Source organism: Bidens hawaiensis, unplaced genomic scaffold, assembly GCF_021521415.1.
Source record: "Bidens hawaiensis isolate Kalapana, Puna unplaced genomic scaffold, B.hawaiensis_p1.1 tig00025808_1, whole genome shotgun sequence".
Classification (NCBI taxonomy): domain Eukaryota; kingdom Viridiplantae; phylum Streptophyta; class Magnoliopsida; order Asterales; family Asteraceae; genus Bidens; species Bidens hawaiensis.
In genome coordinates, this window is record NW_027494145.1 from 35,344 (window position 1) to 107,432 (window position 72,089).

A 72,089-nucleotide genomic window follows, 5' to 3' on the forward strand; every position below is an offset into this window, starting at 1 on the left:
TATAAGGTCTATTCAAAATTTCATAGGGTATAGAATATACCATGTGATATATGGTAGTCGAGATTGCTGAATAAACTTATTAAACTTAAAATTTTATTTATTTTGAATTGGAAAACTAATTATGGTTACATCCTGAATTCCTGAACATTTTTTTTATTATTTTTTTCTTTTGTTAAATAAAAATCATATCTTCACCTATGATCATGTAAGAGCTATGGTTCAAAACCTTCCTGTTTGATCATTGAGGTTGGATTTTTTTAGTCATGTTAAAGTTTTCTAGACCATTCTGCGTGTAACATCCGCTTTTCTGAGAATTATAAATAACAGAAAGTTCTATAATTAACTGTGTGTCGTTAACTTAATTGGATGTGTTAATGTTTGGATAATAAATGGAATTAGAAGTGTGAGTGGGTTGTGAGGCTCATAGTCCCCTATATAAACCCAACCCCTCCTTCCTTTCACCAATTTCTTCCCTTTCACCACACACACACACTTAAGAACACACACATTTTCTCTCAAAACCCGAATCCAAGTCCGGGCTAAAACTAAGGAAAACCTTGGTGTACAAGTACCTCAAACATCAAGAAAACGTCCAGATCTTCGGGGTTGTCCAGATCTGAATCGAACCCGGAGCAAAAAGGTAAGCTTCGGCCAAAGGGTTAAGTTTTATGGTTAGAATCGACATGCAAACCAATATAATGATAGATCGGGTTGTGAAATGTAAGAAAAACATGAACTTGGTGAGTTTTAGCCTCACGGGTGTGTTATAGAACAAAAAGGTGATTTTCGGACCTCATAAAACACGGGTATACAAAGTTGGTACAACCCAAAACCCATAAAAAGGGTAAAATCGGGTCCTAAGGAAGAGTTACGAAGTAATTTGGCTTAAAATGGCAAAAATGAAGAAAAGGAGATATTTTCGCATAAGTCGATTTCGCATCGCATAGCCATGCGAAGCAAAATCGATAATTCGCATCGCACAGCCATGCGAAGCGAAAAAGTCATGCGAAGCGAAATTCTTCCATGCAAAATTTCATGAAATTCATTTTCTGATGCATTTTTGTTAAAGGACTGTTAATGAAAATAAAATTTTTCCGAGCTCAACCCCAGCCAGGGGTTCTGCCCCTTGGACCCTGCTAGGGGCTGCCGCTTCTAGCCCTCGCTACCAGGGGCGATGTCCCCGGACCCCCGTTAGTTGAAGGTTTCATTAACTTAGATGTAGGAAGTAGTAGTAATGGATAATTGACACATATAATGTATTGTACAGTTAGCCATGCAAAACTAAGGAAGGGCATTACCGTTAACGGCGAGAGAAACCGACTCCAGGTGAGTTCTAGCCCCCATATCTGTTATGTTTTCGGGGCTGTGTGCATACTCCCATGTGATAGTTAATACATTTACTTGAATGATAAGTGTATGATACGTGTATGACTATGTATTGAATGCTATTATTATATGATGATTATATGTATGATCATGTATATATATTATATACATAAGACAGGTATGGTGGTAAGGTTATTCGAGACAGTAGGGACCAGACCCATATTTGTGATGTTAGGGACCTGACCCTTATAATATCTGTGATGTTTAAGATAGAATAACTTATGGTATACCATATGATTTTATGAAAGAAAGTATGTAAGAATGTATGCATGTATGTAAAGTATGTATGAAAGAAGTGATAGTAAATAAGGTATGAATACGTATCTCCGGACATGTATGAGTATGGTATGAATGTAATGTATGTTAATTGATTAACTAGAACTCACTCAGCGTAGCTGACTTTTAGTATGCACGCAGGCAAATAGATTGAGGCAGCTGGCTTGAGGAGGGACACATGACACGAGCTAAAGAGACTGGCATCTATGAAAAAGTGTCATGACTATTATATGTTAATGTTTATGAAAAGACAACTTGTATGTTAAGACATGATTTGATGTTTTGTAATGTAATGTATGAAGTTTTAATTATTCCGCGAAAGTTTTTATTAACTCTGATTTTATAACTGTGTTTATGAGTAAAACCAACACCAAAGTAGGATTATCGGGAACGGGGCCTTCCAGTGCGTGATGTATGGCATGCACTCATTCAAAGACGTGTCATCTAACGTTTAAAAAGCATCTTCATTCGCAGATTTTTCTAACAATCCATTTATTGTTCTTTAATTCTTACCCTTTCCAAATCATCACCATATTTAATTTAATTTTTCTAATATATGAAGTCTGATATTTATGTTCGCTTGATTTGCGCACAGTAGACTATAAAATGAGACCCGTACATGAAAAAACTATTTTTCTAGTTTAGAAGTTAATTCAACGGGCGGAAAGAACAAATCTAAAAAGGAAAAAAAAAGGAAGAAACCTTATTTAGTTTTCAAATCCAAAATAAATATAATTTCACTTTTTTAAGTTTTATCAATTAGCTCAACAAATTTCAACTAAACACATATCACATAGTATATTCTGTATGAGCAGGTACCGGTACCAATTTCCTTAAATTCTTGATATTGATACCGAATCGATACAAGTACCGAATCCGTACCCTATGAATAAACCTACAAAAACAAATAATATGGCGTGACACATAAAGAATGCCATCTTATAATACAACAAATATATATAAAAAAAAGCATTACAAAATAGTCTCCACAACAACAGCTGATAATCTGTTTTTTTATCAAACAAATATTCATCAATTTTTTTATCAAACAAAATCTTTTCTATAGAGCATTCATGGATAACAAATAACAAAGCATAAAAATGTGAAATTTAAATTTAACATTTAAATCAAATGGTGAGGTTTTCTTGAATAGCCACAAAAGTGCCCACAATGTTACCACCCATATCTGGGAAATTTGGGCAGCCTGGAAGAGGCTTCACCTGACCGGTTCGGTCAACTTCAACCGGATACTTGAGAAGGTGAGCCTTCATGTCGGTCACCTCAATGGCTGCATACTTGTAACATCCCGAAATTTCTAAAGTAATATTTAATATATTATTTTGTCGGGTGAAATAAATGAGTTAGTGGAACGATAATAATAATAGCAAAATATGAAGACTTAGTAGGATAATTAGATGGGATTAGATATGCACCAAAAGGAAATATGGGCCTTCGGTCCATGGGCTTAAGGGAGTATAAATACCCCCTTAAACCCCAATCCTTTCCATTCCATCCATTTATCCATCCTAATCTCTACACACTCCAAAACACACAACCCGAACCAAGATCCAAAGGCAAGGACCCGAGCTCGTTGGTGCTAGATCGTCGTGACGAACCAAAGCAACAAGACCAGCTCGTGTTCGTAGTTCGACTCATTTACGGTACGTTTATATCTAGAACATGTTCGTTTAGGTTTGGATTAGTATAGAAATGATAGATCGGTGTTTGTATGGTAAAAACGAATCCTACAAAGCTAAACTTACTGAAAATGGTTAAGATTTGATGGGTTAATCGATTGATAAAAGAACCCGTAACCTATATGCCTAAATCGCACCCCTTAAACATCGATGTTAGGCCGATTTGATGGTTGGGGTTTGTAGGCGCTGGTCAGACGATTCCGTGGATACCTAAATCGAGTTATTTGGTTAAGAAACGAAGATGATTAAGGACGAACAGTAGCTGCAGCCGACAACTTCGCCTGCAAGCTAAGTTCGCCTGATGAACTTCGCCTGCAAAGCTAAGTTCGCCTGATGACAACTTCGCCTAAAAGCTAAGTTCGCCTGATGACAACTTCGCCTAAAAGCTAAGTTCGCCTGATGACAACTTCGCCTAAAAGCTAAGTTCGCCTGATGACAACTTCGCCTAAAGCTAAGTTCGCCTAAGGTTTAACTTCGCCTAGAGTCAAGTTTTATTAGAAAATAAATTAAAACGATAAGTAAAAGTAATCTAATACTAGGCCACCAGATTAAAATCAGGCGAGTATTGATACGTGTAACTTATACAGTCAGCCGAGCTCAGTTAAAGAAGGGATTTACAACTATCGGAGGAAGAAGCAGAGTTCAGGTGAGTTTCTAGCCCCATTTCCTTGTTATGTTCTCGGGGCTGTGTGCATACTCGATGTGAAGTGTGAATACACTTACCTTAAGTGGTAAGTGTATGCTATAGATGTTATACGAGGTATATATTTTATAATGCTTGTCGGTACGTGAACGATCTTCGGATATTGCACGTATCGCCAAGGATAGTAAATTCCAAGTGGTTGATAGTGTGTATGAATGTTATGATGTGACTTGTTTATTACGTAAATACTGAACTGATATGAAGTGTGATATAGGCAGGTAGAGGTAGAGTGTGTTAGAAGTGGCAAGAGTCTAGTAAGGGTGTTAGTGGCATAACGTGAGCGCGTGATAGGGAAAGCCTGTACGTGCCATCGTTATTATGTGTGAATGATTGTTGATGTGACTTGCTTATTATGTAAATGATATGAAGCGTGTTGTAGACAAGTAGAGGTAGAGCGTGTTAGAAGTGGCAAGAGTCTAGTAAGAGTGTTAGTGGCATAACGATAATACGTGGTAGGGTAAGCCTATACGTGCCTTCGTTATTAAAGTGGCAAAGTGGCATAACGTTTTACGTTATTAAAGTGGCAAAGTGGCATAACGTTATACGTTATTAAAGTGGCAAAGTGGCATAACGTTATACGTTATTAAAGTGGCAAAGTGGCAAGGTGGTAGGTGTAAATAAGAGGCTAAGTGGTAAGGTAAACAGGTTAGATAGTGGACTACGTGTCTGCGGATACGTATATGATGCATGTAGTGGTTGTATGATAAGTTGCTTGATTAACTAGAACTCACTCAGCGTAGCTGACTTTTAGTATGCACGCAGGTGATCAGACCAAAGAACTAGCATGAGGATGGCACATGGCATGGATTGAACGGCTGGCATCTTAAGATGGAAGAAAAGATTTTTTAAATATAATGATTTGTTTTATAGTATCAGAGAAGAGATTGAATGTTTTGTAACGAATGCTTCAAGTAAACGTTTCCGCGAAAGTTTTAATTAACTCTGATTGCAAGAACTGTGTTTATGAGTAAATCCGACGCTAAAGTAAGGCTACCGGGTTCGAGGCCTTACAAGTTGGTATCAAAGCAAAGTTCGAGAGATTTAAGCATCCTACATGCTTAGACTTGAACAGAGAATGGGATTTAAGTAAGAAAGGAAAGAAAATGCCAGTTCAAGAATGCCATGTGTCGCTCAAGCAAGATCAGTAAAGGTAAAGTGTATGATTAAATGATATATGTTAATGAGAAAGAAAAGATATGTGATCGGCAGGGATAAGAATAATTGATTGTTTGATTTGACTAACTGCTTATGTAGAACCAGCACAAAGAGACTCATAAAGGGAAGTGTATAGGACACGGAAAGCAACGTGATCAGCTAGTCACAGCTGGCCACTGTTATTACCTGTTAGCCTTGCTATCCTTGTACTAAATAGTTCCTTGAGTGATGATGTTTGTGTTTTCCCTTTTAGAATACGATGGCTGGAGCTGGAGACATTGCTGGAGCTGGAGGTCGCACTGGACGACGCGGCAGGCCTCGTCGTGTCCAGCAACTTTCGGTTGAGAGACAGCTTCTAACACCGAAGATGAAGGAAGCGCAGCTGGAGGAGACCAGAACAACAACGAAGAGGTTCAACTTAGCCCTGCAGTTCAAGCAGCCATTGTTCAAGCTGTAGTTGTTGCTGTGAAGAACCTGAATCCCGAAAGATCTGCTGGAAGCCGTGAACGAACTGCTGAAGGGGCGGGTGGTGATGGTAGGAAGGATGGGGAAGGAGAAAGAGAGGCCTCGAGTGAGGATAAGTCTGTGAAGGTCGATGACAGGAAAAGAGGCCAAGATGGGTGCAACTATAAGTCCTTCAAAGGACGCGACCCGCCAAAGCTGACTGGGTTGGGAGACGCAATCGCTACTCTCCAGTGGATAACCACAATGGACAAGAAAATCCGAATTAGCGAATGCCGTCCCGACCAAGCAGTGGGTTATGCCACTCAGTCATTTGAAGATGAGGCCATGTACTGGTGGGAAACTGTGGATCAAAGGAAGACCCGAGAGGAGATTAAGGCCATGAGGTGGGATGACCTTAAGGAGTTAGTGATGAAAAGGTTCTGTGCTGATGCGTAGGTTGAGAGGGCCGAGATGAAATTTCTGAATCTGAAGGCGGACAAGATGACACATCGTGAGTACACCACTGAATTCAACCGCATGTCTAGGCTGGTTCCTGACATGGTGAACACCGAGGCGAAACGGATCAAGTGCTACGTTAGAGGACTTCCCCAGAAGGTCCGCATGTTAGTCAGGGCTAACAAACCTGTTACCTTTGAGTCTGCGGTCGAGTTGGCGGAGATGGTCTATGTTGATCTGGCGGCGGATGATGTGGAAGTGGAAGATGAGGAAGAAGGGAAAGGAACTAAAAGAGCTAGGGATGTCGTGGAGCGTGCAGGGAGAAAGACACAGAAGATGGCAGGAAAGGAAGCATGTAAGGTGTGCGGGAAGATGCACTTAGGGGAATGCAAGGCTGGTCCAAATCAATGCTACCGATGTGGGAGGAAGGGGCACATCTCCCGTGAATGCACCGAGGACCAGAAGTGTTACAAGTGTGGTAAGTCAGGTCACATAGCTAGGGAGTGTGGAGAAGCCGTGGCAGTGGGGGAAGGAAGAGGAGACGCGTGAAAGGATGGTCTATTAGCTGCTGAGGAGGTTGCAGGAGAATAAGTGGCATGTCACAGTTGTTTTATGTTTAGTAGTTAAAGAGTGTTTTATGTTACAGTTGAACCTATGTTTGTTTAGCAAGCTTGAATGATTTCCTTTTATGCTATGAAGTACTTGTGATTTCTTGTGATTTTGTATGAACGACCTATGAATTTATCTTGAATGCGTGTTGGTTATGATAAATAGTTGTGTGAGGGTAAAGCGTCGCCTTAGGAGTTAGCGTTATTATATAAAACAAGGTTCCTCGGGAAGGTGAGATGAGACTTGGCACATTGAGGGTCTCATGGACAAGCTACCTTAATAGCTAAAACACATGATCACCGCTCGATGACTACAAGTCAGGAGTAAGAAGGATAACTCAGAAAGCAAAGGTGATTCAATAAAGTGTGCGATTATAAAGAAAAAGGTATTCCTTTTGCAAGAAATAAGCTAGGTTTCGGGGACGAAACCTCTTTAAGGAGGGAAGACTTGTAACATCCCGAAATTTCTAAAGTAAGATTTAATATATTATTTTTTCGGGTGAAATAAACGAGTTAGTAGAACGATAATAATAATAGCAAAATATGAAGACTTAGTAGGATAATTAGATGGGATTAGATATGGACCAAAAGGAAATATGGGCATTCGGTCAATGGGCTTAAGGGAGTATAAATACCCCCTTAAACCCCAATCGTTTCCATTCCATCCATTTATCCATCCTAATCTCTACACACTCCAAAACACACAACCCGAACCAAGATCCAAAGGCAAGGACCCGAGCTCGTTGGTGCTAGATCGTCGTGACGAACCAAAGCAACAAGACCAGCTCGTGTTCGTAGTTCGACTCATTTACGGTACGTTTATATCGAGAACATGTTCGTTTAGGTTTGGATTAGTATAGAAATGATAGATCGGTGTTTGTATGGTAAAAACGAATCCTACGAAGCTAAACTTACTGAAAATGGTTAAGATTTGATGGGTTAATCGATTGATAAAAGAACCCGTAACCTATATGCCTAAATCGCACCCCTTAAACATCGATGTTAGGCCGATTTGATGGTTGGGGTCTGTAGGCGCTGGTCAGACGATTCCGTGGATACCTAAATCGAGTTATTTGGTTAAGAAACGAAGATGATTAAGGACGAACAGTAGCTGCAGCCGACAACTTCGCCTGCAAGCTAAGTTCGCCTGATGAACTTCGCCTGCAAAGCTAAGTTCGCCTGATGACAACTTCGCCTAAAAGCTAAGTTCGCCTGATGACAACTTCGCCTAAAAGCTAAGTTCGCCTGATGACAACTTCGCCTAAAGCTAAGTTCGCCTAAGGTTTAACTTCGCCTAGAGTCAAGTTCTATTAGAAAATAAATTAAAACGATAAGTAAAAGTAATCTAATACTAGGCCACCAGATTAAAATCAGGCGAGTATTGATACGTGTAACTTATACAGTCAGCCGAGCTCAGTTAAAGAAGGGATTTACAACTATCGGAGGAAGAAGCAGAGTTCAGGTGAGTTTCTAGCCCCATTTCCTTGTAATGTTCTCGGGGCTGTGTGCATACTCGATGTGAAGTGTGAATACACTTACCTTAAGTGGTAAGTGTATGCTATAGATGTTATACGAGGTATATATTTTATAATGCTTGTCGGTACGTGAACGATCTTCGGATATTGCACGTATCGCCAAGGATAGTAAATTCCAAGTGGTTGATAGTGTGTATGAATGTTATGATGTGACTTGTTTATTACGTAAATACTGAACTGATATGAAGTGTGATATAGGCAGGTAGAGGTAGAGTGTGTTAGAAGTGGCAAGAGTCTAGTAAGGGTGTTAGTGGCATAACGTGAGCGCGTGATAGGGAAAGCCTGTACGTGCCATCGTTATTATGTGTGAATGATTGTTGATGTGACTTCCTTATTATGTAAATGATATGAAGCGTGTTGTAGACAAGTAGAGGTAGAGCGTGTTAGAAGTGGCAAGAGTCTAGTAAGAGTGTTAGTGGCATAACGATAGTACGTGGTAGGGTAAGCCTATACGTGCCTTCGTTATTAAAGTGGCAAAGTGGCATAACGTTTTACGTTATTAAAGTGGCAAAGTGGCATAACGTTATACGTTATTAAAGTGGCAAAGTGGCATAACGTTATACGTTATTAAAGTGGCAAAGTGGCAAGGTGGTAGGTGTAAATAAGAGGCTAAGTGGTAAGGTAAACAGGTTAGATAGTGGACTACGTGTCTGCGGATACGTATATGATGCATGTAGTGGTTGTATGATAAGTTGCTTGATTAACTAGAACTCACTCAGCGTAGCTGACTTTTAGTATGCACGCAGGTGATCAGACCAAAGAACTAGCATGAGGATGGCACATAGCATGGATTGAACGGCTGGCATCTTAAGATGGAAGAAAAGATGTTTTAAATATAATGATTTGTTTTATAGTATCAGAGAAGAGATTGAATGTTTTGTAACGAATGCTTCAAGTAAACGTTTCCGCGAAAGTTTTAATTAACTCTGATTGCAAGAACTGTGTTTTTGAGTAAATCCGACGCTAAAGTAAGGCTACCGGGTTTGGGGCCTTACAATACTGGTTCCAGTTTTGTTCACTCAGTGATCTGACCAGTCTCACACACTTGAGGCTCTCGGGTGTCTCAAAACTGCTTTCAAGTCCACCAATATGCTCCGCCCATAGGGACATCCTGTACCCGAATATCTGCACAAACTGATAATTTCCACCCGTTTACTACAGTTTTAATTAAGTTATGTTTTTTTATCTCCAATGGGTAAAATAAAAAAGAAACTAGCTAAAATGCAAACTAGAGTTTCTAAATGGGTTGTGTTTGCGGGTTGGCAGGTCAAACCCAAACACGAGAAGTGTATACGCGTGTTGACAAGAACACAACTCGTTTAACTAAATTAAAAAAGAAATTATTTAAGTTTTTACACATTAATACTATAAAATTCTAAATTTACATATGCTTTTCATCTTTTTGAAGTAATTATGTTAAGCTATGGCCCTTCGTTTTTTAAAAATGTAAACTTTGGCATAAAAATTTCGAAAGTATTATATATAACACATTTTTAAGAAACTAAGAAAACGGGTTAAACAGGTCAACTCGCAATCCGGTCGAGCTGACACGAACACGATTCATTTAGATAAACGTGCTTGTAGGTTTGACCCGGACCCGCTTACACTAAACCCGAACCAACAAATTTCGTGTTAGGTTCATTTCGTGTCAAGATTCACACTCGTAACACAAACGGGTTGAAAGTCACCCAAAGTGTGCGTTTTCTTTTGTATGCAACCTCATTTTACTTATTCAGTTGTTTTATTATGTGGGATATTGTAAGTGGAAGCCACCAAGTAGTCAACTTTTTTTAAGAAGGCCACTCACTTGAAGTAACTATTTTCACCAAGTATGTCTTTAACTATCTATACCGGTTTTGGACAAAAACACGTCTTTGGGTGGCCTGTTATAAGAAAATTTTTGAATACTTGGATCACCTCCACATTCTCCCTAAATAACATAATTTTTCTAATCATATTTGTCACTCTAATGGGGTGTTTGGGATTGCTTATTTTATCTCCTTATGACTTATAACTTATGACTTATATAAGTTATAAGGAGGTTAAATAAGGAACCCAAACATCCCCTAAATAATTTAGACACATCTAATTAAGATGAGAGAAACCAACAATACCTGACCACGTGGACTATGACGCCTGTGAGCCCATGTATGATACGGCTGATATGCACCCATTGCAATTTCAGTGTCTCGAGAACCTTCTAAGGAATGCTGGTTGATGTTTGCAGATCCCATTATCACAAACTAATCATTCACTATCATTCCTTTCGAGTGTACATATATCATAAACCGTCGATTCTTCTTACTAAGCATCTTTGTAAAAGAATAAACAAACGCATTATGATGCAGTTTTGATTAGCAATCAAATGGCTCAAGAACACAATGATTTCATTCAAACGATTCGAACCGAATGATTCGGCTAACAAGCTTAAAGCTTGCAATTTCTTTTTTCAAAAACAATCAACTAACTAAACAAAAGACTTAACAATCTTATTTATAAGTGAAAAAGATAATATAACTTACTTGAGGGGCATTTGTGGCGTTAGACCCTTTTTCATCTGAAACCGGTTCCACACCATTAGACGACTCACGAGTTCCAAGACAAAAGAAAACCAAATAATCTTGAGGCTTGTGAACATTCTCAAGCCCAACCTCTTGTAGTGCCTTGTAAATCACTTCATACATCATTTGCATTGTCTTATTCTGTCCAAAATTACCATTTTTGCATATTATTGAAGTTGCATTTTGGTAAATATGAGTCTCAAAATGACAGTTAATTACCTGCCAAAACAGAATCCTTTGAGTTGCAATACTTGTAGGACTACCCTCAGGCCACATTGGAATCACAATATACGCAGCAAACCTCTCTTTGTCTCTGATTTTATTCGCAATCTTTAAAGCAATTTCCATTGGTATTAAATTGTTTGCACCTGCAAAATCACATTCATTTTTGCTTTGTATACGCATATACAGTTCAAGTATGGTCAATAATAGAATAATAATATTTCTTACCCAAAGTTTTGTGGTTACTCCAATTAAACGAAGAACCAAGGAAGTATTGATTTTCAATATATATAAAATGCTGAGTGGCACGGATTGCCTTCACATATGCAGTATGTATGCTCATGTCTGTTAGCACATTCTTCCCGCATACCAAATTCTGTTTCATTATAGAAAAATATTAATATAGGTACCACGGAAAAACCTAAAGGTAGTAAATTTGACTTGTGCAGTTAAGATTTGGTAGAGTTGGGTTATGTTTTATATCTAAATGGTCACCCAAAAGTTCAAAACTGCCATACCTTGCTTGTGGCCTCCTTCGGGTCTTTGGGAAAGCCTCCTTTAACAGAGTTGGAGTCAATCGAACGGAACACCTACACATTGTTGAAAGAAAGAACAAAATTAAACATTGAATTGCAAATTTACATGTTATAACTTTTTAAAATTGTTTAATAACAATTAACAAACACACCTGAACATGCCAGCCCTCAGGATCGTGTTCATTTGTACAATGAGCATCATCTATTCCTAAAATTTCGGACGAGCAACGAATCATCAATCGTTTTCTTCATTTTACGAATCCCTTGCGGCTTTGAAGCCCTCCGCCATCTTTCCTCAAAGTTTTGAAGCACATCGTATGCAGCGGGACCCTCAATTCGACTATGCAAATCATACCATGGTTCTCTAGGACAGCCCGTGGTGGGCCCCTATAACCAAGTAAGATGTAAGTGAAATTTAATGAATGTAAACAAACACAAACAGAGCATTTTCGTTCATTTAACTTTAGCCGAACAATAGCTTGGGCATGAACAACGAAATGAACATGGTTTTCTTGTTCATTCGCTAAGAAAATGAACATGTTCGTGTTCCTTTATGTTCGTTCGTTAACAGTATAAACGAACGTAAACAAACGAACATAACTGAGCTAATACTAGTTGAAAGTAATGTGAAAAACAATGCGTTGGGCCACATACAAGAACGTAAACAAACGGACATAAATGAATTTGCATGAACGAACGTAAGCAAACAAAAATGAACAGACGAAAACGTGTTCATGTTCGTTCAATAAAATGAACAAAACTTCTGGTTCATGTTCATTCGGTTATTAAATAAATGAACTTCCCACCGAATGGATAACGGCCTGTTCACTGATGGTTTAGTTCGTTTAAATTATATACATATGGTAACAGAGTGAAGTGCTTACTGTGTAATTAGGTTGGTGATAATCATCTTTATGCAAAGTTTGCAATGTGCTAAAAATAGGATGTGATGGAGTATCATAACGGCCCACGCATAAATCAAGACCTCCAACAAACGCCATTATCCGCCTTCTCTAAGTACCCGCATCAGCGTCCACTATAACCGTTTTCTGATGATGTGTATAAATCTTTTCAACCCAAATTCATTCACTTGATTAAAATACAAAATATTAAAGGTAACGGGTATGTATTAAACCTGTTAAAAAATAAATCTTTTCTGATGATGTGTATAATACACGTTAATTGCATCAAACCTGTTTCTTGGCCCAACAATGCCCCGAGCGAGGGCATAGTAGTACTGTTAAAAAAGATCAAGTGTGAATTCAAATATCAAACACATATTTGTTATTTCTCATCACAATTGTTATTTCTATTAGACTTGAAGCTAAATTAAGGAGAGATTGCACATTTGGATAGATGGAAAGGTCAAGGCCCATGCATTTGTTACGCAATTGGGTTATTAACAGGACTTGAATTTAGATCTCGATTCTTCTTGGTTTAAGATCTAGCGTTTGATCGTTTCTTTTGATTCTTGAGCGATTGTATTCAATCATCACAACGGTTATTGCTAATTCTCTTTAACGATTGTTGATTGTATCTTTAGTTGTGTTCAAGTTTGATAATAATAGTCGAAGCATGATTTCTGACATGGTATCAAAGCCTAGGCTCATGATTGTTTGATTTCTGAAGTTCGTTCATTAAATCTTGCTCAAGTCAGAATCGATTTGGTGTCTTGTTCGTGTTTGGGGCTTTGTGCACCATTGTTCCATTGTTGTTTATTCTGTCTCAAGGTTTCATTGGGTCTAGAATTAGTGTTAGTTTGAGAATTGGTTGTACACGGATAATTGACTTATGTTTGTATCGTTGCTGATAATTCACCATTGAAGATTTGCTTTGGATATGATCTGTTAAACGGGTCGTGGGTTGTGGTGGCGAACAATTCGCAGGTGCGCTTGTACGTTTGTGGTGGCTTTGTTGGAGTTGGTTTTGGGGGAGGACGAGATGGAAGCGATTCATGGCGAAGCGCCATAGCAATTATGGTATAACTGTTGGTAGAATCGGGTTGAGGGTGGATTTTATTTGGGCACCTTATGCGACGAATTTGACCAAGGTTGTTACCGGGTTTAAACGAAATGGGACTTACCCGGATGTGTTAGTGATGGGTTCCAGGTTGTGGCATATGTTGCATTTCACGAATTATTCGAATTATGGTGCTTCGTTTCGGTTGCTTAGGGATTCTTTGTTTCAGTCACTTCCGGTGACTAGGAAGTTTGATGCGGGGTGTGATTCTAGTCGGGTGCTGCATATGTTTTGGCTTGGGATGCTAACGTTGATTAACAAGTTGTTGAATACTGAGGAGAAACGGGTCAAGATGACGCGTGAGATGTGTGATGCTACTGGTTTCTATCAGTTTCAACTAAAGGGTGCCTATGGTTGGATTAAAGGGTTCTAGCTATCAATGAATATAACTTGTTTGATCTGAGTTTTTTTCTTGTCTGCATTACTGTAAGGGGGTGTTTGGTACAGAGAATGGAATTGCAGAGAAATGGAATTGCAGAGAAAGGGAATTGGTCTGGAGAATGAGAATTGACTGTTCTGTTTGGTAGTACAGAGATTTCAGTAGAGAAATATAGCTGAGAATCATTTCTCTTGTTTGGTACATAGGAAATAAACAGAGAATTATATCAACTTTATCATTAGCACAAGTATTTTTTCATAACAAATATTTATTAAAAAATAAAAAACATATAAAAAGATGCATAAATTCCAACCAAAATATGCATTGATCAAACCAATTCACATACAAAACATAGTTTTTAAGCAAAAAACATCAACCATAGTTAAAACCAATTCACATACAAAACATACTTCAACCATACACAACTATCCCATTGAACCATCGGTATACAACTCGACCATCTCAATTTTCTCTTCTATTGTCAACGCAAGAAAAGAACGTCCTAGATCCACATCTTTACCAATCAAATGAGCTGCTTTGAACCGTTTTTTCGTAGTGATACCTGGTAAAGCTTTCAACTCATCACTAACCTTTTCATAGATTTCACGAGCCTCCATACCTTCTTTGCTAAGTTGTTCACCCACCATCTCCCCAAATCGAAGCAAAACTTCCTTGATATCTTTGCAAGACTCTCGATATATCTCATCTGCATCCGTGCTTCTACCTCTTTTGCGCTTGCTTGTTACACTTCCTGTTTGTCCTTCAGATCTATCAACATTTGGAACGGCTTCATCAACAAAATCAAAGTCTTCAATATCAACAGGTGAGCTTTTTTGCGTCTCTTGAACAACATCTTCTTCTCCAAGGTCAACTGCTTTACTACCAGTAGCTCTATCCTTACCGAATATGGTACACAATTTGTCATAGAAAGGAAATGACTTGTCACGAAAATTCACAACACCTTTGTGAGACTACAAGACAATTACAAATAAATTAGACTAAAATTTTAAAATCTAAAAAATATATTTTTTAGAATACACCTTCACGTATTCATTCCAAACACTATCATCGGCAATAATACAACATTTTTGTTCATCCCAACCAAACCCACTTGTATGCACCATATCATATACAATGCTAAAGTGTGCCTTCCATGTCTTCATCCTAGACTTTATATGTGGTTCTGCTTTGAGGCCAGAGATAGGAAGACTTACATCTAGCAATTGTTGAACACCATTTAAATAACCGGGTTTGAATCCATTGTCAGCACCAGCATACTTTCCGGATGCATGTATCTCCATTAATGCATCAATTAGCTTTGCATCTTCATCATTTGTCCAGGTATGCTTGCTCCGAGTAACTCCTCTCACTATATTTGAATCTGCCATTTCTACGTACAAATGCATAATTATACAATTAAAAATCATAATTCATGTAACTACAAATACAAATATAACAAGAAACATTAATAAGAAACAAATAAAGTGCATAAATAAACATTAATAAGAAACATCCTTGGTTCTACAAAAAAAGATATCATGTTGTTACTTTTGTTGCACGGCTTATTTCTTATCGAACGTGTCACCACAATGCCGGTTCGGTTGCTTTTTAGTACTCTGTTTATTATTAATTTCTCGGGCTGGTTTTTACCAAGTTTAAGACCTTAAATATGTACACTTAACTTCTGGAAATTTTGTTAAATTTTCAAAAGTTAATAGAGTCGCATGTCGGGTTGGTTTTTGAGTTAGTTTTCACTTAAACGGGTTACCAAACGCCAACAAGTTTGGCTTCGGTTTTAAGGGCTGCACGTTGTAAGTTTTAAGAGGTTCATAGTCTAATTTTTCTGTTATAAACTTATACTTTTTTTTTCAAACTTGTAAGTTTATACCCAACTCACTTTATTACCGAAAATGCCCTTTGCCTTTTTATATATGTTTAGAAATTGGTTTTAGTTGCGAAACATGTCGGGACCTGTTAAAATACGTGGTAATAATTTACAAAAAAAGTTTAATACCGATATTAGGCTGCCCGGAACCGAAATATGGCTTTGTTTCGGTTTAGGCCCGTTAGCACATTTATGGTGCATTTCTAACAAAACTCATCTTTGGTTAACAAGTGTGTTACGACCTGTATTAGTACATAAAAATAAGTTGTTTTACATTACGTAGGTTTTAAAAATATTTTAAAGCTGCACTAACGAGTACGAGTCCGGTTTTTGGCCCGTTCGGGTTCTAGTTTGGCTTTAATACGATGTTTCACTTAGAGTAGTTTTAGATCAGATTATATATAATCAAAATAGTATATTTAAGGCTGCAAAAATATGTCATAATATCATGTAGGCTGCAGGTGTCGTTTCTTATTAAAATGGGTTACCAAAGTGCCGGTTCGGATGCTTTTTAACACACGGTTTATAGGTATCTTTCAGGGCTGATTTATACCAAGTTCAGGGTTCAAAATAAACACGTTTAACTTACAGCTTTCTGTTTTAAAATCAATATTTTCTGTTTTGTAGTTTTAGTTATATACCTGTCATATTTTTATTCCAAGAATGCCCTTTGCCACATTTATTGACTAAAACTGGTTCCTCACCACAACACGGTCCTGGGCCAGTTATAATATATTGCAAATGACTTAATAAAAGTTTCATACTGATAATAGGGTTCTCGGAACCTTAATAGTGGCTTTGGTTCGTTTGGGCCCGTTAGGCCTTTTGTTCGGTTTTAAAATGTATGTTTTCACATCAAACAAGTTCGGGTCAGATTATATGTTTAAAATAATATATGTGGGCTGTTAAAATGATATCATAACGGTACTTAGACTATAGGGTTCAGTTCTTGATCAAACGAGCCACTTAACTGTCGTTTCAGGGTATTTTAAGGCGCGGTTTTTATAATACTTTTATAGCTTCGTCAAAATACTTTTATACAAACAAAAAAGGATACCTAGTTGCTGGAAAATATGTGATAAAGTTCCAGGGTTCAATGGTTGCAAGACGAGTTGTTTTTCAAACTATTTCACATGGAAAATATTAACCGATTGGCCATGAGAGTGGCCACTGTTTTGAGGGCTGTTATAATACGAACTTAGCACATTAATATTCTTGATTATATCAGCATTTAGACTGTATATTTCTTGGTTAGTTCATGATTTTGTTTAGGTTACAATGATGTAACCGGTTTTTAAGCTTTATTTCATTAGGTAGTTGTTAGGATACCGGTTTGGGCTGTTAACACACGGGTTCGGGCCTTGGATTTGTTAACATGTAATGAGCATAAAAAAACGAATTGATACCTTCAATATGCAGACTCACACAAGATCAGAGGAGTAGAGAAAGAGAGCGTACCAGAGAAGGGGTGCCTTGGATTGGATTGGGATTCCAGTGGAGGTCAGAAGAGGCTGGAGAAAGAAGATGATTCCAGTGGAGGTATGCGATCGTTGAAGAGGCTGGAGAAATGGGAGAAATGAAAAGGAGGAAAATGGAGAAATGAAACCCTAGAGAAATCAATTCTCCGCTTTTTTTAGAGAAAAGGAAATGGAGAAATGGAAATGGTTTATTTCCATTTCTCACATCTTTCTTTCGTAAACAAACAAGAGAATTGTTTCCATTTCCATTTCTCACCCTCCAATTCTCTGTACCAAACACCCCCTAAGTTTTTTCTTCTTTCTCTATTTCTTTTATTTGAGATTCTTATTTGAGATTATGTCTTCTGATTGCAAGATCATGTGATTTCGTTTTATTCAATCAGAAGTTTGTGTGGCTGTGTATTGTTGGCTAATGTAGAATCATGTGATTGTGGTGTTGTGAAACCTGGTTGGTTTATTTTCTATAATCTTGTTGTCTAGTTAGTTGAACCGTGTGGTTCACGTATTTTTAACTAGTAGTTGTTATTCTTGAAATTGTCTGACAGCCGTGTATGTTTTTCGCATGTGCGAGTTTTTCTGGTTGCAAGTCGTGTGCTTTGCGTCTTTAATCAGATATTGTTTGGCTGTAAAAATGTTGTCTGAATAAGGGTCGTGTGATTCTTGTATTTTTTCAGACTTGTTGCTGAGTCTTGTGATTAGGTATTTGTTGTAAAGTTGTAAAAGTTTTTTGCTTGAGTCAAAATTAGTCTTTATGCTCTTTACAGATTGTAGCTGATGTCTTTCTTGTAAAGTTGTAAAAGTTTTTTTGCTTGAGTCAAAATTAGTCTTTATGTTCTTTACAAATTCTTGTTGATATAATTCTTGTGAAGTTTTAAAAGTTTTTGGTTGATTCAAATTAGTCTTTATGTTCTTTTCAAGTTCTCTTCTTATATGTTTCTTGTAAAGTTGTAAAAGTTTTTGATCAAGTCAAATTAGTCTTTAAGTTCTTCACATGTCTTGTCTTCAGACGTGGTTATGAGGTTTTTTTCAAAAAAAGCCGTGTAGCTTTCGTTTTCTTATCAGATATGGTTATGATAATCTTGTGGAATCTTATGATTCTTTGTTTCTATCTTGATGGAAATTTGTTCTTTTGTTATCTCTTTCTGTAGTGTTACAGAAAAAGTTTGACTGTCTTGTGGCACGTCTTTGTCTTAAAAGCCTTGTGATTTTTGGTTGTTCAGATTTTTGTGTATGATGTCTGTTATATAGTCATGCAATTCTGTGATAATTTGAAGTATGTGTATGACTGTTCTATTGTTTAGTATTTGCTACATGTTATGGTATATCATGTGACTTTCTTGTGCATACTCTTTTGTCAATGATGAATCTAAAATTCATTGTTGATTAAAGTTCATTTGTTTGTCAATAACGATTTCAATGTTCATTGATTGGTAAAGAATTTATTTGTGATAAATGTGTTGAGAAGTAGTTATTACATTAGCGATTATTTGATAGATTCTATTATATCTCGGTTACAATTTGGTTCTTGCTACATGCTGTTTTTTCTAATAATTGCAAATTATGTAAGATTCGTTTACTAACACCAAGTTGTAAGTAATAGTCTTGTCTTCATATGTTGTTTAAAACTTTCTTTCAAAGTTTTTGTTACTCTGTTTTTTTTATACTTAAGAGTTATGATATAAAAAAAAGGAAAAAAAAAAATTCCTTTCCTTGATTATGAAATTAGAAAGGAATCTCTGGCTCAATAAAAGTTGAAAGTGTGCTAATTTGTTTTGTTAGCATTGATTTGCTGTGTTCTAAAGTGTTCATAAAGTTGTTTTTATATGATTGTTTTCAAAGTTTATCGTGGTTTAATGTTGATTTATGACCCGTATGTTGACAGGGAGAACTATTTTTTTAAGTCCGTGTTCTTGGTGAATTTGGCCCACATGTGCTTTCAAACTTATATGAACTTTTATATTCTGGTTAAAGTTTTTTCAAATATAAAGCTCTTTAAATAATAATTTTTCTTTTCTTTAGAAAAATATGAGTTGGTGATGGTTAAACTTGGTTCATGTGTTTGGTTATTGAATTGAGAGGGGGTGTTGTGTCAATTCAAATATCAAACACATATTTGTTATTTCTCATCATTGTTATTTCTATTTTCTGTCACATGTTATTGGACTTGGAGCTAATGGATGAGATTGCACATTTAATTGGATTTGGACTTGCTTATGGATAGATGGGCTGGATGGAAGCTTACGAAGGTCAAGGCCCAAGGCCCATGCATTTGTTATGAATAACATAAAAGTTGTGTTACGCAATTGGGTTATTAACAGGAGATATTCTCTTGAATTTAGATCTCGATTCTTCTTGGTTTAAGATCTAGGGTTTGATCGTTTCTTTTGATTCTTGAGCGATTGTATTCAATCATCACAACGGTTATTGCTAATTCTGTTTATTCGTCTTTCCCTAGAACGATTGTTGATTGTATCTTTAGTTGTGTTCAAGTTTGATAATAATAGTCGAAGCATGATTTATGACAAGTACTTTCACAGAAGAATGCTTGAAAAAATGTCGAGTTTCTTCATCGTTGGTTTGCATGACTCCTTGCTGCATAGTTACAAAAAATTATGCAATTTAATATATGGAATGTAAATGTGCCCAAATAAGTATGCCAAAAGAGGAATAATTTCAAACATATTCATCTTAAAGTTCAAAACTTTGTACAAATCCTGTTGAATTTACAACACTAAAACATATTTATCCATTTTATAATAAATAGAATAGATTGGTTACTTAGTAGATGGAATGCAAATGTGACTAAACATGCAAGTATGACAAAAAAAAGAATTATTTCATGTATATTCTTCTAAAGGTTTAAAACTTTATACATATCCCGTTACATTTCATAATATCATTTTTTGTCTTTACAATACTAAAGGTAGCATATCTATCCATTTTATAATAACTTTAATAAACTAGTTACTTAATATATGGAATGCAAAAGTGACCAGATATGCAAGCATGGAAAAAAAAAAGAATAATTTCATATGCATTCTTCTAAAAGTTCAAAACATTGTATATTTGTATACATATAAAAGTAGCATATCTATCCATTTTATAATAAAAGTAGCATAATTATCTGTTTTAATAATAAATAATAAATCACTTGTGAAAGTATGTACCCTAGATAAATGATTAAAAGAACAACATTATAACTTTAATCATCTCAACAGATTGTTAAAGTGCCTAATATCTTAGTGCTACGAAATTTTGAACCCGTTTACGATAAGTATTAAATTTCACCATAATTAAACGGCACTTACTGTTTTTATTCCCAAAATGCTTCTAGAAGTAGGATCATCCCATATAAGAAGAAGCACTCTTACACCTTCTGAAGATTTAGCTTTCAAAAGATCACCTAAATAACTATCTTTCATACCGTCACCATTCCGAACAAGCTGAACACTGTGAAAAACAGACCAACCCGTAATATAGATCAACCGTCTCGCCTGCTTTATAGCCTCACAAATATCATGCCAACAATCACCATTTTGATACTTAAAACCACCATCAAGATGCGTACTTGGAAGGTGCCCCTCATCCACATGAGCATCTTGATAAAGCGTAACTTTACCCCCTCACCTAAGCGGAAAATAAGTACCCGCCATACCATTAAAGTTATGATCAAGTGGCACTTTCGCCATGGGCGTGTACTGAATCGATAAAGTTAACACCGCATCGCGCTTACACGGTTTGCCACTTTCGTTTAAAACCGGGAAAGTACCTTCAACAAGTGACCCGGAAGCCAACTGTTCAACCGGCACGCCAACCGCCCCTATGATTTGTGAACCTACAACATCATATCTTTTACAACAAACTGCACCTCAGCAGAATAATGCACAACAGGCACATAAAAATGCTGCATCCAAACAGGGTTTTTGTAGGTCCCTAAACGGGTGGATCTAGCAACGTCTTTGGATCAACCTAACTTAGTGCTAGCGGAAATCACACTAAGCAACCAAGAGGTCTCGGATCTTGATATTATGTTCGGTTGAGAGCAGAAAGAAAGAAAGAGAGAGAGCCGAGAGAGAAAGAAGAGTGTGTAATGAGTTTTTTTTTTTTTTTTGCAAAAAGTTGTTTCTCTCATGGCATGCTCCCTATTTATAGGGTGGCATGCATGAGAAGCATGAATTATATTCACTAAGGCCCAATGAGCTTCTTTACAATGGACCGTGGCCCAATACATACAAAATGACCAATCGGCCCCAAATAAATAACCGAACCAATACAAAAGACTAAAACATACAAAACGGGACCTAACATCTTCCTCTAGTCTTTAGTATTGGAACCCGTCGGTGTCGTAGACGAGAAGTTCTTCATCTGTTAGTGGAAGTTCAACAAGTCTGCGCACGAACTTGTTGAAGGCTTCAACTATCAGGTCGGTGTTTTGACATCCCAAGTCCTCGACGGTCCCCAGTGGCTTGTTGTAGAGCTTCTTCACATTCTCAATGTGTAGACCCATAAGCTCATGCTCGTCAAACACTCGAAATCTCGTGCATATCACGGCAGTGTATGACGGCCTCACCGGTTTTATTGTCAAACTCCCAATCTATGAAGTCTCGGAGAGTGTTGGGAAGATAGGGCTCGCCATGATAAATCTCGTGACAGTCTTTCGGTGCCCTGTATCTCCACATAGTGTGTGGCTTTCCGGTAGCTGGGTCTATCTCCTTTAGGTTCTTGTATTTTCGACCCTTGTTTGGCTCAAAATCTTTGTAGTCCACCTTTGATTGACGATGGAGATAGTCTAGGACCCAGCTCTCTAACGTACTCCCAACTGCACCATGGCCTAGAGCTTGTCGGAGATAATTAATGTCGAGCTCTGGTAGCGATTTCAGCTCATGGTGGTTGAGATAGATCAGATCTCCGCCGTATCTCCTGATGGCCCAACAGTTGTTTCGCTTATCATACTTCGCGTAGACAATGAGTGAATCGTCATGAAAAGGATAGTTGAGCACACGGGCACACGCACGACTTGACACAATGTGCGTCTTTCTTTTCTTCTTTGGTGGTTCCTGTGTCAAGTCGTCAGATGGATTGAATATGGGATCAGTAGCTGGAGTTTTTGAAGCTTGAACTTTAGCAGGAGGAGTGTCTGGGTTGGGTGAGTAGTTGATGTAGTCATCTTCAACCCTCGCCTCTGTATTCTGATCAATAAGTTGCTCCAAGTTCATTCCTGCTTCGATAAAGTCATCCATAGCACCTGCAAACTCATCAGGAAATAAATCTTTATACATGTCAGTAATCTGTGTGTCGTGTTCCCTGACTTTGCCAGCCGAGTCGTTAGCAGCAGGGTCTTGAACGTCATGTTGAGCTGGTGGAGGTGATTGAGTGTTATCTCCACCTCCACCTCCTGCTGCCCCGGTCCCTCCTTCTCCACCTGCTCCACCTTCATCATCATTATCATCATCTTCATCAAAGCTATCATGAACTTCATCATCGTCATCATCTTCTTCCTGATCATCATCTTCTTCATCACCATCATCATCACCATCATATCCACCACCAACACCGCTAGACTAGCCGCCCTGTTATACTAACCGACCAACAGTCGCCTCTCCTTCAGATACTACAACCTGAACTCCTCGCATGGTCACAGATGGACCTGCGGTAGGCTGTGAACCACCGATTTGAGAAGTCTCACCAGACCTTCTCCAAGTCCCAAACATTGCGTCAAGCCTATCCTCCATACCATGAAATTCATCTTCTTGAATGCCCATGAGGTCTGAGGCCGCCTGGTACTTACTCACCATGTCTTCATTCGTCTTGAGCTGTAGCTCATTCAGACGATCTTGTTCCTTGATCTTTTCTTGTATGGCCTCCGTTTCTGCTCTGAGCGTATCGAGAGAGGCGGAGGAAGCAAGCTGATTTTCCAAATTTGCAAATCTTGAGTTTGTAGCTTCCTTTTCAACATCCCACCTTCTCGTTGCATCTTCTTGTTTACACTAGATCTGAGAGCACTAGCACTTGGTAAGTCTCTTTCAAGTGTAGTCAGCCTATCTCCAAGTCTTGTGTGATCTGCTCTCAGATTAGCGTTTTCAGAGGCCTCATTGTTCATTAACGCTTGTAGATTTTGGATTCGGGTGTGGAAGGTGTTTGTCAACAATCTTTGATTTTCAGCAAGAGCGTCACTTGCCTCCTTCTGCTCTTCCAACACCCTTATCCTTTCCCTCAAAGCCGCCTTTTATTCCTCATCCTCCAACGCCTTTTGTTTCATCTCCTTAATGAACTTGAGGAGCACAATTTCTCTTTCTGCCCTCTTAGCGTTGGATTCCTCCAGTGCGACGATCCTATCGAGGATAGGATCAGCGTATACTGGTGTTGAAGACATCCCTCGGGAAATGGGTTTTGGTGAGATAATGGTGGATGGTGGGGTGGTGGACATGATGGGTGGTGAGGTTGTCGGCAAAGGTAAGGTGATGGCTTGGGTAATGATTGGTGAAGTTGTAGTGGTGGGTGGTGTTGGTTGTGTTATAGATGGTGTGAAGGTTTGGGTTGGGGAAGTAATGACGGCTTTGCTCCATAAGCTTGTTGTTTGTATTGGTGAGCTGAAAACTGATGAGGTGAATATGGATGAGGTTGGTCGGGTAGTTGGTGTTGATACTTGAGAAGGTTCGGGTTGGGTTTGTTGTTGTGGTGGTGAGTGTGGTAGGATGGTATTTGGGGAAGGAATGTTGAAATGGGTTGGTCTGTTGGTGAAGGTTCAGGTGAGGATTCTGGTGAGTCATGGAGTAGGGTCTTGGTTTTCTTGGCTTTGGTTTTCTTTCTGGTTTTTGGTGTCTTGTAGGCAGGGATTTATATCTTGGTTACGTCTAGTGTCTTGAGGGCTTGGGCCAGGGCTTCTTTCGTGATTTTTGGTTGGTCGGATGGTTTGTCTTGTGAGGGAGACTTGACAAGAAACTTGGTTGACTTCTGGGAGTCCCCAAGTTTCCTCAAGTGCTTCAGGGGCGGCTGGTCTTCTTCTTCTTCCTCAAGTTCTATAACTTTCCCCTTTTCAGCCTTCTTCCTCTTAAGATCGTGCTTGGCCTTTGTTCGATCCTTGGCCGGCTCATCACTGGAATCTTGTTCTGCCCTGACCTCTGGCTCTTCCTCCTCTTCATTATCATCAGATGCCTCATCCCCAGCAGGCTTTGTTTCCTCAAACAATCCAAATTTAGGACCCGGCCTTGGTCCTTGATACTGATGCCCCCTCCCTTTGGTGCTGAGCAACACACCAAAGATTGACAACTTGATCTCGTTTACATGATATGGCTCAGGATGAGATTTCTTGTCTTTTGCTTTCTTTGATCCCGTCCTTGGAACATCAGGGATTAAATCATCCAGGAGCATCTGTACGAATCTTGGATACAAAAGCCATGTGGCTCCACTTCTAATATTCCCCAACATGCACAGGAATATTTTTCGAGAATAGTTGAATTTTTCTTGAGCAGTCAAAGCATACAATATCCGGACACTGTCTACACTCATGCTATCAAGACCTCCGCGTATATCAGCAAAGTAATGAATCACTATGTGAAAGAGAAATCTCCAGTATGGTGGGAGATGCTTCTTCTCAAGGCTTTTCCACTCGGTATCGTATCCCATCTGAGCAACAAATTCAATCAGCTTCTTTCTATCACCCCTCTCAAACTTGTAATCGGGCTGGTCATCAATCTTTAACACCCTTCGAATGTCATCTTCAGTAATAGTCAATTCCTTTCTTGCAACTGTTGTTGTAAACGATAGAGAATCATCGGCAACCTTGGCAAACGCCCAGAAGTCCAAGACCCATTTGTAGTAAATGGCTGGGTCAGCAGATATAGCGTGTGCAAGGGGAGATTGCTTGAGCCCCTTTACCATAGAGGTGAAAACTTTATCCTTCTTAACCTTTGGTAACTCGAGAGCACAAAACAAATTGTGACCCTAAAATCATATAATAAAATTATGAGAATCATCATTAAGAATTAAAATAAACAAAGTAAATATGATTTACATATATATAAAATCCTTAAGTATATACATGTTACATAATTTAATTAATTAGTAGTAGTTAATTAATTATGTATATTATATATGTTACCTAGTCTAATATACACAATTTTTAAATTCAAAACAGTCTAAGTGTCCAAACAGTTCAAATTTTCAAAACAGATCAGTAACTGACATTTTTCCAAAATTCACCAAGTGTGAGTTTTTCGCATGAAAAATTTCGCATGGAGAATAGTTTCGCTTCGCATGGGCATGCGAAGCGAAACAGAAGTCATTTCGCTTCGCATGGGCATGTGAAGCGAAACAGAAGTCATTTCGCTTCGCATGGGCATGTGAAGCGAAAAACCTATTATGCGATAAAATCCCACTTATCAAATTTTTGTTTCCTTCTCCATCCATTGAAGTCGCCCAGCCCTGAATTAGTTTTCTGGAAAGTTTGAACCAAAAACCCTTTGGTTTTCCTGGTCAATTGAATCTTTGTACACAATAGTTACCCCTAAATCTACAAACTTTACAAATTAAAACTATAACTAATTAACAATGATAATAAACAAGATCTAGTCCAAATAACAGTTCATGATCCAAATATCAACACCATATATAAGAAGATCTGTTCTAGATCAAGTCGACGGTTCATATGAACCATCGCCTCTGTGACAACCGCCAAAAATTAGACTAATCTGGTAATTATATTAACCATAATCGTGTATTAATTAGTAAAATAAATACATAGGAATAATATTTTTAGTCATAGTTTTTGACTTTAGTTGAATTTTAAAATATGGAACCCGAAAAAGTTCAATTTTGTCGTGTAGCTGACACTGTACAGATTTACACCGGGTAATATCTCAAAACGGATAAATTCATAAACGTGACAAGATGACCTCGAAAAATAAAATTTTATGTTAGCATATTAGAGATAGTGTATAAACTTAATTTTAGAAGGTTCGAATCGCGAGAATTAGAAAATAAGTAACCGAAAGCCAGTAGAGGACACCGTAAGAGCCCGACATTAAGTTTATCAGAAAATTATGTTTTTAGGCAGACATTGACTGTAATCGAATTTCGCTCAAAGTCTGATAAAAATTATTAGAAACGGAAGTCGTTTAGCTAGATAAATTTCGAGATACGTTAAACGTTAATACCTAGTTTTTAGCAAATGTCAATATTCAAATTACCTCTCCCTCTCCCTCTCTCATCTCTCTCGGCCGCCACCCTCACACAACCCAACCCACCTCCCAAACCCACCAATAAGAAGCTCACATGTATGTATCTCATGATTACTTAGGTTACTTGTAAACCCAACAAGCCATCCAACACACCTATCCTAGAATCCAACTCACCACTCTACTCCTCTCTTCCTCCCTTCATATAACCGGCCACCCCATCACCTCCCTACCATCTCACATTTTCAAATTATTACACACACAACAATTGATTAGGAGGTATTTGGTGGAGGTTTAAGCAAAATACAAGAAGTAGGAAGCCAAAGGAAGGATCATAGCCAACCCAAGGTCACATTATCACCACCATAGGCACCAAATCCGAAACCCAAGGTAACCCACTTCAAAGATTTGTGTATACTAGTTGTTATTTGATGTTTAAGGTTTGATTCTAGTATGTTTGGTAGTATACATGCAAGTATGATATGGATATATGCATGTATGTATGTGGCCGTGAGTTTACATAGGAATGTATAAGATAGGTTTTGTTGATTATAGGACTTGATATGGTTGCATTTAAGCTTGTATAGATTGTCCATATGGATGTTACTTGAGTTTGTTTAACAAATGAGTTTAAGTATTGTTTTAATATTGGAAGTAAATGTGAAAATGGTCAAAAGATTGGAAATGGATTATGGGTAAAAAAACCCATTAGAACCATGGGTTTTGATTTTGGTATTGGATTGAAGTTGTAAGCTTGTTAAATGGTAAAATGGTTAAAGAAGAATGATAATTTTGAAAACCCACATACTTGATTACTTGAAAAAGTTGTAATTAATGATAATAATGGTTTTGAAAGAATCTTGGAAAAGGGTTGACAAAAGTGTAAGGATTTGACTTTGTTGGAAAGTCACTTACACATGCAAGTAATACAAAATTTGACTTTTGATCATAAAGCTCATACTTGACTTGTATTGATCTTATATGGATTGAAAATGACAAACTAAGTGATTGAATGGGACATATGGAAAGGAAACTTTGTAAATTGTACAAGATGTTTTGCAAAATGATTTGATAAGTGAACTTAATCTTGTGTGGATGATTAAAGACTTGTGGTTAGGATTACTTTAGTAAACTCTATTGTAAAGATTGTTAGTATGATAATAGGGTTATTAAAAATTGCTACTTACTAGTAATAGAAACTTTGTTGTTAAAGAAATCAAGAATGTGTTTGTTAAAGGATAATTATGGGATGAAATAAGATGTTACTATGGATTAGTAAGATCTGGAAATTTTGGTACATAAACACCTTGTAGAGATTGAAGAAATAACATGTATATTGTATAGTTGAAAACTTAAGCTAAGGCTTGAACATGTGTAGTTAAAAATTTGTTTTATGTGCATACTTGGTGCTAGATGATCAAACATGTATATGATGATATATTATTTGTTATTATGTGTATAATTGCTGTACCAAATGGTTTGGTTTTGACATTGTGACTTAAATAGCTTGTCGGTGACTTTAACGATCGGAAAGTTCGACTTTTAAGGTGAACCGACATGAGTTTTTGGAACTGAATTAAAACAGCTCCTAAAGTCATAATATTCTTATATTTAACATAAGTTAAAATATAAGAAAAGTCAAGAATAGCAAAACTTAAACCAACACGGTTCGTGTCGCGAAAACCGACACGAAAATGTTAAAAATTGGCATTTTTAAGAAATTGGCAATAAAATAAAAACCAAAACATTTTATTGAAAAACCAATAAAACTTGACTAAAAACCATATAAAAAGTGTTTTAGATAATTTAAAACTAAAAGTTTCGTAAAAAGGACAACCGGTTCGTTTTTAAGCTCAAAACCGACGAAACCGGCAAAACCGACAAAACCGATTATAATAGAGTCAAAATTTTAAATAAAATGATAACTTGAATTTTTCCAAAACACTCCAGCAACTAAAGGTAATAAATTTTATAAATTTTAATAATTAAATTAAATTATTAAATAAAACAATTATTAGTTGATTATTACTTGTTTATATTTTTAAGTATAGAATTATAAGATTATAAGTAGTAAACTTTATGTGTTATATGCTTGTGTGGATTTTTAGAATAAGAATATATATATTTTAGTCAAACCTAAAATTAACAAACGTGTACTAATACAGGAACAAGCGTTTATTCGAAACCCCGAAATCAAAGGTGAGTTCTTCCTCCGAAAAGCATATTGTATATCTATATTCGTTTTTATATATATATGTTTTGAAAACGCATTATACTACAAATTGTCGTTATTGTGGGATGAATCAATTTGGTTAAATAACTGTTAACCGAGTGAGGGCACAGAAATGTTGGTAGATCTATCGGGGTGACACCCCCCACTTCCATTCGCGTTGGGTTAAAAGTGGGAATATTTCGAGTATGGTACGTTTCGAGTTATCAAATTGGTAGTCATACACGCGTTGTATTCGTAGCTAGTCTACAACTAACGTTTTTTGTGCTTAAAGGTAAAATGCGGGTTTCGTTATTATGTGTACCGTGTTTGATCGGTCTTTAATTGGGAGTATAATGGCCGTACACCATTATATTCATGTGTTGTTTATATATAAATTGGTTATATTTATATAATAAGTTTTTCTTCTCAGGAATAACTCACCAACATTCGTGTTGACCCAAAAATTATTTAAATATGCTTTGCAGGAAAGTGAAGGTTTCGAGATGGTATGGAAACGAGAGCGTGGGGTGTTTGAACAAAAGTGATGTGTTGTAAACCGTGCATCAGCACGTGTAATAAACTCTGATGTTGTAAAATATTTCCTTATAATAAAAGATGATGCTTTTATTATTAAATGGTTATTATTGTTGACTATCGGCGTCTGTCATAACCCGACGAATTAAAGTTAAGACTTTCGCTGTGTTAAGTTAAGGTTTTCGGGGTGTGACAGCCTCAATCTTGGTGAACCCAGAAACATAAAGATGAAAAGATTTATGGTGTTTTGATGTTATACCAAGGGTGGATAATCTAGATTCAACGGCATAGTGGGGAATAATGAGGAGGATCGATGAAGAATTTGAAGAGATTTTAGGGTTTGAATGTTTGAAGATGAGAGAGAAGAGAGAGTAAAAGATAAAAGTGTTTGGTGAATAGTGAAAGATATTTTAGGTTTTCCTTATATATAGGGTCAGCCTATCTCGCGATAAGGTCAAAACATCGCGAGTATTCACCGAAAATACACTCTCAGTCCTTGGTTTTTAAAATAATTTGCATTTTCAATCCCTGAAAAACATTTACCCATTGAATCCGAGCACTTGGTTGTTTTGCAAAAAATTTTTTGTTGGTCCGTAAGCGATAACGTTTGCACGATCGATCTCTTTTGTCAAAACAAAATACACTAATAGAAGACACTTAAAATAGAGGCAAAAATAAAATTGAAATTAAGATTAAAAATAAAACAAAATAAAATAAATAAATGAATAAAATAAAATAAAATTAGGAATAAAACTTAAAATATTAAACTATGTAGATACTTAATATTTTAGAAAACAAGACAAAATAAATGTAAAAAAAAGAAAGTTTAAAAAATTTTAAAGTTAAAAACAATAATATTGAATTAATTTACATAGATCTTTTCTTTAGTTAATTTACAAAGAACGATCACGACATTGAATTATATTGATTTGCAAAGCCCTAGATTGCTTTTCCATTTTGAAATTATTGTGACACAAGTTCATCATTGACTGTAGATATTGTCCTTCTTTTTAACTTGACAAGTGTTTTGATGCCAAAATGATACGTTTAAAGTACACTTAGGCACGGTGCTTATGTGGTTCCCACTTATCAGATATATTACTGATTCCATCATATCTCAGGTTTACTTTGTGTTAACATATCACCTCAACTTGACTTAAATCTTTCATAGTTGATCACAGTACTCTTATTAACAAACTTGACTTATTGTACACTGTACACATGACTCTTTGTGCTTTGCACACTTGACTCGATCTAGAAAGATTAAAATAAAGCAGAAGTTCAGGCCATAACAATCAGGTCGGATAATACCATATTATCGCGCAGAGAAAGTCCAAGGCTTGAACAAAAGAAAGAAAATAAAACAAAGCAGAAGACTCAGGGCCTTAACAATCAGATCTTGTATGACTACAAACGTAGAAAGTCCAAGGCTTGAGTCGAAAATAAATGAAGAAACAAAGTAGAGGTTAAAATTCCTAAGACTGACTCCTTTTCTTTTGTTTTTCTGACTCTTTTGTTTTCTTTTTCTTGCTTTTCTTGACCTTTTACTTAACTCTTTTCTTGACTCAATGAAAATTAAAATTGACACTGACTTTCATAAGACTACTGCGATTAGGTAAAGAGAGGCTTGGGTATGACATGTATAGTTACATTTTTGCCTTCATGAATATGACTTTACGGAATCATGCAACCGCTTCATAATCGTATATCCATTAGTACCGGCAGGAATTTAGGTTCATATCATTCGACACTTACTTGTTTGTCAAGCCTACCTACACATCTATGAATGACCTTGTAGCCTTTTGTTCTATTCTTTTAACGCGCTAGAATCATTACAAACCAATGTACTATCATTTTCCAAATGGTCGGATCAGATTTCTCAAAATTTGAAAATTTTAATTATTCGACTCCCTCTAAGCAGAAGCTCCCTCTAATCGGGACAATACCTTTTGAATTTTTGAAAATTTTCTTTAATAGGAGTAACGAAGAAATATATAGAAATTAAAATCTTTTTGTTAAGTCAAGTGACTTGATTTTTGTTTTTCTAAAAGTAAATTTAACATCTTTTTAAAATCTTTTTGTTAAGTCAAGTGACTTGATTTTTGTTTTCCTAAAAGTAAATTTAACATCTTTTTGGTGAGTTAAAGTTAACTCATTTTCTCCCTCTAAAATTGTGACATATTTGAAAAATATTTACAGTTATAAAACCTAAAAGATAAGGTTTACTCAAAAGAAATCATGCCCAATGACTCAACGAGATTCAAAAATCGTGCACGACTAAAAGCTTTAGTAAAGAGATCTGCAAAGTTATAGTCAGTATGGACCTTTTTTATGTCGACAAGCTTACAATCATAACAATCACGAATAAAATGTATTCGGATGTCAATGTGCTTAGTCTTTGAGTGCTGGACCGGGTTTTTAACAATTGCAACGGCCGCCTCATTATCACATTTGATCGTTGATCCATAGAAATTCAAATCGTAATCCAGCAGCTGATGCTGGATCCATATCACTTGGAACAGCAGCTAGATGCAGCAATGTACTCGGCTTCTGCTGTGGAGGTGGACACGGTGACTTGTTTCTTGCACTGCCATGAGATCAACCGATCTCCCAGGAATTGACATCCACCAGATGTATACTTTCTGTCCAAGTTGCATCCCCCATAATCATTGTCGGTGTAAGCATGAAGTTCCAAGGGAGATTCCTTTGGATACCAAAGACCCAAACGTGGTCTACCCTTCAAGTATCTAAAAATACGCTTGACAGCCGTCATGTGGGATTCTCTCGGGTTTGACTGATATCTGGCACACTGACAACAGGGAACATGATGTCTGGTCTGCTTGCAGTGAGATACATCAGGGAACCAGTCATTGACCTGTAAAGGTGTTGATCGACTGGTTTTCCCGATGGATCAGGAGCTAGAACAGGTCGCGTTGCGATTGGTGTCATGAATGATGATGAGTCCTTGAAACCAAATTTCTGAACAATGTCTTGAACGTACTTTTCTTGGTGAATCAAAGTCCCATCCTTCTTTTGCTCAACTTGTAAGCCCAGGAAGAAAGTCGTCTCCCCTAAGGAACTCATCTCAAATCGCTGTTGCATAACCTCAGAGAACTCCTTGCACAGATCCTCATTCGTGGACCCGAAGATGATGTCATCGACATAAACTTGAACCAGAATCAAATCACTGTTGACCTTCTTGACAAAGAGAGTTTGATCGATGATTCCTCTCTTGTAACCATTCTTCACTAAATGATCAGCCAGTGTGGCATACCATGCACGAGGTGCTTGGTGAAGACCATATAGTGCTTTGTCAAGGCGATAAACATGATCAGGATGAGTTGGATCCTCAAAACCTGGAGGTTGACTAACATAGATTTCTTCTTTTACTTTCCCGTACAAGAAAGCAGTCTTCATGTCCATTTGATACACTTTAAAGTTCATGTACAAGGCGTAGCCAGAAAGATGCGAATTGGCCTTTTATTTTCTGGTTTCTTTACTAGCCTCCAAACATTCGGCTTCTTAAACTGTAACAGCTCTTCTTGCATGGCCTCTACCCAGGAGTTGTCTTTCAGTGCGACTTTGTAGTCCTTGGGTTCCACCTGTGAAATAAAACAAGCAAAAAGACATCTGTTAATGTTACCGGAAGTACTGCGTCTTTGGATGCCAGCAGACGGATCTCCTATGATGTTCTCAGTCGGATGTCGACGATGAGTTGGTAGCTGTGGAATTTGGTCGACATGCTCGACTGGTGTGGCCTCAAGTTGGATGGTCAGGCTCTCTATGGGATGGAAGACAGTGGTCGCAGGGACAGAAACACTTGGTTGAGGATTAGTTCCATCTTCTTGTGGTTCAACCAAATGTTCTGTGGCAATGGGACCTTCCCATAGGTTGTAATAGAACGGAACAGCAACAGCTGGAACAGAAGTTGTGTTGGTGTTATCAGAAGTTTCATTCGGACTTGGTTCAACCTGCACACTTGATGCATCAATCTCCATTGCAGGACCTTGATTGTCTTCTTCTGAGGGAGATGTGGGGACCGATTCCAGCACACTCGGTTCTACAGGAGGCAGTTCTACTTGATCGACTTGAACATTTTGGTTGTTGTCGGCTGACACGTATGAATCAGAATCTGAATCAGTAATGTCTTCAACAGCTTGCATTTCAGTGGTGTCGGCAGAGGGCTGCTCATCACCAACTGGGGCTTGTTGGTTAGCCATTGGTTATACATTCAGTATGGGTGCAATAGCAGCTATGTCAACATGTCTAAGATCTTTCAAAACAGCATGCATCAGGATAGACTGATCATCATCAGGTTGAACAAGTGGAGAAACAACAGGGAAAACCATTGGTACAACTGGTGTCATGTACATTCCACGAAATTGCTTGAACAATCCTTCATAATCAAACATCCAGTCTGGACCATTGTGTGCATCAGTAGGGTTTAACTCTTGCCAATCAATGTTGAAGGACTCCAAGATTACTCTTGATTTCTTGTTATAAACGCGATAAGCACTTTTATCAGCAGAATAACCAACAAAGTAGCACTCATCCTCATTTTCAGCAAACTTGGATGTTGTTCCAACATTTGTTTGGAGTATGGTACAGGGACATCCAAACGTTCTGAAGAAATTTACCCTTGGCTTCATTCCATAAAAGACTTCATACGGAGTCTTGTTCAGTCTTTTGTTCAGAAGCACACGATTCTGGGTAAAGCAAGCAGCGTTGATAGCTTCACCCCAAAAAATCAATGGTAGTTTGGAATATGAGAGCATTGATCTAGCGGCTTCCACCAAGGTACGGTTTCTTCTCTCAGCCACCCCATTTTGTTCGGGAGTGTAAGGTGCGCTGAGTTGATGAACAATTCCCTTGTTTTGACAGAATTCATTCACCACCTTGTTGCAGAATTCTGTGCCGTTGTCACTTCTGATACATTTCACATTCTTATCAGTTTGACTCTCAACCAACACGATAAACCTGAGCAGAAAATGTGACGTCTCGTCCTTGTGCCCTAACAGAAATTTCCAACTGAAACGCAAAAAGTCATCAGTAATAACTAGACAATAGGCTTTTCGACCTATTGCCATTGGTTGAATTGGATCGAAAAGATCCATGTGCAACAACTGAAGAGTGGAATTGATGGAATTGACAAGCTTGGGCCTATGAGGGAGTTTGTGCTATTTGTATTTAGAGCAAGATAAACATTTTTCAGCACAGTGAAAAGATTTTACTGGCAAACCCCTCACATGGTCACCTTTAACCAACTTGTTCAAGTTCTTAAAGTTTACGTAACCCAACCGTCGATGCCATAAGGATGAATCGTTCTCCGAGGCCTTGGACATTAAACAAGAAGCAGACCGCATGGAATAATTGCTTCTCATGTCCAGAATGTAGGCATCGTTGTGCCTCGGAGTACGCATCATAATCCATTCTTCAGGGACTTTAAAACCTGGTTTCAGAATGAGACATTCATTTTCAGTAAATAGGATTGAAAATTTCTTATCACAGATTTGAGAGATGCTGAGCAGGTTGTGGTTGAGCTGTTCCACCATATTGACTTCATCAAATGTCAAAGTACCATTCGAGACCTTCCATTGTTTCGTTATCTCTCCTCTAATATCACCGGCAAAAGAAACATGACCACCGTTGAATGGTTTGATATCGAACAACAGTGACTCATCTCCTATCATGTGTCGGGTGCAGCCACTGTCCAAGTACCAAATGTTGTTGACAGGCCGTCCAGGCTGACCCTATACACACGAAGAACCAGTTAGTGGAGGGTTTCCCGAGACACACTTGTCTCGGGAAAGTTAAACACAAAATCACCAAGTTTAATTTTATGATTTCTGAAAATGTAATCCTTTGGTGAATCAGAATCTGAAGAACAATCCCTCGAGGAACTTGAATTATGGTTTCCTTGGTTTTGGAAAAGTTTTCTGGATTGCCTTCGTTTTGGTTTAGACTTAACCACAAAATCTTCTTGATTAGCCTTTGAGAAAACCTTTGAAGGGCTCTTGGGCTTTTCAGCTTCAGAACCCTTAGCTAACCACTTTCTTTCTCTTTGGGTTAGCCAAAATGGTTTCTTGGGTTTTTCGATTCTTTTGGATCTTAAATTTGTCTCACTGGCTGAAGTGTAAGTTTTGTGAGGCATTTTCTTGGTTTGAGCATTATACCTAGGAAATGTCTGACCAAGCTTACTGTTGAAGTCTCTTTGTTGTTTGTGCCAGTTCTTGCAATGTCTTGCAAGATGAGACGGATTTCCACTAATGAAGCAACATTTTCTTTGGTTGCATTTATAGACATCTTGCTCACTGAAATATGTAGGATGAGGTGATGTTGTTTGGCTTACATGTTGGTGACCTCTATTTGACTGATAATTGTAAGCATTTGAATGATGAGTTGCAAAATAATTTGATTGTCTAGGTTTCTGTCGAGAGTAATAAAAGGCACTATCAAATTGATCATAATATTGAGAACTATTGTTATAATTTGTATTTTGAGAAAATGAAGTTTTCTTGGATGACACATATTTACATGAAGTGCTTGGTTTTTCATTTTCAAAGATAATTTTCTCTTTTATTAAGTTCTCCATTTTATCATCAGTTGATGAGCAGCTTTGACTAGTCTGTTCATTTACCTTGACTTCAACGGTTTCATCAAATACAGTTTCACATTCTGAATCAGAAGAGGAACATTCACTTTCATTGCAAACATTTATACAATTTTCATCACTTGACGATTCACAAAATATATCCTTTGATCTAGACATTAAACTTCCTATCATTGATTCACACACTTTGTTACAAACAGGATTGTTAATTGATTTTATTAGACCCACACAGGATTCAAAATGTGGTTCTAACTCTCCCTTTGGCTTACAACCCTGGTTAACCTTCCCACCACTTACATCACCTGCTACACAAGGCATGTTGACGATAGAATTATCAGATGATGAAATTTGAGCTGTTGATGGAGAGGCAGCTGAAACAAATTTCACTGGTTTTGGTAGTTTACCAATACCATAGGCCATTTCTTCATCAGGAGAAGTATTATAGCTAAAATGGGGTAGGCAAGTGTACTTATCATTCATTGGTGGAGGCACCGCTGAATAATCACAACCTAGTCCCGATTTAACTTTAGTACTTCTCTGAGCTCTGATGAGATCATCTAATTGTTCAGATGATGCTTCAAATCTTTCAACTTATTTTTCTTTTTCTCATTTATCAGAAAGATCAAGTTTCAACTTTTCAATTTCATATTTTAATTTATTTACAATGTCCTTATAATAGATGACATTGTGCTCTTCTTGAAAGATTTTAAGTTTAATATTTGCAACATCATCGTGATGTGTTTTAATCTTTTCAACATATATCTTGGCAGCCTTTACATATTCAACATTTAGTTGACGAAGTTTTGTGTTTTCTTTCAAAACTTCGTCCTGAAGATATCTATAATATGTAACTTTATTTACGCAAGCTTGAGAGCAAAGATTTCTTTTTACCTCATCAGATGGTGACGCATCAGGACTTGCAGCAGTAGATGAAGAAGCTTCATTGTTTGTGAGAGCCATGCCAACCATGTTGAGAGGATTCTACAGCTCTTGGAATTGATCATCCCAATCCACACCAACTTGGACCTCCGATTGGGAGACAAGGGCCTTTGAGTTTGAGCTTGAGTTGCCCTTGTGTGGATGACCTCCAATTCTTTGTGATGAGCTGCTTGGCTTCTGCACCTAATGCCTTTTTCCTGCAGCCTTGTTGTTCTCTTCCTCTATCACCTCAGTCACACGAATGTCATTTGCGGGTTTTGATGGATTCGTGCATTCTCGGGAGAAATGACCCATCTCATCACAATTGTAGCAACGCAGCTTTGACTTACCGAACCCGATCCTTTTCCTGTCTGAATCATTGAAGCTATCATTCCCGTACGGTTAGTAGCTCTTTGCACCGCCATTGCCATCTGGTACTGATATCCATCTTTTCAAGATCCTTTTGATTGATATCTCTTAAATCTCCAGCTTCAAACTGTGGTGGCAATAGATTTCCTTGCATCAACTCTTCATGACTTGACAGAAAAGCGTGAACTATTGCGATGTTGGAGTCATTCAACATAGGTAGTGCTTCATAGAAACTTGAAGGTTTGCTTGATTGAGGTTTTGAAGATGAGGAAATCCCTTGAGCTTTTAAGGCTTGGGCAACCGCACTGTCGACCGCCTTTTGAAACGAACTTGTATTAGAAGAATCTGATTGATTACTGGTTGAGATGAATGCTGTTGGTTGTGAAGGTACACTTGGGGAGTACTTGAGAATGAACACAGGATACACATTCTGTTGAGCTTTGCTTATGAAAGCAGTTGGCATTGAGGAAGCAGAACTCACTCCAGCTTGATTCAAAGAACTTAGATGATTGTTCATTCTCATCTGCTCATCCATCTCAAATGACTTGATAGTGGATATCAAATCACTGTTTGTCATGGCATTTAGATTTGTAGTTCTCTTGATTATGATTGTATTGGTACTCCAGCTGTATGGCAATGAATTCATCAACTTGTGGTTGACATCTGCATTTGCAATGTTGACACTTGCAACCCTAATTCTTACCATCAACTTCTCAAATCTCTTTACCAACTCCAAAACAGCTTCACCTTGACGATGATTAAACATATTGAACTCTTCTTTTAAAAGGGCCTTCTTGTTTTCCCTAATTTCGGCATTGCTCTCAACTTTTTCAACAAGTGCTTCCCACAGACCCTTGGCACTTGTGTGTTCACAAAGAGTTTCAGTGATTTCATTTGAAAGGCAAACAGTTAATATGAGATAGGCTTTCTTATCTTGTGCCAATAGGTCCCTGTCTGCTTGATCATAGTTTTCTGGAGCCTTAAGTTGTTCCCCAGTATCAGTGCGAGTCACGGGAACATGAGGACCTTGTTAAAAGCATCTCATCAAATCACTCTCAGTCAATGAGATATAATTCATAAATCTCCATTTGAAATCTGCAAAGTTATCATCCAAGGTCATATATTTTGGTGGCTTTGTAGGTGTTCATACTTGGTTTTCCAACAACAAGTACCCCTTTAACAGTTCAGAATCCGTGCTTGTCATGATTTTAGAAGTCTCAAACACTTAGCAAACTTTAAACAGCTTAAAAATTCAACACAGGTAAGTTTTTCGCGCGAAACACCTTTTCAAGCGAAGCGAAAAAATGAAACCAAGCGAAGCGAAAAAGATTTCTGATGAACAGTAATGCGAAGCGAAAAATTTCTATGCTAAGTGAAATGTGAACAGTGAAGCGAAGCGAAGCGAAAAAATATATGCGAAGCGAAAAAGTTTCCAAGCGAAGCGAAAAGTTTCAAGCGAAGCGAAATTGCTCTTATGAGAAGTGAAAAACTCCTAAGCTTCCAGAAGCCTTGGAATCTGTTTTACCTAACCTGTCAGTACTAGGTCAAAGGTTGGTACATTGATTTTGATGCCATGAGAAGCGAAAATTTTAACTTGATAATTTTAACACTTTTCAAACAACCCGTTACACCAAAGCTTATCACTTTTAAGCCTAAAACCTTTTAGATCTAGAACTTGAACACTTGCTCTCTTCACCAAGAACACTTTCTAAAACTTTAATGAAGATTTTGCCGATTATTTTTGTATTTTTCTTGTTTTTGTGGTGTTTGTGAACTTTTCTTGCAAGAACACTTGTTTTCTTCTTCTCAAGATCAAAAACCAAGGTTGTGATCCAAAAACCCTCAACTAGTGAGCCGAAACTCTGATACCAATTGTAGGTCCCTAAACTTGTGGATCTAACAACGTCTTTGGATCAACCTAACTTAGTGCCAGCGGAAATCACACTAAGCAACCAAGAGGTGTCGGATCTTGATATTATGTTCGGTTGAGAGTAGAAAGAAAGAAAGAGAGAGAGCCGAGAGAGAAAGAAGAGTATGTAATGAGTTTTTTTTTTTTTTTTTTTGCAAAAAGTTGTTTCTCTCATGGCATGAGAAGCATGAATTATATTCACTAAGACCCAATGGGCTTCTTTACAAAGGACTGTGACCCAATACATACAAAATGACCAATCGGCCCCAAATAGATAACCGAACCAATACAAAAGACTAAAACATACAAAACGGGACCTAACAGTTTTCACTATTACTTATAACAAAGGTTCATGCGATCACAGCGTTAGCGATCGAAACCATCACATAAGGGTCACTTGTAACCTTTACCGGCTTACCATCCTCTGTCCTCTTCCCTCCACCAAAAGTAGGCATTCTACCAAACACTTGACCTAATTTGTTGTGAAGCATGTCCATGTTTGGTAGGTTTTTGGCCTCTTTCACCCAAATATCCAAATTCCCGTGCAGTAATAAAACTTTAAGAGATGCATTGGAGGTCTTGAATGGCAGAACTAGCACATTTTGTCCATGTTGCGATCCATCATACCCCACTTCAGCCATATCATAACAAGATCAAAAACCCCTGATCAATATCCAATACACAAAACTAGTTAGAATCAAGCTTTTAAAAATCTTGACTTCATTGAGACATTTTATCAAACAGTTGGTGGGCAGATTAAAATCTTACAAAACTGCACCAGGAAGGCCGGATCAAACTCGATAAATCGAACCCGATAGGAGATATCAAAAACCCCTGATGAATAATCAATACCCAATTGACAAGATTGTTTAAAATGAAGTTTCTCAAAAACTTGACTTAATTGAGACATTTTATCAAACACTTGGTGGATAGATTTTATCCTCCACAAAATTAGACCTTTGAAGGTGAAATGTAGGACAATGGTGGTCAAGTAAGCAACTTGGTTGCTCACTGAAGACTGATGCATGGTGCAAATCAATTATTCAAAAATAATAAAAAAAAATATTATCAATTAAGCAGGCGGCTGAGAACAACGTGTTCGGCTGGTTAACAAGGAAGGAAATTGGGGAAAATGATTTGAAGAGATGACGACCTTTTGTTTTCTAGTTCGCTCATATTAAAAATCAAAAGGTAATCTTTAATCCTTAACCAAAATTAACCGATAACCGAACCATGCTTGATTGGACAAATGGGTTCCGTTAAAGGTAAACCTTTTTTGATGGAATGTGGAAATGAGCAAGATAGCAGCATTGGTTGCGTTATGTGAAGATTTCTAGAGTCGGTGTACTTCATCTTTCTGTCGTGTTATATGGCCTCAGTCATATGTAGGGGTGCAAACGAGTCGAGCTACTCGAGATCGGCTTGTTAAAAGGCTCGATTGAGACGAGCTTAATCGAGCCTGAGCCCGAACTCGAGTCTAAAAGTAGGCTCATTTAATAACGAGCCCGAGCATAAGCTTCACTTAACGAGCTCGACCTGGCTCGCGAGCTTAAATGAGCCTGTCATTTTTATAATTTTTTAAATTATATATTTAATATTTATTAATTAATACATATAATGTTATGAAAAAATAAATAAAAATAACTAAATAATATATATTGTATAAAAAATTAATAAATAGTAAACGAGCCGAGCCCGAGCCCGAGCCCGAGCCGAGCTCGAACTTGAAAATCCACTTACGACCGAGCTTGAGCTTTGAAAATAGAGCTCGAAACGAGCCGAGCTCGAGCTCTGTGTAAGTTAAACGAGCCAAGCTTGAGCCTAGTCGGGCTCGGGCTTGGGCTCAGGCTCGGCTCGTTTGCACCCCTAGTCATATGGCAATTCGTTAGTGATTGGTTCGACATTCCAGTGATCTATGCTTTCGAGGTGAAGGACTTCTCAGGCTTCATCTTAATGTAAAAGAACATAACGGCAAACAGTGACGTAGCCAGGAATATTTTCCTACATGTTCGGAAAGTTTCGAGGGACGAACGGCTGATTGTCTATCACTTAAGTTTGGGTTTTCTACGGGTTTGATGTTGAAATTTGTACGAATGCGATCTCAAAATACACGTATATATAACATTAAAAAAATGTACGGGCTCATTCCCTAAAAGCTGCTATGCCCCTGAGGGCCGATCATACACCACATGTTGGAGTTTTGGAAGGCTCGGAATAATACTATGTATAAAGGCACTCGTTCATATGGGTGAAGAATAGGAAGAAAGTGGCGGTTTAGATAGGGAAACATGGTACTCCATTTCTATTTGGCAAGCTATAAATAAGAGAATTTTTTAAGACGAGAAGGTGGATGTTCAAAAGATTATGGGCAAAATTAAATCATTAAATCCCCTAGATTCCTTTGGTTGAATGCTCGGTCGAGAAAGCTAAGGGAAAATGGTTAGAGTTTGATGTTTAATTTCGTTTTGTTGTTGTGTTGTTTATCTAAGCGTTGCTAGTTGTTTGCTAGCGGGTTCGTTTTATTTTTAATAATAGTTGCAGTTAAAAAAAAATTAATATAGTTTTGGTGTGCCCGGTTAAATTTTAATAGGGTGATCTGTTGGTGTACCTTGATGACCGGTTACTTGCTAGTCTCTTGTTGGTTTTTGTTAATAATTTTTTTTTGTTAAAAAAAAAATATATGTATCACATGGTATATTTTACCCTATGAATAGACTTTGCAAAACAAATAATATAAAGATTTATTTACTTTAAAGAACAAACACACATCACATAATGCAATCTTTTAATACATTAAATATATCAAAAGAAAAAAAAAACCATAGCATTACAACATACTGTCTACAACACCTGAAAATCATTATCATCAAAATTAAAACATAAAAATGTGAGTTTGTCAAATTAAAATTTTAAATCAAATGGTGAGGTTTTCTTGAATGGCAACAAAAGTGCCCACAATGTTACCACCCATGTCTGGGAAATTTGGGCAGCCAGGAAGAGGTTTCACCTGACCGGTTCGGTCAACTTCAACCGGATACTTGAGAAGGTGAGCCTTCATGTCGGTCACTTCATCGGCTGCATACTGGTTCCAGTTTTGTTCACTCAGTGATCTGACCCGTTTCACACACTCGAGGCTCTCGGGTACCTCAAAACTGCTTTCAAGTCCACCAATATGCTCGGCCCATAGGGACATCCTGTACCCGAATATCTGTACACGAGCATGAAAATTAGTAGTGACAATTTCCACACGTTTGCTAATGAATGATTCGATTTGCTGATTAGGTTATGTTTTTATCTACGAGTAAAATAAAAAAAAATGAGCTATAATGCAAACAAGGCTAAATGGGCCGTGTTTGCGGGTTGGAGGATCAAAAACAAACACGACGCACGCATTCGCGGGTTGATACGAACACGGCTTGTTTAACTAAAAAATAAAAGAAATAATTTAAGTTTTTACATAATAATACTTTAAAGTTCTAAATTTGCATAATATTTTCTATCTTTTTGAAACAATTATGTTTAAGCTATCGCACTTTGTTTTTAAAAATGTAAAGTTTGGCAATAAAATAGCCCAAATAGTTTAACGTATTATATAACACATTTTAAAAAACTAAAAAACAAACAAATGGGTTAAATGGGCCAACCCATAAATCAGGGCCAACCCATAAACCAGTCGGGCTGACACGAACACTAACCGTTTAGCTAAACATGTTCTCAGGTTCGACCCAAAACTGCATACCCATTTTAACCAAAAACGTGCTGAATGACGAAAATGCCCTAAAAGTCTTACAAATGCAATATATCTTTGGTGAGGTGTAATATGGTATAGGTTAAAATTGTTAATTTTAATCAAGAGTTCAAGAGCATTTTTGTCATCCGGCATGTATTTGGTCAAAATTGGTATAAAGAGAACAAGAAACATATTTGGGTGGTCATTATAATAAAAAAATGTTGTATACTTGGATAACCTCCACATACTTTTATCCCTAAATAACATAATTTTTCTAGCCACATTTGTCACACTAGATGCTACAATCATGTTTTCGAGTCAACCCAACATGACTTGTTTTAACTTTTTACCCAACCCGCCCGAATTGTCTATTTTGACCTTTAATTAAGATAAGAGAAACCAGCAATACCTGACCGCGTGGACTACGATGCCTGTGAGCCCATGTATGATAAGGCTGATATGCACCCATTGCGATTTCAGTGTCTCGAGAACCTTCTAATGAACGCTGGTTGATGTTTGCAGATCCCATTATCACAAACTCGTCATCGACTATCATTCCTTTCGAGTGTACATATATCATAAATCGTCGATTCTTCTTACTAAGCATCTTTGTAAAAGGAAAAAGAACACATTAAACAAAAATCAAGAAAACAGTAATATATAGAACAAATGGTAAAACGATTATATGACTTACTTGAGGGGCATTTGCGCCATTAGACCCTTTTTCATCTGAAGTTGGTTCCACACCATGAGACGACTCGCGAGTGCCGAGACAGAAAAAAACTAAATAATCTTGAGGCTCGTACACGCTTTCAAGCCCAACCTCTTGTAACGCCTTGTAAATCACTTCATACATCATTTGCATTGTCTTATTCTGTCCAAAATTACCATTTTTGCATATAATTGAAGTTACATTTTGGTAAATATGAGTCTTAAAATGACAGTTATATAACTTAAATTACCTGCCAAAACAGAATCCTTTGAGTTGCAATACTTGTAGGACTACCCTCAGGCCACATTGGAATCACAATATACGCCGCAAACCTCTCATTCGCTCTTATTTTATTCGCAATCTTCAAAGCAATTTCCATTGGTATTAAATTGTTTGCACCTGAAAAATCACATTCATTTTTGCTTTGTATATGCATATACAGTTTAAGTATGGTTAATAATAAAATAATAATATTTCTTACCCAAAGTTTTGTGGTTACTCCAATTAAACGAAGAACCAAGGAAGTATTGATTTTCAATATATATAAAATGCTGAGCTGCACGAATTGCCTTCACATACGCGGTGTGTATGCTCATGTCTATTAGCACATTCTTCCCGCATACCAAATTCTGTTGCATTATAGAAATATATTAAAACAGATATTGCGAAAAACCTAAAGATGGCAAATTCTGTTGATTTGGTCAAACGGGTAAAATTAAGAAAATAGAATGAAAGAAAAATGTCAAGCGGGGCGAAAGTCACCCAAAAGTTTAAAACTGCCATACCTTGCTTGTGGCCTCCTTCGGGTCTTTGGGAAAGCCTCCTTTAACAGAGTTGGAGTCAATCGAACGAAACACCTACACATAGTTGAAAGAAAGAACAAAATAAAACATTTAATTACGCCTTTACACGTTATAACTTTTTAAAATTGTTTAATAACAATTAACAAACACACCTGAACATGCCAGCCCTCGGGATCGTGTTCATTTGTACAATGAGCATCATCTATTCCTAAAATTTCGGGAATGCGTTCCAGTACGAGCAACGAATCATCAACTGTTTTCTTCATTTTACGAATCCCTTGCGGCTTTGAAGCCCTCCGCCATCTTTCCTCAAAGTTTTGAAGCACATCGTATGCAGCGGGACCCTCAATGCGACTATGCAAATCATGCCATGGTTCTCTAGGACAACCCGTGGTGGGTCCCTATAACCGAGTAAGATGTAAGTGAGACTAAATGGATGTAAACGAACTGAACGAACACAAACGGAGCATGTTCGTGTTCGTTCATTTAACTTTAGCCGAACAATCATTCGGGCACGAACAACGAAATGAACATGGTTTTCGTGTTCATTCACTAAAAAATGAGCATGTTCGTGTTCCTTTATGTTCATTCGTTAACAGTATAAACGAACGTAAACGAACGAACATAACTGAGCTAAAATTAGTTACAAGTAATGTGAACAACAATGTGTTGGGCCACATACAAAAACGTAAACAAACAGACAAGCGAATTTGCATGAACGAACGTAAGCAAACATAAATGAACAGACGAGAAATCTGTTCATGCTCATTCGTTCAACAAAATGAACAAAACTTTTTTGTTCATGTTCGTTCATTTATCAAATAAACGAACTTCCCACCAAATGGTTCAAGACCTGCTCACTAAACGTTCAGTTCGTTTACAGGCCTAAAAGTAAAAGTAAATACAAATTATCCATATATGGTAACTAAGTGAAGTGCTTACTGTGTAATTAGGTTGGTGATAATCATCTTTATGCAAAGTTTGCAATGTGCTAAAAATAGGATGTGATGGAGTATCATAACGGCCCACACATAAATCAAGACCTCCAACAAACGCCATTATCCGCCTTCTGTAATTACCCGCATCAGCGTCCACTATAACCGTTTTCTGATGATGTGTATAAATCTTTTCAGCCTCCTGCAACCCAAATTCATTCACTTGATTAAAATACAAAATATTAAAGGTAATGGGTATTGTATTTTTTATACACACTAATGGCATCAAACCTGTTTCTTGGCCCAACTATGCCCCTTTCCAGCAGAGCGAGGGCATAGTAGTACTTTCACAGAAGAATGCTTGAAAAAACGTCGAGTTTCTTCATCATTGGTTTGCATGACTCCTTGCTGCATAGTTCAACAAACTATGCAATTTAATAAATATGCATGTCAAAAGACGAATAATTTCAAACATATTCATCTTAAAGTTCAAAACTTTGTACAAATCCTGTTGAATTTTACAACAATAAAACATATTTATCCATTTTATAACAAGTAGAATAGATTGGTTACTTAGTATAGTAGATGGAATGCAAATGTGACTAAGCATGCAAGTATGACAAAAAAGAAATTATTTCATGTATATTCTTCTAAAATTTATACATATCCCGTTACATTTCATAATATCATTTTTCGTCTTTATAACACTAAAGGTAGCATATCTATCCATTTTATAATAACTTTAATAAACTAGTTGCTTAATATATGGAATGCAAAAGTGACCAGATATGCAAGCATGGCAAAAAAAAAGGAATAGCTTCATATACATTCTTCTAAAAGTTCAAAACATTGGATATTTGTATACATCTAAAAGTAGCATATCTATCCATTTTATAATAAAAGTAGCATAATTATCTGTTTTAATAATAAATAATAAATCACTTGTGAAAGTATGTACCCTAGATAAATGATTAAAAGAACAGCATTATTACTTTAAATCATCTCAACAGAATGTTAAAGTACCTAATATCTTAGTGCTACAAAATTTTGAACCCGCTTAAGATAAGTATTAAATTTCACCATAATTAAACGGCACTTACCGCTTTTATTCCCAAAATGCTTCTAGAAGTAGGATCATCCCATACAAGAAGAAGCACTCTTACACCTTCTGAAGATTTAGCTTTCAACAGATCACCTAAATAACTATCTTTTGCACCATCACCGTTACGAACAAGCTGAACACTGTGAAAAACAGACCACCCCGTAATATAGATCAACCGTCTTGCCTGCTTTATAGCCTCACAAATATCATGCCAACAATCACCATTTTGATACATAAAACCACCATCAAGATGCATACTTGGAAGGTGCCCCTCGTCCACATGAGCATCTTGATAAAGTGTAACTTTACCCCCTCTCCTAAGCGGAAAATAAGTACCCGACACACCATTAAAGTTATGATCAAGTGGCACTTTTGCCATGGGCGTGTACTGAATCGATAAAGTTAACACCGCGTCACGCTTACACGGTTTGCCACTTTCGTTTAAAACCGGGAAAGTACCTTCAACAAGTGACCCGGAAACCAACTGCTCAACCGGCACACCAACTGCCCCTATGATTTGTGAACCTACAACGTCACTATCTTTTACAACAAACTGCACCTCAGCAGAATAATGTGCAACAGGCACATAAAAATGCTGCATCCAAACCGGATTCTCATTATTACTTATAACAAAGGTCCGTGCGATCACAGCGTTAGCGATCGAAACCGTCACATAAGGGTCACTTGTAACCTTTACAGGCTTACCATCATCTGTCTTCTTCCCTCCACCAAAAGTAGGCATTCTACCAAACACTTGACCTAATTTGTTGTGAAACATGTCCATGTTTGGTAGGTTTTTCGCCTCTTTCACCCAAATATCCAAATTCCCATGCAGTAATAAAACTTTAAGAGATGCATTGGAGGTCTTGAATGGGATAACTTGCACACTTTGTCCATGTTGTGATCCATCATACCCTACTTCAGCCATTTCAAACTAGATCAAACTCGATCAAAATCCCCTGATCAATATCCAATACACAAAACTGGTTAGAATCAAGTTTTTAAAAATCTTGACTTCATTGAGACATTTTATCAAACAAGCAGATTTAATTCTAACAAAATTTCACCTTGCAAATGAATCAAATTCGATAAAACCAAACCCGATTGGAGCTGACCTGCACAATCAAAACCCCCTGATCAATACCCAATTCACAAAATATGTTAAAACCAAGTGTTTCAAAATCTTGACTTCATTAAGATATTTTATCAAACACTTGGTGAGCAAATTTAATTCTAACAAATTTGCACCTTAAAAATGAATAAAATTCGATAAAACCGAACCCGATCAAAGCCGAATTGGACAACCAAAACCCCCTGATCAATACCCAGTTCACAAAATATGTTAAAACCAAGTGTTTCAAAATCTTGACTTCATTAAGATATTTTATCAAACACTTGGTGAGCAAGTTTAATTCTAACAAATTTGCACCTTAAAAATGAATAAAATTCGATAAAACCGAACCCGATCAAAGCCGAATTGGACAACCAAAACCCCCTGATCAATACCCAATTCCCCAAATTTGTTAAAACCAAGTGTTTCAAAACCTTGACTTCATTGAGACATTTTATCAAACACTTGGTGGGCAGATTATATTCTCACAAAATTACACCTTTGAAGAGTGAATCAAACGCAACCCAGGTGAGCAAATATATCTGTAATGAGCTGTAATGGGTCAATGCAATGAAAAAATGGGTTCTTGATAGCAGACACAAGTTGAATTTTGAAAGAATGAATCTTTGGGCTTCCATTTAATGTTATTATTATTATTATTATTGAAAGTCTGATTGAATCCTGTGGCAAGTCTTTTTGGGTCTGCCGAATTATTAAAAAATTAATAAAGCAGGCAGATGGCTGAGAACAATGTTTATATTGTTATGAATTATTGATGAATGATGGATGACACAATTGTCAAACACCTTTATTCACACGAACACTCCAAGTGAAATATAATAGTTTAGATTGTCGGTAGTTTACTTTTTGCACAGTAGTTTTTGCCTTATAAATAGAATGTATTTGTACGAAGGTTGATATCCAGAAGTAACAAAGATATCATATTGTTTACTCAGCATATTTCTTAGTTCAGTTATTACTTCGAAAATATTGTTATAATTAGGGCTAATATCATAACACGTTATCAGCACGAGCCGCTTATATCCTAACCAAGAAAGGTAATAGACACAAATGTATCTACATAAACATCATAAACACTTCTTTAATTATGTACATTAGATATATATCTATGCATATACATATACTAACTAATATACTAAGTAATAGCAATAATGTGTATAAACATTGTTATTAAAATTTGATAACTATTCTAACTTTTATTTATATATGCACACTAATATCTCATTTAGAAGTTAGATTTATTTACACTAACAATTCTATTCTTATTATTTTGCATACTAATTATATATTTTATAAAATAAACTGTATTTAATATCTTATTTATTATCTTACTTTAAAATAATTAATATTATATATATACACACACACACATACAAACAGTAATGTTACCGTTATAAACGGTAATGTAACCGTTGTAAAAGGTTATAAATTTTCACTATAATTAACCAATCATTAACTCCATTTCATTTACAACAAACATTCTTCTTATTAAATTTATCCAAGATAAAGTTCTCAAAATGATTCACCCGGTTTTAATGTTGGTCACTATAATGCTTATACTACTTCTCATTCTAATTTTTAATCTCCCATCTGAAGATTTCGGCATTTTCGTTTTCTTTTATATGTTTATAGCTCTACCAATGTATTGTATCTCATTGTTGATTGATATATATGGATTCTAATATTTATCTTATTATGTTTAGCAACAAAATGTCAAATATAGCAAAACTCGAATTCCCTGCACTCAACATTTCTGGAGAAAATTATATGTCTTGGACAGCAAATGTCAAAAGACATTTAAAATCTATGGATGTGTTAGACGCAATCCAAGAATACAATGATTGCTCTGACCAGGATAAAGCAAGAGCTGATGTTTTCATCCATAAACATATTGATGGATTACTACAGCATGAGTATTTTAATTATGATAACCCATATATGATATGGAAAGATTTGAAAAGCATATTCGGTCATCTAAAGGAAGTTTTACTTCCTACTTCTAGAGATGAATGGAACAGTCTTAGGTTCCAAGATTTTAAGAGGGTAAATGATTACACCTCTGCTTTATACCGAATTTGTTCAAAGCTAGAATTTTGTGGGTATCCCGTAACAGAGGAAGAAAAGTTAGAGAAAACTTTCTCCACGTTTCATGCATCAAATATAAACTTGCAAACACATTATCGTTTGCAGAATTTTAGGAGATACTCTGATCTAAATCCATTACTCCTTGTAGCAGAGAAAAATAATGAATTATTGATGAAAAATCATCAATCTCGTCCCACGGGTTCATTAGCAATACCAGAAGCACATGTTGCTCACAAAAGTTCTCATAAAAATTCTGATCATAAATGAGAACAAAGTCGAGGACGAGGCCGTGGACGTGGACGTGGTCATTTTGACAAAAGGCATTTTAATGATCGTAAGCATCCATTCAAATGGAACAATAACTCTTACGGTCGTGGTCGTGGCCGTGGTCATGGTCGTAACCAGAGAGCCAATAATTATCATGTCCCACACAATACCAATTCCAACCACCAAAATAAATGGAATGAAGCTGGTAGGTCCGAAAACAATGGCACTTCATGTTTTAGATGTGGAAGTACAAACCACTGGGCAAAGGCTTGTCGCACAGCTCCACATCTGTGTGAACTGTACCAAGCCTCTCTAAAAGGAAAAGAGAAAGAAGTGAACCATGTTGATAACTTTAATAATATCAATGCTGAGCTGAGCGTTGAAGACTTTGGGGTGGAACTTTGAAACAAAGTTGCTTGACTACTATAATTAGATGCAATTATTAAGTGTGTTCTCATTATCTTTAATTATGTAGTTCCTCTTTCATGTACTACTTGTGTTTCAATTAAATAAAGTTCTTATTAAAATATCATATGTCTTCGTTATATACTTATTTTTTTTTCTTAATATTTTTCAAGATTTAAAATGAAAATCACCGGAGCACAAGATCAAACAAATGAAGAAGTTATATGTATAGCGGATAGTGGAGCCACGCATACTATACTTAGATCTAAAAAATATTTTTATAAACTGAAACCAACAAAAGGGATCATCAATACAATATCAGGTCCTACAAACTTGATAGAAGGAGTGGGAAAAGCTAATTTAGCATTACCAAATGGTACAAAGCTCAAAATAGAAAATGCTTTATTTTCCCCAAAATCAACAAGAAATTTGTTGAGTTTCAGAAACATATATCATAATGGATATGATACTCAGTCAAGGACTGTTAGTAATGAAAAATATTTGCATATCATAAGCAAAGATCAAATATTGGAAAAATTGCCAATGCTCCATTCTGGTTTGCATTATACATATATAAATGTGCCTCAAGCACATATGGCAGTCAAAGAAAATTGTTGCGATTCTGGTATCATAAACTTATGGCATGACAGATTAGGCCATCCAGGATCCACAATGATGAAAAGGATCATTGAAAATACACATGGGCATCCACTGAAAGGTCAAAAGATCCACAAAATAGATAAAATGTCTCAATGTACATCTTGTTCTCTTGGAAAATTAATTACAAGGCCTTCGCCATTAAAAGTCGATAAAGAAACACCAATGTTTCTTGAAAGAATTCAAGGTGACATATGTGGACCAATTCATCCACCATGTGGACCATTTAGATACTTCATGGTCTTAATAGGCGCATCCAGCAGATGGTCTAATATCTCTTTATTATCGACTCGTAATGTTGCTTTTGCAAAATTTCTTGCTCAAACTATCAAATTACGTGCACATTTTCCGGATTATACCATTAAAAGAGTAAGGCTTGATAATGCGGGAGAATTTACATCACATGCTTTTGATGATTATTGCATGTCTGTGGGGATTGTTGTAGAACACCCTGTTGCTCATGTACACACACAAAATGGCTTAGCCGAGTCGTTGATCAAACGCCTACAGCTAATAGCTAGACCATTAATAATGAGGACAAAACTCCCTGTTTCTATTTGGGGTCATGCAATTATGCATGCTGGATCATTAATCCGCGTGAGACCAAGTGCAAATCATAAATACTCTCCCACACAACTTGTTTCTGGAAATGAGCCAAATATCTCTCATCTTAGAATTTTTGGTTGTGCTGTGTATGTTCCTATTGCACCACCACAACGCACAAAAATGGGTCCCCAAAGAAGGTTGGGAATATATGTTGGATATGAAACATCTTCCATCATAAGATACCTTGAACCTTTAACAGGTGATGTATTTACAGCACGTTTTGCTGATTGTCATTTTAACGAGACAATGTTCCCGACATTAGGGGGAGAAATGAAAAAGCAAGAAAGAGATATATCATGGTGTGTGCCATCATTGTTACACCTAGACCCAAGATCAAAACAAAGTGAGACAGATGTTCAAAAAATAATACATCTACAAGAAATTGCAAATCAGTTACCTGATGCATTTACTGATATAAACAGGGTCACTAAATCTCATATACGAGCTGCTAATGCTCCAGCTCGAGTTGAGATTCCAAGCAAGCAAAACCATAATAATGCACCTCATGAATCTCAAAAACGTTTAAAACGTGGAAGGCCAATTGGTTCAAAGGATAAAAATCCTCGAAAAAGAAAGGGTTCTGAGAAGGATACTGACCCTAAGGAAGGAATGATTGACAAAACCTTCCATCAGGAAAGAATAAATGATATAACATTTCCTCAGGAAAAAATAAATGATTCCAATAAAGAATTGTCAATAAACTATGGTAAATCACATATAATGTGGGATCGAGATAAAATGGAAAATATTGATGATATATTTTTTTATTCTGTGGCAAGCGATATCATGGAAGAAAATGATGAACCTGAACCAAAATCTGTAGATGATTGTAAAAATCGACAAGATTGGAACAAATGGAAAGATGCTATGCAAGCTGAATTAAACTCACTAAACAATCGAAAGGTTTTTGGACCTATTGTCATTACACCAAAGTCAATGAAACCTGTAGGATATAAATGGGTTTTTGTGAGAAAACGAAATGAGAAAAATGAAGTTACAAGATATAAAGCAAGACTTGTAGCTCAAGGTTTTTCTCAGAGGCCAGGAATTGACTATGAAGAAACGTATTCTCCTGTCATGGATGCTATTACGTTTAGATATTTAATCAGCTTAGCAGTCTCTAAAAATTTAGAGATGCGCCTTATGGATGTTGTCACAGCTTACTTGTATGGATCACTAGATAGTGACATCTATATGAAAATTCCCGAAGGATTTAAACTCCCCGATGCAATAAGCTCAAAGCCTAAGGAAATGTATTCCATCAAATTACAAAGATCCTTGTATGGACTGAAACAATCTGGAAGGATGTGGTACAATCGTTTGAGTGATTATTTGATAAGCAAAGGATACACAAATAATCTTATTTGTCCATGTGTCTTCATCAAGAAGACAACATCAGGATATGTGATCATAGCTGTGTATGTTGACGATCTAAATTTAATTGGGACACAAAAAGAAATTAATGAAGCAATTGCTCTTTTAAAGAAAGAATTCGAAATGAAAGATCTTGGAAAAACCAAATATTGTCTTGGTTTACAAATTGAGCATATGCATAATGGGATACTTGTGCATCAGTCAACTTATACTGAGAAACTCTTAAAACGTTTCAATATGGACAAAGCAAATCCTTTAAGCACACCGATGGTTGTTAGATCACTCAATGTTGACAATGATCCATTTCGTCCTTGCGAAGATAATGAAGAGATTCTTGGTCCTGAAGTACCATACCTCAGTGCAATTGGAGCACTTATGTATCTTACTAACTGTACAAGACCTGACATTTCTTTTGCAGTTAATTTATTGGCAAGATTCAGTTCATCCCCTACTAAAAGACATTGGAATGGCATTAAACATATTTTTCGGTATTTAAAAGGAACTGTTGATTTAGGTTTATTTTATCCTAACGATTCAAAAGAAGGGTTAGTTGGTTATGCAGATGCAGGTTATTTATCTGATCCCCATAAAGCAAAATCTCAAACTGGATATGTATTTAAGAATGGAGGAACTGCGATTTCATGGCGTTCTCAGAAACAAACACTCATTGCAATATCTTCAAATCATGCTGAAGTCATTGCATTGCATGAAGCTTCAAGAGAATGTGTATGGTTAAGATCTATGTCACGACACATATTGATTTCTTGTGGACTAGAGAAAGATCGAATTCCAACTCCTATCTATGAAGATAATGCAGCTTGTGTCTCGCAAATGAAGGAAGGATATATCAAAAGTGACAGAACAAAGCATATACCACCAAGATACTTTGAGTATACTCGAGACCTTATTAAAGACAATCAGGTTGAAATGAGATATGTCCAGTCCAGCAACAACTCAGCTGATCTTTTCACAAAAGCACTTCCCACAGCAACATTCAGGAAACATGTTCATGATATTGGCATGCGCCATGTACGAACAATGTAACGACCTGCAATTTGAGGGGGAGCTATATACTGCACTCTTTTTCCCTTAGCTAAAGTTTTTTCCCATTGGGTTTTCCTTTAGCAAGGTTTTTAATGAGGCAGTACTTCAAGACCCCGACGTTTTGATGGTGTCATCCAAGGGGGAGTGTTATGAATTATTGATGAATGATGGATGACACAATTGTCAAACACCTTTATTCACACGAACACTCCAAGTGAAATACAATAGTTTAGATTGTCGGTAGTTTACTTTTTGCACAGTAGTTTTTGCCTTATAAATAGAATGTATTTGTACGAAGGTTGATATCCAGAAGTAACAAAGATATCATATTGTTTACTCAGCATATTTCTTAGTTCAGTTATTACTTCGAAAATATTGTTATAATTAGGGCTAATATCATAACATATATGACTGATTTAAAAAAGTAGAAATTGGGGGAAAGTTTGAAAATGGAAAATGTAGACTTTTTGTCTTAAGAATCGGAATTCTAGCGTAAACGAATCCAAAAAGGACGAACTTCGGTGATACAGATTAGGGTTGTGAATTTCTGATACGAATCTAACATGAAACTCGCTGGTTTAGGTTTGGTGGAAACGAGTTCGGGTTGAACCCACAAACCCGTTTGGTTAAACGAGTCGGGTAAGATTTAACCTGACGGGTTCACGGGTTGACTCGTTTTGCCTATTCGTTTCTTCTCATATGTTTAAAAAGTGTGTTTTAATATGTGAAAACAATTATGAAAAAAATCGAGTCAAGCGGGTTTGTTTCGGTCAATCTTCGAATATGTGGGTCATGTTCGAGCTCATGTGTCTTTCACGATTTCCAGGTTCGGGTCGTGTTCGGTTCGTATCAAATTTCTAGGTCTGGGTCAGGTTGGACTATAACTTTTATTATACATAAATCATATTTATAAATCTTACTTACATACTTGTGTATCGTGAAGCAATTGTCTTTCAGGTTCAATAGCATGGAGGTTATGGTTGTGATGATCTTTATAGTCTTATGTTCGATACCTAACTCAATGGGGTTTTTCTATATAAGTAAGCTTCCTTCTTGATGGTGTTTGTAAGTGAGTCAGACTTGGAACCGTCAAAATCAATATATATAGACAGTTGGCATCTCGTTTCAAAAAAACTCACTCAAATACTGTTAGTAGTTACAAACCCAGTCAAAAGGAAAATAATTTAGAAGTTACACTAACCCCCCCCCCCCCTCCCCCTCTTTTTTTTTGATATTTTAAGCTCAAGAATTCTAGAAAATAACATGAATTGAGGTAAGTTTATTATTTGACATGTGTTATGTTTAATGTCACTTATTAATTTTCCTTGTTAGCTTCAACAATAAAAAAAACATTGCTCGTGTTTGACATGTTGACGAAATCAACCAATATAAATAATAACTATAATATGGCAGACCTATATAAGTCGTTTATTTCTAGAAGATCGATTAAATCAACGTACAAAAGAGGGTGAGTTATTTTATTTTAAGAAGGGTCTTTATCATATTTATCATAGAAGTTACAGCGCAACAAGAGACGATACGTGGTTTGAGCAAATCAACAAATGGTATATGTTTCAACATACGTCATATGTAACTACTTACATACATTATTAATATGTGCGTAACATATTGCTCTTAACGTATATAAATAATTATACGATATTTTTTAATTACGCCATACTTTATGTTTTTCTAAGGGATATTGGTATTTATTAATTTTGGTCACTACCGGTCTTAACTAACGAATTGGCTGCTGACGGTCCCAACTTTTAATGTATTTGTTCATAACGGTTTGCGACTAACGGAATCCTAACGTCGTTAGTTTTAGGTCGTCGGAAAAACGTTTTTGGTCGGAAAACTCAAATTTTCCCGAAAACTCAACATTTTCGTCCCAAATATCTTGGTAACTTTGTATCGGACCCTTAGGAACCTTTTCTAGTAAATACCCCCAATTATTGAGGTCGCCGGAAACCCTAGAACCATCATCGTAATCATTTGATGGTGCTCAAGTGGTGGTAGTTGGTTGGCAGTAAGTCAATTGGTGGTGGTTGCGATGTTCAGGTGGTGTTTTCATGCAACAAATTTGACTTTTCCGGCTAACAACGTTTTTCCGACGACCTGAAACTAACAGCGTTAGGATTCTGTTAGTCGCAGACCATTATGAGCAAATACGTTAAAAGTTAGAACTGTCAGTAGCCAATTTATTAGTTGGGACCGACAGTGATCAAAAAACAATAGTTAGAATTAATAAAAACCAATATCCCCGTTTTCTAATTACAATTTACACCTTACTCTAGTATATTAATGATCTTGGACAATAACCACACTTTCCATTTAATTATTTCATTAGTTATCACCTCATTAAGTCATTATTAAAAACTCCATTAATTAAATCATCAACTATTTGCATTATTATAGATGACACCAACTTTCTTTCAAGTGTGATGCCATTTTACAAGTAATTGATTCTCAAATATGATGGCATTCTTTCAATAATTCAGATTGATATGTATGAAAATCATTTTAAATAGTAAATATTTTAATAGGCTTGTAAATAAACTGAACAAACACAAACTATACATGCTTATCTGTGTTTATTTAACTTTAAATGAACGAACAATTAAACACGAAGAAAAAACTTTTAACTTAAACATGCATCAACTAATCAACATAAACTAAAGAACATGTATGACTAAACATTTACTAATATAAATGAGTGAACGAGACGCGTTTTTTCCGTATGAAAAAAAAATCCAAGAAATTAATGGTTGGTTAATACTTAAAAATGAAAATTGCTTAAAAAAGTTTTTAATGCTTCTACAATAATTAATAAATGATTAGAGAGATTTAAAGTTTGAGATGATTTATATAAAATTGGGTGCTGTAGAGTAGGGTGCACACAGCAACACCTAATTTATATTTACGTAACCCATATTTATAATACACATAAAATTAATTTGACATAAGGGAATGGCTTGGCCTCAAACGAACCCAGCTATTGGTTGCTTGTTTTATCGTAAACTTATGTAGGCAAACAATGAAGCATCGAAAAAATCCATAAAATTTTAAATTTTAAAACGAAATTCATGATTGGCAAAAACCAGACTCTTTATGTTTTTGTTTTACTTTCTATTTATTTATTTATAAAACTATAACAAATGTTATTAAGTTAGCGTACATGTTAAATATAAGTTATTTTTTCTTGTTTATATTAAAGTGTATTTAATATTTTGACCCGTAATCAAAAGAATTTGTGGAAATGACAAAATGGCGTTGAAAGATTCAAAATGGGCCTTTTTGTCATGTAAAAATAATTTATTATTTATTATATTCTATATACAGTAAGGCATACGTTGTAATCACATGCGTTGTGATTCGTGATCATGGGTGGGGGTGGATGCAGAACCACAGAGCACCGAGTCAGGTATCCGTGGTGTGATTGTGGAGATGGTGTCGTGGGATTTTCCACGAGCGTGATAGAGAATGTGAGTGAGGGTTTCGAGAAAAGACAGAAAGTAAATGACTTGTTTAAAACAAGTTAATTTAAAGTTCAAATTAAAACCAATGGTTTGTTTATAAAAAAAAATAATTCAAATATCAATTTAAAACCTTATAAGTGCTTAAACTTATTTACTATTTTACACACCTTTTATTCTCCAAATTGTTCTTGTATTCATTTTAAAATTCTTTTACATTTAGCTTATCATCATCTATCATCTGACAAAAAGATTTATGTGGGTGTGGTAGACGCCGCCATACGGATAGTTAACTCTTTGGAGCAATAGGCGTCATTTTTCCAACAACGTGTGGATGCATATTTACATCGGCTCTTTGTCAAATCACGTACAACACTTGCACCACACTTGCGCCGACTCATGGGATGAATATCTGAGGATGTCGGAGAAGTCTCAAGGGATAGTATTCACAACTTTTGTAAACGTGTGATTAACTCTATGGTGCGAGATATTTAAGGAAACCAACGTTGAATGACATTCAAGTAATATACGAGGTCCATTAACAAAAATTTCCTATTGCATGGCATGGTTACATAAGCGAGGTGATCACTGATCCACACCTGATCATAATGCTTTAATCCATGGCATCACATGATCTTTGGATTTGGTATGCATTCTTCGGTGTTGATGGCTCAAACAACATTCTTGATCAGTCGCCACTCTTTAACGACATCATAGATGAGGTGACACCCGTGTCTCGTTTACAAGCACACATATTATCGTACTAATGGCATTTATCCTAAATATGTTACATTTTTCAAATCATTTATACGTCTACTAGACGATAAAAGAAAGTAATTCAAACAACGTCAAGAATCGCAAGAAAGGATATCAAACGAGCATCTGGTTTTCAGTCCAGTCAAAAATCACATCAAACGTGTGAAACCTAACAGAACCGCGCACCCTAAAATCAAGAAAGTGTTTACTAAAAGATATCTAATGATGAGAATGATATTATGATAAAGAACACAAAATATTCATTGATAGATTAAAATAGACATACAACTATACAAGCATCATGATATCCATTTATTGTGTGATTATTTAACATAATCCAAATTTATATAACCAACATATAAATAAAAACACACACATAAAATCTACTAAGCTTCATATTGTGAGGTTTTCTTGAACAGACACAAAAGAACCTACAATACTCCCACCAACATCTGGAAAATTTTGGCATCCGGGCAGCGGTTTGACCTGCCCTTTTCGGTCAACCTCTACCGGATACTTAAGCAAATGAGCAGTCATATCTATTACTTTATCACCTGCATAATGTTCCCAGTTTCGCTCACCCCAAAAACCGAACCCGTCTCACACACTCTAGGCTTTGTGGTTGCTCGAAACACCTCTCGAGTTCACCAATATGTTCTGCCCATAGTGACATCCTGTATCCAAATATCTATACAACAGAAAGTTAACCAACTTTGTATTAAAATAGTTTCAATGTATATATATTGCCGAACAAAATTTAAAATATCGTATATACCCAAACCAAGTTCAGAATATCGAATATATCGTTCTTTAATGATTAAAAATGTAAGCTTTATCAATTTTAACTTATTTCATGAAAATGTACAAGATATAATAATTCAATCTTTTATTTTTCTCACACATTAAAATTTTAGTGTACTTATTTTATTTTATTAGTATTTATTATAATTGTTAGTACTATATTTCTAACTAGTTTGTCCATAAACTTTTGTGGTGAAAAATATATATTTTTAATATATCAAATTATGTAAAATGAGATTAAACATTTTCTAATAGAAATATATTAATAAAAAGAAAAAAAAGGATCTAATTACAATAAAGAAGCGGGCAACAAGCTGCGTCGCAGCCCCCTTTTGAATGACAAAACCAATCTTACTGAAAGCACAGTTATGATTCTTCGTCGTCGATGAGTTACTGTGCATATATGATATTTAGTAAGTTTTCTAGGGGTAAATATGATAGTTGGAATTGGATTTGGGTATATATGATATATAGGAAGTTTTCCAGGGGTATATATGGTATTCTAATTTTGGTTTGGGTAATATATGAAATTTTTTCGTTTGACTGAAAAGTCAAAATGATATTCTCCCATTTGACTTAAGTCAAAATGAAATTCATTGACTTTAAGTTACTAATTCAACACAACACTTTTTAAATAAGTATAAGTTGATTTAAAAGTAAAAATGCAATCTTTTTGTGCAGAGGGACAAGTCACCTGTCCAGCTGGACTAGAACCTTTGTGAGCCCAAGTATGATGAGGCTGATATGCACCCATTGCAATTTCAGTGTCTCGAGTGCCTTCTAACGAACGTTGGTTAATGTTTGCCGAGCCCAGTAACATGAACTCGTCATCAACTATCATTCCTTTTGAGTTTACATGGATCATAAATCGTCGGTTTGCTATGCTAAGTGCCTATATAATCCACCATAATAATAATAATAATAATAATAATAATAATAATAATAATAATAAAAATAAAAAATTGTAATAATGTTATATTGTTATGCCTCATAAAACAGGCGGGTCGGATCAAATGCAGGTCAGAGCGGGCTGTGACCAATATGGGTATGGGTCATAATGGGCAATAAGAATCTAGGTAGTGGTTTATCTCAAACGGGTCAAATATTTTATTTAGCAGAACGAGTCAAATGGATCAAACGGGTCAAATCGGTCTTATAATTACAAAAAAGTGTTTGCATTAAACATGACTCGGGGCGCACGCTAGTACACTACTTGCCTGAAAGGGGACTTGTTTTTGACCTGAGCCCGTTTTGACCTCTAACCAAAACCGAGCCCACCACACGCCTATATGATTAATTTTCAAGAATTAAGGAAGAAAGAAAGTACTTGAGGCGTATTCGGTGCAAACACGACTTTCCCATTTGAATTTGGCGGCACGCCTTCATACGACTCACGGGTTCCAAGACAGAAAAAGTTCAAGTAATCTTATGGCTCGTATTTGTTTTCGAGCCCGGTTTCTTGTAAAGCCTTGTAAATGACTTCATACATCATTTTCATTGTGTTATGCTGTGGAAATAAAAATGTTACAACAACACATTAAATAGTCATAAACTATTATGCATAACAAAATGAACCAACCTGCCATAACAGAATCCGTTGAGTAGCCGAATTCGTTGGAACACCCTCGGGCCACATTGGAATCACGATATATACAGCAAACCGCTCGTTTGCTCGGATTTTACTTGCAATTTTAAGAGCTATTTCCATTGGTATCAAATTGTTTGCACCTGAAAAACACATATAAGTTCATTTGAATTGCCATAATAATTTTAGAGAAAAGTGCACAAATGGTCCGTGTGGTTTGACCAAGTTGCAAGTTTGGTCCCCGGATTTTGAAATTTGCAAACTTAGTCCAAACTCCCCACCGTTAATCCCAGTTAGTTTGTAACAAAAAAGTGATGTCATGTGTCATTCATGTGAGACAATACTGTTTTTTCAAATTGAAAACAGTAATAAAATATTACTGTTTTAAATTTGAAAAGACACAATTACCCTCACATGACATCACTTTTCCATTAAAAAGTAACTGGGATTAACGTTGGGGACTAAACGTGCAACCCTCTCACAAATGCTTAAACTAAGTTTGCGGTTTTTAAAATCTAGGGATCAAACTTGCAATTTGGTCACCACAGGGACTATGTGTGAAATTTTCTCATAATTTTATAAACTTTATAAAAAAAATGGGTTTACTTGCCTAAGCTTTTGTGTGTAGCCCAGTTATATGATGATCCAAGAAAGTACTGGTTTTCAATATATATGAAATGCTGAGCCGTACGAATCGCCGTTACGTATGCAGTATGTATACTCATGTCTATCAACACCTTTTTTCCACATATGAGATTCTGTACAAGTTAAATAACAAATGCATACAAGTTATAAGTTAGTTATAACCTTTTATGTATCTTTATTCAGAAAACGTAAGTTTTTCAAGGGAAAATTACAAAAATAATGGCCAATTTTTTTCACAAATAGACCATGAAATTTAGCTTCTAATCCCAATAGGCATTCAAATACAGCCAATCAGGATTAGCCACGTACCCCAAGACAACTAAAAATATGGAAGTTAGCCGCCACTTTTTCAGCACCGAAAATCATGAAAAGTGACATTGGACCAATCAGAAATTGTCACGTGTCCAAAGCCAGCTAAATTTAGCCTACAAGTCCTAGTCGCCTTCTCCTTTTTAGCGGCTAAAAAGGAGACGATGGCTGAGCCATCGTCCGTTTTTTAGCCTACAACAAGGCAACTAGGACTTGTAGGCTAAATTTAGCCGGCTTAAGACACGTGGCTGAAGAAACACTAAGTGACCCAGGGTAGATTACGGATAATCTGGGGGTTAAGTAATGTTTCCCACGAGGATGAGGTCCAGCAAAGAAAGTTGTTCTTCAGGTGACCTGCAAAACAGACACCGTAAGCTCGTCACTGAGAAGGGGGGGGGGGTTCCTCCTTGTGACCACCCTCCGGCGTGAGAATCAGACTAGATTGCTCTGAATATAAGTGTATATTAAGAGATTGCTAGAGAAGATAAGATAATGAGATATCAGATGATGTCCTTACCATTCCAAGGTGTTGGAGTATTTATAGCCGAAGGTAGGTTTTCCTAGAAGGTACAGCCGGCTGAATAGTATTCCTGTTCTACCAACAGTGGGCTACGCACAAGCCATGCTGGTTGGTGGATAGGCTGCGGCCGACAGTGACAAGGTCGGCTGTATAATGTTCCTTTACTGCCGGCTATGCACTGTTCCACCAACTGTAGGCTGCGCACGTCCCATAGTAAGGGTTGGTGAGTAGGCAGCGGCTAAAAGTGACAAACAGTACTAGAGGGTGCTCCTCCTCGTACTGTTGTCGGTGAGCTGTCACCCTGTGATTGGTTCATGGGCTGCTCTGGTCAGATCGTCTGTTTTGCCCATACCTTGGTAGGTATAGTACAAAAGATCTTCCAGAAGCATACGGACTGGCTCATTTGGGCGGGAGTATTCCCGCCTTGCTCATTCCTTCAGGTGACTACTGAAGTAGCAAGAGTTAGTGCCTTGTGCGTGTAGCCTTGCTATCAATGCGGGTAGCCTTCCCTGATGGCTTGTATCCGCAACTTGCGGGAACAAGCGGGGTACTTCACCATTGGGAGGCTTTCCCTGCGGGTACAGCTGGCGTGCTGCGCGTAAGGTCTTCTCTGAGCATGGTGGGTCCTGCGGAAGCAGTTGGTCGTTGCGCAGACGTCCCTGTTCAAGGTGAGTCTTGCGGGTCCAACTAAGCTCTGCTAGGACCCACCTCTTCAGTGGCAGTTTCTGATTGGTCCGAAGTCACTTTTCTTGATTTTCGATGCTGAAAGAGTGACGGCTAAGGGTTAGCCGCCTTTCATATTTTTAGCCGTCTTGTGGTACGTGGCAAATCCTGATTAGCTCTATTTGAATGTATATTGGGATTGGAGGCTAAATTTCATGGTTTGTTTTTGAAAAAAAATGGTCAAACTTGATTATTTTTGTAATTTTACCGTTTTTTAATCATAAATAAAGTACATTTACCTTGTTTTTAGCATCTTTTGGATCTTTAGGAAAGCCTAAACCTTTAACCGAGTTTGAATCGATTGAACGAAACACTTGAACATGCCAACCTTCAGGATCTTTTACACTTGTGTAATGAGCATCAGTGATGCCTAGTATTTCTGGATTCTATCAAGTTTAAGTAAAACATCAGAAAATTTAGTTATTTTCGATAGTCCACGTGGCTTTGAAGCCCGTGACCATCTCTCTTCAAAGTTCTGCAGCACGTCGTATGCTGCAGGATCCTCGATTCGGCAATGCAAGTCATGCCCTGGTTCTCTTGGACAACCAGCTGTAGACCCCTGATGAGAAAATAAAATAAATAATGATAAGACAATTATCACATTTTTCAGTTAAGTCCGTTTTAACTTGTTTAGTTCAAAACGCGACTTTTAGTCGTATCACCCATTGTGCTTTTGCTTTTTTTAACCATTTTTGTCCCTCACACCAGCTCCGTGTTATGTTAACTTTAACAAAATGACCAAAATACCCTTCTTTATTAAATAAAAACAATATCTTACCATAATAAAAAAACATGTCATCAGAGTGTTTTTTTTTTTTTTTGAAAATTAATTAGTTATTTAAAATATAAGTAACTAAGTTTTTTTAGTATTCTTTTAGACTTTTATTTAACTGTTGTTTTATCATTATAAACTATTTAAAAATAAAAATTTGAAGGTTTTTATTGTTTTCTATCTATGTATTATTTTTTATGAGCAAGGGTATTTTGGTCATTTCATTAAAACCAAGGGAAAGAATCTAACAGAGTTAGTGTCAAGGACTAAATGGTTAAAAAAATGAACGCACATGAACTGGTTAAAATAATCAAACCACATGAACGAAAAACGAACTTAACTTTTTTTTTCTAATAAGATTTATATAGAAAGCTTACGGTATAGTTAGGATTATGATAATCATCTTTATGCAAAGTGTTTAATGTGCTAAATAGTGAATGTTCTGGAGTATCATAGCGCCCGACACACAGATCAAGACCGCCAATAAATGCCATGATTCTTCGTTTAATACCGGCATCAGCATCAACTATAACTGTTTTTTGATGATGTGAATATATAGTTTCAGCATCCTGCAAACAAAGATTAAACATTTGGTTAAAAAAAAAATAAGAAATGTGTTTGAAGATTATTAACTAAATCCAACCTTTTTCGTCCAACTACTCTTCGGTATTGAACGAGGACAAAGTAATACTTGCACTGATGAATTCTTGAAAAAAGCCCGAGTTTCTTCGTCGTGAGTTTGCATAACACCTTCCTATATTTTGCCAAAAAAAAAAATACTGGTTTAAGAATATTAACATGGGAAAGTAGTACTAAAGTTTAGAGATTTACCATGCAAAAAAGAGTGATCCTTAAGTCAAAAATTTGAAAGGTGAAGATTAAATCATGCAAAATGTAAGTTTATGTTAATATTATTAATAATAAAGTACAGGGAAAATCGCCAAAATAAGCATTTGACCTGTCAAAGTTGGTAAAATAAACTTTGACTTTTCGTTACATAAGTCCCTAGACTTTATTTGTATAAAACTAAACGTTTAGCGAAACAGTCCTAATAAAGTTTGGAGATTTAGTCATGCGAAAAATGAATGACCCGCATAGTTATTAAAAGGACGTTTTTTTGCGCCTGTGCATTTTTTCCAGGTGAAACGCACCTGCAGCAGCTTCCATAAAAGCATGCACAGTTTTAGGCAATTAGTCAGCAATTGCTTATTTTTTTGATTTTTTTAGCTTGATTTTATTTTATTTTATTTTATTTAGATTTATCACTTTAACATATTTGAACAACTTAATTAATAATATGTTTAACAAAATTAACTCAATTTTGCTATAAAATGATTGACAACTGTTAATATTTATTACTCTATGAAATGTTTGTTTTCACATATGAACAATTTGGTTATTTTGAGTTTTTAGATGATTTTGGTACTTTTTGTTGAGGATTATGGTTATAAAATATTTTGGTATTTGAAAAAATTGATATTTTCCATTATAAATTTTGTTTTTGATTTTTTTATTTAAATGCGTCTTTTGTATTTTGAAGCCCATGCTTTTTATTGCGCCTAGGCCCTTGGAAAGACCTATGCGCCTTAAGTGCACCTAATGTATTTGACAACTATGACGATCCTTATGTTAAAATTTTGAAAGGTAAAAGACGTAATCATTTAAATTATAAAGTCAATATCACCAAAATAAACATTTTACCGGTCAAAGTTACCAAAAAAAACTTTGACTTTTCATCTTTCAAAAATAAACTTGCCCTTTTTCGCCTGCTATATCAGCACAAGTGCACGAGTCCCCTTGCCACATGACAGACATAGGGGCCCGACACGTGAATTCTTTAGGCGAAAAAACCAGCGGTCAAATGTTCGTGAACTTCATCATTGACTTTCAAAAGTCAACTTACGGTACTCACCGTCTTATACCCAAAAATACTTTTCTGAAGAAACACTAAGTGAACCCACAGGCAGATTATAGATAATCTGGGGGTTAAGTAATGTTTCCCACGGATGAGGTCTAGCAGAGAAGGTTGTTCTTCTGGGGACCTGCAAAACAGACACCGTAAGCTCGTCACTGAGAAGGGGGGGTTCCTCCTTGTGACCACCCTCCGGCGTGAGAATCAGACTAGATTGCTCTGAATATAAGTGTATATTAAGAGATTGCTAGATAAGATTGAGATATCAGATGATGTCCTTACCATTCCAATGCGTTGGAGTATTTATAGCCGAAGGTAGGTTTCCAAGCAGGTACAGCCGGCTGAATAGTATTCCTGTTCTACCAACAGTGGACTACGCACAGGCCATGCTGGTTGGTGGATAGGTTACGGCCAACAGTAATAAGGTCGGCTGTATACTGTTCCACCAACTGTAGGCTGCGCACGTCCCATCATAAGGGTTGGTGAGTAGGCAGCGGCTAATAGTGACAAACAGTACTAGAGGGTGCTCCTCCATGTATTGTTGTCGGTGAGCTGTCACCCTGTGATTAGTTCATGGGCTGCTCTGGTCAAATTGTCTGTTCCGCCCATACCTTAGTAGGTATAGTACGAAAGACCTTCCAGAAGCATACGGACTGGCTCATCTAGGCGGGAGTATTCCCGCCTTGCTCATTCCTTCATGTGACTACTGAAGTAACGAATGCCTTGTGCGTGTAGCCTTGCTGTTAGTGCGGGTAGCCTTCCCTGATGGCTTGTATCCGCAGCTGCGGGAACAGGCGGGGTACTTCACCATTGGGAGGCTTTCCCTGCGGGTACAGCTGGCGTACTGCGCGTAAGGTTCTTTGAGCATGGTGGGTCCTGCTGGAGCAGTTGGTCATTGCGCAGACGTCCCTGTTCAAGGTGAGTCTTGCGGGTCCAACTGGACTCTGCTGGGACCTACCTCTTCAAGTCCCCCCAGTCCAATGTTCTTCTCATGAATTATTAATAAGTGAGGTGAACTTTTGGACTTAGCAAGGGGTTTTGAGAAGGGTTTAGTTTTTCGGTTTTCCGTGGTGATTCATCCCGCGGTTTTCCTGATGTCACGCAGAAATTCCCGACTTTTCTGCTTGATCTTTGGGTGTGAAGCGGGTAGGTTTGTAACCTCCTCGCACGTCAGGAGCGTTGAGTCCCACTTGTGTGGATTCTCCATGGGGTCTTGGTAGTTTTCAACATAGTGATCAATTATGCTAAAACCACCAATTCCATCTTGGAGTTTCAAACAATATAGTTCTCGACGTTCCCGTCGTGCGGGGATGTTATTCCCGTTTCCGCAAGCATGGCCCAGAAGATCCTTCTTGGTTTGAATTCCCTGCAGAGTGCTAAGTACGTGAAGGGTTTTGCCTTGACACTGTACCCGCACTCGTCTTACGGTTACTTTACTTCCAAGGTATTCCTGGCGTCAATTCCCTGCGGGTGCCAGGTATGTGAAGGGTTTTGCCTTAACACTGTACCCGCATCCGTCTGACGGTTACTTGGCTGCCAAGGTAAGGGGATTTTTCCCGCTTACTTTTGAATCCTTTTGAATTTTGAATTCTGAAATTCGAAGAGTTGGTGAAAGGATAAGAACAGTCCAAACCTCTGAAACGTCGTGCGACGGTTTCTTCTGACTGTCAGGACGTGCAGGAAGTTATGGTGACGTGACAGTACATGGTCATTCCAGTCGCTTTTTCAGGCGCGTGGGCGCGATTTTTCGGGCGCGTGGCCGCGAAATTAATGGTATGCGTCCTGTCAACAGCTGTTGCCAGCTTGCTTTTTGCCACGTGTCATAGTTTCATTGCACCTTCGTTTTCTCTCTCTTCCGCATTAATTTCATCGCATTAATTGCGATTAGTATATAAAGGGGGAGAGGGTTCTTTGTAATCCACACTTTCACTCTTCTCTTCATATTCTTTGCGATTTCCGGCGAATACTCACCTTTTCAGGCAAGCATTCTCCCGAAATCGTTTTCTTCTTCTTTCCTTCACAAGATGTCGTCTCGTGATGCTGAATCCACAGCCGATGACAAGAGTACCGCTGGCGAGTGCCAGTGTGCTCTGCCTGGCGATCTGTACCGGTATGTCGTCAGGAAGTTCATGCTCGAGTCTCTCGAGCCTGAGTTTCCTGAACCCCATCATACTGTGTACGATGCCCCCAGAGGCAAGATCGGGGTTTATGCAGCATTCTTTGTTTATGGGAATCTTAGATTCCCATTGACAAAGTTTGTTTACCGTGTCCTTGAGAGGCACGGTGTTCATTTGACCGAGTTACACCCCATGGCGATCGCCAAGATTCGCCACTTCGAGTGGGTGTGCCGGATTTTGGGCGTTGAGCCCTATGTTGACCGCCTGATGACCTTCTACACTTGGAGGTGCATCCAGGGGTGGTATACCCTTACAACCCGAATCAAGGGTTTAAAGATCTGCGCGACCGAGCGCAGTCTTCGCTCGTGGAAGCGGGAGTTCTTCTTCATATCCGCTCGCGCCATCCCCATTGCCATGAAATTCAAGAACGGGCAAGCACTTCCCAGCCTTCACGCCTCCAGCTACCAGGAGGCGGAATGGTTTGCGAAGATATCTTCGGTCCAATCTCCGGTTTACCGGTTTGCGGAGTCCGGGATGGTGATGCTGGGGATGAGCCGGGTGTGGAAGGAGGCTGATGCGCGCAAGATTCCGATCGTCCTCAAATACGGTTTGAACTCTGTTCCTTACGGTATGCCTTTTTCCCTTTTGTTGATTTTGAATTTCTTCTAACTTCTTTCTTGTTTATTTCAGAGGGGAACGACTTGCAGTCGCTCCTGAACCCGCGGGAGGCTGATGGTCCCGCACGGATGGGTACTCGCGCTCTAGATGAGAACGAGTTGCCCATCCTAGAACAAACGGCGGATCGGTTCGTGGAGGTCTATCCGCTAGGCCATGAGATCCTTAGCGCCCGTCGGCCAGGTAAGGCGCTCTTCGACCCTCGGCCCCTCAATGTTGAAACCTCTGCTGGAATTCCTCTAATCGTATGTTCTGATGAGGAATCCGCAGATGGTCCTCCGTTGGTGCGGAAGAAGAAGGCTGCCGGCGGGAAGGGGAAAGAGAAGGCCTCCACTGCCGATCCAGCGCCTCGGTCTGATTCGGAGACCGAGAGCGAAGAGGTGGCGGGGAATCCCGGTGGTGATAAGAACACTGCTCCGGAGGTTGCAACTGTCACCTCCGGAGAGCCAAAGAAGACGACGGTGACCGGCGCAAAGAGGCCGGCTCCATCGGGTCCGTCCCCGCCTCTCCGTACCTTTAGGCTCAAGAAAACCCGTAAGTACAACTTTCCTTTAGCTTTTATCTTCATAGCTTAATCCTTAGTCTTTTAACACTTTTCTTCTTTACGCAGGCGTGGATGTTGGCGCATTCCAGGGTGAAGGGCCGAGTAGTACTTCTCCGCCAATGACGGTAGGCTTGGTCAGCCTACCTGAGGCGTCGACCCAGGCGTCTGCGCCTGCTTCCGCTGGATCAGTTGCTCACTCCTTTGAGCCGACTGTTCCAGCCGAGATGACGTCACCGCCGGCTGTGAGTGCGATTTTTACAGCATCATTCACCGAGCCGGCGGTTACTATTGCTGCAGATTCCGCGGCAGCGACCGCGGCGGCGACCACGGCAGCTGCTACCATGCCCCCGCCATCGGCAACGACGGCCGGTCCATCAGGTACGCCTGGGGCTTCCCGCCAATCTTTGCCACCTTCCCATCTGCCTGACCTCTTGGATGGATTTCCTTTGGGTTCAGGTGATGGGTTCGGCGGCTATCGGCCTGTTATTGACCCTACAGGTGCGTAGGGTTCTTCCGGCCCATTTTATACATATATATTTTATCATCTTTTCCTAACTGCTTTGTGTTTTTTGCAGTGTCGGATTCCAATGAAGTGTATGTTCCCCGATGGAACATTCGCCGAGGAACAACCCTTCGCACCCCTGTGGATTGCGTGGAATGGGCTCGTCACGCTGCTCCCAGTGGTGCGTTGGGGGAAGCCATGGCTAGCTACCAGGAGGGTAGACTAACCAATGAGCTTCGGGTTCTCCTAGCCCGGATGCAGCCGCGCATCGAGCTGCTTTGTCGTGAAAACGACAAGTTAAAAGCAGCTCGCCTCAAGGAAGTAGCTCAGGCGCGGGCTGTCCGGGAGGAGAACCAAAAACTTGCCGCAGTGGCTGCGGAGAAGGAGAAGGCCTTCAAGGCCCTCGAGGTTGAAGTTCAGGCTCGACTCGAGGCCCGTTCCAAGGCTGCCCAAGCTGTTAATGAACAGCTTCGGCTGGCTAAGGAAACTGCGAGGAACGCAACCGAGAGGGCCACCAAGGCTGAAGCTGTTGCTGAGCCTCTGCGCGTGGAGAATGAAGAACTTAAAGCCAAATTAGAGGCTCTCCAGCAGGCTCATGATGCCTTGGCGATGGAAGACGCCAAAAAGCTCCAGGAGATCTTGGACCAGAGGGGGGTGCTTGACCATACTGAGCGGAAGCTAAAGGGCGTCGAAGAGGCTGCGGCTAAAGAAGTGTTGCTTGCCAACCTTAACAAGAGTGAAGCCGAACGCGCCCGTAACAAAGCTCAAGCTGCCCTCCAAGAAGCTCTGGCTGCCAAGGAATGGCTTCTTCGAGAAGCGTTGTCTCAGGTAAACTTTCATGTCTTTACGCTCTTCTTTGTAAATAGAAAGGGTGTTGACACTTGTATATTTTCTTATTTGTATATTTTCTTATGTAGGTTGTGCATCGGGTCTTCTCGGAGACATCTTACGACGATGCTATGAGCGCAGCCCTCAACGCTTCTCACGAGGATGGGGAACGGGCCGGCTTCCTGCTTGGTCTAGGGTTCGTTGAAAAAGGCGTCCCGCCTTCCAACTTCCCTTTGTATAATGTGGATACTGAAGCTGCTTATGACCAAGCAGTGAACCAGTATGCCGCCTTCCCGCATCCGGTGGTGGAGAAGGTGAATGAAGTCGCTGCTGCTGATGATGGGCTAGCTATCCTTAAGGCTTTCCTTGAACTGCCACGCTCAACTGACGGCGCTGGTCCAAGTGGAAGTGGCCCTGAAGCCTGATCCTGAAGATCCCTTCCCGCTGCTAGGATAGATTTAGTTTGTACAGATTTACTTTCTTGTAGGCGGGTAGTTGCCCGGCCATTCTTGTAACGAATATTTATGAAATATAAATCTTTGTGCGGCTAAGACCGCTTCTTTCATTGGATTCCTTGCTTTATAAACGTTATATGACTTGCATACTTTAGTTTAAATTAGCAATTTTCCAAGTGTTTTAGAATAAGTTAACCTTTGAACGTGGTAGATAGGTGTGAAGTTTTGCTTCCTCTTCCGTGATTGTGCGGGTAGAACCGTCACTTGCACCTAGTAGGATGGCTAAACTTTACCATCTGACCTGCGTGTAGGTTTTCCTCATCTTTTGAGGATAAGTTAACCTTTGAACGTGGTAGATAATAGGTGTGAAGTTTTGCTTCCTCTTTCGTGATTGTGCAGGTATGACCGTCACTTGCACTTAGTAGGATGGCTAAACTTTACCCATATCTGACCTGCGTGTAGGTTTTCATCATCCTTTTTTAGGATAACCTTTGAACGTGGTAGATGATAGGTTGAAGTTTTGCTTCCTTGTTCGTGATTGTGCGGGTAAGACCGTCACTTGCACTTACAAGGATGGCTAAACTTTACTTACATCTGACCTGCGTGTAGGTTTTCCTTATTTTTAGCGTTGTGTTTATGCGGGTTTTGCCGCCTTCCACACGTAACGACTTACTTCTTCCCCATTTATGCGGTGAATACCGGCACCAGTGTGGGAAGTTCATAAGTATAAAGGTAAAGTTAACACATTATGAAAGGAGAATCATTTCCATTAGAAGTGGCTCTAGGCCTTTTCTTTACAAGTTTTGGAATTGATCTACATATAACATTTGCGTAATTGAGCTCCATTCCATGTTCTTGGGATGGGAGTGCCATCGAGCCTTTCGAGCCGGTATGCGCCCTTTCCCAGGACTTCTTTGATAATGTATGGCCCTTCCCAGACCGGGGCCAGCTTCCCCGGGCGTTCTTGGTTCGAAGCCTCGTTGTTACGCAGTATGTAGTCTCCTATATTGAAGTTGCAGAGTTTTACCCGCGTGTTGTAGTACTTTTGCATTTGTCGCTTGTAGTTCTCTTCACGCACTGCGGCTAAGTCTCTGCGTTCCTCGGTTAGCATAAGATCCAACCGTCTTTCCGCATCATTGTCTTCTGGCTGAATCAAGACCCTTGGTGAGGGTAAACCAATTTCGACCGGGACCATGGCTTCAGTGCCATAAGTGAGGCTGAACGGGGTTTCTCCCGTACTGGCCTTCTTCAGCGTTCTGTTTGCCCAAAGGACGTGCGGAAGCTTGTCCACCCAGCCGGATCTGTGTTCCAATAGTCTTTTCTTTATGCCTTCGACGATGCTCTTATTTGCTCTTTACACCTCACCATTACCTTGCGGGTGTGCCACTGAGGTAAAGGTGTGAGTGATTTGAAGTTCTTTCAGCCACTGTTGTAGCTTCTTGTCAGCAAAGTTGGTGCCGTTATCGCTCACCAAATTCTGTGGAAGTCCAAAACGACAAATAATAAATTCCCAAATAAATTTTTTGATATGTTTCGCGGTTGTTTGGGC

General features: G+C 37.8%; 2 protein-coding genes, 1 long non-coding RNA gene and 1 pseudogene across 4 annotated transcripts; all 4 read right to left on the minus strand.

Moving 5' to 3' along the window:
• Positions 1-2,789: 2,789 nt before the first annotated feature.
• On the minus strand, positions 2,790-39,709 carry LOC143572341 (phospholipase D gamma 1-like; annotated as a pseudogene). The gene is made up of 15 exons (XR_013142243.1): positions 39,391-39,709; positions 20,649-21,273; positions 19,870-19,932; position 17,597; positions 12,772-12,816; positions 12,464-12,657; positions 11,732-11,966; positions 11,562-11,633; positions 11,272-11,419; positions 11,041-11,189; positions 10,783-10,962; positions 10,375-10,572; positions 9,261-9,385; position 9,186; positions 2,790-2,957 (listed from the first exon to the last, which is right to left on the minus strand). The product of XR_013142243.1 is annotated as a phospholipase D gamma 1-like (transcript).
• A 2,273-nt stretch (positions 39,710-41,982) lies between these two features.
• LOC143572340 (phospholipase D gamma 1-like) lies at positions 41,983-47,278 on the minus strand. Its single transcript, XM_077057529.1, has 10 exons — positions 46,349-47,278; positions 45,540-45,656; positions 45,256-45,450; positions 44,466-44,714; positions 44,296-44,367; positions 43,992-44,139; positions 43,761-43,909; positions 43,493-43,672; positions 43,208-43,405; positions 41,983-42,276 (listed from the first exon to the last, which is right to left on the minus strand). The coding sequence occupies exons 1-10, from the start codon at positions 47,276-47,278 to the stop codon at positions 41,983-41,985; spliced, it is 2,532 nt and encodes an 843-aa protein (XP_076913644.1).
• An 11,268-nt stretch (positions 47,279-58,546) lies between these two features.
• On the minus strand, positions 58,547-60,677 carry LOC143572332 (uncharacterized). Its single transcript, XR_013142241.1, has 4 exons — positions 60,533-60,677; positions 60,281-60,460; positions 59,648-59,845; positions 58,547-58,840 (listed from the first exon to the last, which is right to left on the minus strand). It is a non-coding gene; the product is annotated as an uncharacterized LOC143572332 (long non-coding RNA).
• A 476-nt stretch (positions 60,678-61,153) lies between these two features.
• Positions 61,154-64,278, minus strand: LOC143572331 (phospholipase D beta 2-like). The gene is made up of 4 exons (XM_077057523.1): positions 64,151-64,278; positions 63,885-64,076; positions 62,975-63,294; positions 61,154-61,296 (listed from the first exon to the last, which is right to left on the minus strand). Exons 1-3 carry the CDS (start codon positions 64,250-64,252, stop codon positions 63,106-63,108), a joined length of 483 nt encoding a protein of 160 aa, XP_076913638.1. The 5' UTR covers positions 64,253-64,278; the 3' UTR covers positions 61,154-61,296; positions 62,975-63,105.
• Positions 64,279-72,089: the final 7,811 nt, after the last annotated feature.

Excerpts from the sequence above, each read along its gene's own strand:
- LOC143572340 (XM_077057529.1), bottom strand. The coding sequence starts at position 47,278 with ATGGCTGAAGTAGGGTATGATGGATCACAACATGGACAAAGTGTGCAA. Across the intron at positions 44,715-45,255 it reads ATCACCAACCTAATTACACA|GGACCCACCACGGGTTGTCC; the intron begins GTAAGCACTTCA and ends ACTCGGTTATAG. Across the intron at positions 42,277-43,207 it reads ATCGTAGTCCACGCGGTCAG|ATATTCGGGTACAGGATGTC; the intron begins GTATTGCTGGTT and ends GCTCGTGTACAG.
- LOC143572331 (XM_077057523.1), bottom strand. The coding sequence starts at position 64,252 with ATGCAAACTCACGACGAAGAAACTCGGGCTTTTTTCAAGAATTCATCA. Across the intron at positions 64,077-64,150 it reads AGAGTAGTTGGACGAAAAAG|GATGCTGAAACTATATATTC; the intron begins GTTGGATTTAGT and ends CTTTGTTTGCAG. Across the intron at positions 63,295-63,884 it reads ATCATAATCCTAACTATACC|GGGTCTACAGCTGGTTGTCC; the intron begins GTAAGCTTTCTA and ends TTTTCTCATCAG.